We start from the raw sequence: 72,089 nt of genomic DNA, 5'->3' as shown, positions 1-72,089 counted from the left end.
TTCTTCCAACAGCACTTTACATACTTTAAACTCCGCTCTGAATGACCGCGATTTCGCCATGTTGAGACAACTCTAGATAAGCGCTAAAAATATTCATGTGAACTTTTGATACCTTTTCTAAAATTCTCCAGTCATTAAATCTTTTACAAAATTCATTGATTACAAAAAAAAAAGAAGATGTGGTATGATTGCCATGTTGAGACAACTCTCCACAAGAGACCAATATGACACAGAAATTAACAACTATAGGTCACCGTACGACCTTCAACAACGAGCAAAGCCAACACCCCATACTCAGCTTTGAAAGGCCCCGAACTGACAATGTAAAACAATTCAAACCAGAAAACTAGCGACCTTATTTATGCACAAAAAATGAACGAAAAACGCATATGTAACACATAAACAAACGACAACCACTGAATTACAGGCTCCTTACTTAAATGTTCATAACATACTAAATGTATGTTCATATTGAAATTGATAGAAAACCAAAAATTGGGAATTTTGGAAATAATGACCTATGACTTATGATACTTTTGCTGAAATTCTCCAGTCATTCAATATTTTACAAAATTCTTCCAACAACACTTTACATACTTTAAACTCCGCTCTGAATGACCGCGATTTCGCGGGTGTGTTCTAGTACTATTTAAACGTCCTAGTATCGCCCTGTTGTGTCATGTCTTTATTGCAGTTATTCCAATAATTATATTCCATTACCCGGTCTGTCTTTGAAATAGGGTTTATAATGTGTTGCATAATTTCTTGAAAGAACGATCTTCATTTTAAGTGCCCAATATAAGGAAAGCAAGCGTGAAATTGCTTCTTACTATATTTGCTATGAATATGTAAAATTCTATTTCTTCAAAACATTACCAATAAACTTGAGCAAGAAGTGTTTAAATATGAATTGCATATTCCAAGGGATGACATATTATTCAATCTTAGACTTTTGAATTGCTTAATATTTTGTTTTCTTTGAGTTTGAGGAAACAGTTATTTCAAAGTGCATTTCTTAAGAACAATAAATGCAAATTTTAGAACATCGCATGATATTTCTGAATAATGATATTGTTAATATAGCGTACTTCTTTTTGGTCAAGATATATCAAAGTTATAGAAAGGATTAGCAGCACTGACCCAAAATATTGACATTTGAAGTTAAGGGGGTGTATGATTTAGTTTGACAGCTTCATACATACTTTTTCTTTAACCGTTCTCAACTGGATCAAAGTTCATTTGTATACTTTACCGTAAAATTCCTGACCAATTTGTTTAAGTGTTGTTTCATCCCCCAATTTTCTATCTTAAACATAAGGTATAAAATAAAAATATGAATTTGGAAGTCGTAAGAAATAAATATCAAGCTAAGGACGACAATTGTGTATACTTTTTCACCGAACTAATACTGTTTACCTTTATGTGTAGTTTTTTTCTGGTCTATTGTATCGTCCGTCTTCTTTCGGAACCTAATGAATCTTTATCAATGTTTCTACGTTCCGTCTAGCATCGACACCGGATAAAGGTACACGTGTAGAAGGTGAGGTAAATTACTTCGTATTTTCATTATATTCTACGCTTTGTAAAAGAGTAAAGTTTCGTGATACTGATTCCTAATAATATATCTACTACTATTGGCTGAATATGATACTTAAGGTGGCTCGTGGGTACAAAAATTTCAGCAAAAAATTAAACCTTTTATATTCATTACAAATTTTATTTATTACACTATTAGTTATTACTTTATGATATGGTACAAAAATCAACCAAATCAGAAAAACGATTCGGTTTGGCCCCAGATGACTTTTAAAATGTTTATATCATTGAAAAAGCTCCAAATTATCTCCCTTTGGTGCAAAAATGCCATTTTTTGGCATTCAATTTGAAATATCTTTTTTAACTCATCGGTGACCTATATTTTTTATTATTGTTCTCAAATAAGCTGCACATAAACTTCATAATTGTAAAATTTAAGCGATTTCTGTAATAAGGTTATTTTTTTATTTCGATATTACCTCTATTTCTCCTATTAGCTCAACAGAATAAAAGGACATTAACAAAAATGTATGCTTCTTTCAGAGGCAGATTGTGAGCTTAAATGAACGGTGACCCCATTTTTTTATTTCATTTTTATATGATAAAGTTCATTTATAAAAAAATATAGGGAAATCCTATATTAGAAAAAAAATTTGATTTATACCCAGGAGTCCCCTTAATAGACCACTTTCGAGTTCATCCGTCACCGGCAAAAATCGTCAATTATACGCGCCTTTATGACGTCATTTACCAGATAGAGGGGGTCGCCTGTATCCCTGCACTATTTACGTCCATCAAGCGTCTTGGTGATCGTCATTGTGCAGGATAAACTAGAAATAATGGTTGTTCTGTAGGTACTTAATGATAATTCCCTAATGACATCAATGCTGATTGTCAATTTTGAGAATTCAATTGTCGTATAATTCGTACAATATAGAATCATAGTTTTCCAACCACTCGCTCAAAATTGGAATGGAAGTGACGACGCCCCTAAACGCACAAATGACGTTCACTAAAACCAGAGTTTTTGACGGAAATGCATCGAACTCGAAAGTTGTCTATTGACTTTCTTTTTCCTCAAATCGTCAGAATCGGACCTGGGGGTACACACTGTACCTGTTCAAAGAAGCATGTGACGAGCTCCAACTTGTTAAAACACATTAATTTCTTCACCTGTTAATTTGCCTTTTTTGTAGAACAAAGTTATATCAAAATATCTTCGCTTGAACAACACTGTATTTCTTTTTAAATCAACAATGGTTTAAGGTAGCACAATAAAAAGATTTTTCATCCCCAATCAGACACCTTTAAACTGATGTAATTCCACTCATCTTTCTTTAAATTTTATAGATGAGGTACCAAAAGAAAAAAGAAGGATTAATCTTTCAAATTGTGATAATTTCATTATGACATAATTATTACATAATTAATTGTTATGTAATAAGTTGCCATATTGTGATGTCCATACTTGAATGAATTTAGCTTCTTTGTTATTCATAGCATCCCAAAATATTTTATAGATTCTTGCACAACATAGTTTGACCTCCAAAACTGTGTCTCAGATTTTTCCTATTGTATTTCATTCTCTCATCAATCTTCAATGAAGTTTGCAACATCAATTCATAAGAGACCACTAAATTCAATTGGGTATAACATTTGTTCTATTGATGTTTTTGGAAATCTGAGACACAGTTTTGGAGGTCAAGCCACATTGTACAAGAATCTATAAAATATTTTGGGATGCTATGAAGAACAAAGAAGCTAAATTCATTCAAGTGTGGACATCACACTATAGCAACTAATTACATAATAATTAATTATGTAATAATTATGTCATAATGAAATTATCACAATTTGAAAGATTAATCTTTTTTCTTTCTTTTGGTACCTCATCTATAAAATATAAAGAAGGATGAAATGAATTACATCAGTTTAAAGTTGTCTGATTGGGAGTGAAAAAATCTTTGTATTGTGCTACCTTAAGAGAAATACAACCGGATAAATTGTACGGCGGAACAAAATAGACACTTTTTCTCTCAGGTTTATTTGCTTTTGGGTAAACCTATATCCGGCGGTTATGCTACACAGTGGTTTGAGACTTTTCCCGTTTGCACATACAGATGTACAGGTTTGGTAAATAAAGGGATTTTTGTGAAACTAATAACAAAAGTGGTAAATCCCAGTTTTTATTGAAATTCAAATCCTCTATCAAAGTCTAGTTTGTTTTGACAGACAGGATGATTATGATATACGATTATTTTAAAGCTGAATTCCCAAGGTAGTCATAATCAAGATATAATTATTAAGTGCAGTGTTAAAATCTGAAACTAAATTAAAAACAATCCATTCAGTAATACAATAGATTACTGTGATTATTCTCAGAATTTGATAATGCATTAAATTGATTTTCTTAGTTGATCGAAGATAAAAATGCATAATCACAAGGAAATAAACCATTTGATTTAAATATTTAGACGACTGACTACATTGGACACAGCATGTTCATCAGGGGATAAATTCGTCACGAGAGGATACACATGTGATGTGCACTAGAAAAATGTATCTGCATAAATGATTATATAGGAAGTTATGTGTGAAATATACAACATTTGTTTTTTCACAAGTTTCATATATCTCAGTGTGTCTTTTGTACTCAATCATTTACCTACTATGATTATATTCAATTATTCAGTACCCATTTTAAAATGAATTATACATTTAAGTTTACTGATTTCATCTCAGATGAAAATTCTTAAATTAAAAAACATTAGAAAAGCTTTTCTACTTCCAAAGGTTTATTTCATACATAAACACAAAGAAAGGAAGATTAAAGCCTAAAAAAATGCACAAGTTGTTTTCCTGCACTAAGTTTAAAACCCACTACAATTGATATGCGACAGTCCATTTGGAATAAATGTAACTACAATGTCAAACAATGGTTTCTATATAAGCAGCCTTGAAACTGCAAGCTTTTGAGAACAGGTTTTATAGTTTAACTATCCCCGATGTAGTCTTATTCCCCTATTGCAACAACAATGTGCGTTTTCTAACATAGAATCGTCCGCTCAATGAATCTAATAATTGGACGCCGTTTACTTAAACAATAAAAAGTAAAATAAAATATAAAAAGTATTCCTCGAAGGAAAATTCATAACGGAAATCCGAATGACCTTTATCAAATGGTACATTAAAAAACTGAAAGCAAATGTCATATGCCTGATTGCATGGTACAGGTATTGTCGTACATGTATGTAGAAAATGGTGGATGTACTTCTTGTAGATTCCATTGGGAAACAATTTACAGCTCTTCTATAAAAGCATGCATAGCAAACCTTTGATAAACTTGATTGCTATGTTTACCTGGGTGTTTGCAAACAATAGGTAGGCGAAGTTTCAATCAGTTTCATATACACTGGGATTTGATTGGACAATAAAAATTGAAATGCAATGAAGTTAATGTTTATTGTCCAATCAAATTACAGTATATTATAATAATAGTAAACAGACTGAAACAGACTACATACCTTTTGTTTACAAAAATCCAAGCAAACATAGCATGCAAGTTCAAAGGTTTGCTTTGTATGCTTTTATAAGGGACTGTAAAAATAATAACAGCTCACGTGCATTAGAACGTCCTTTATGTCAAATATCCTACATTGCTTTTTGTTTCGAATTTTACACATCAAATAATTATTAAATTAAAGATTAATTGGTTCTTCAAAAAAAGTTATCATAGGTACCTAGATTACAATTTAATACGCCAGACGCGGGTTTCGTCTACTCAGGAATCATCAGTGACGCTCAGATCAAATAATTTTTAAAGCCAAACAAGTATAAAGTTGAAGAGCATTGAGGACCAAAATTAAAAAAAAGGTTGTGCCAAACTTATTGGTTCAGCCATTGAGTTCGAAACTGGTTTGTTAAACTCTGTGATGTATTCTACATAACTGTGAAGAATTTGCCATGAAAGATATAAAAAAAATTAAGATTTTGAGTTTGTTTCTAATTAAATTGATTTAAATTAAGATCAACTCATAAAGTTATGAAATAGATGACACAAGATTTCATAAATATTTATATTGACCTACTGTGGGTTTACGAGTGTTAATAGGAAGAAATACAAGAAGTAAGCAACATCCTTCAACTTTGCGTCCCGCTATATATATGATATTCTCTCACTAAATAATACAAAATTTGGTGACTATGTTGAATTAAACCAAGAGTTCCATATGCTGAAGTTGAAATCAACCTTTCGTAAATTTTACGGATGCCGTCACGAGTTGGTTGACCGTTATTGAATAACCGGTTCGCAGATGATATCGGATATGTTCCTTATGTCGTAACTACAATACCCCTTTCCTTTTTCACGAATGTGACCTACCGAATTAGACTAGTAAACGGATGACACATGTGGAGCAGGATCTGCTTACCAATCCGGAGCACATGAGATAACCCCCGGGTTATTGGTGTGTTTCGTGTTGCTTAGTCTTTAGTTTTTATGTTTGTCTTCTGTACTATTATTTGTATGTTTGTCTTTTTTTATTTTTAGCCATTGCGTTGTCAGTTTATTTTCAATCTATGAGTTTGACTGTTCCTCTAGTATCTTTCATTCCTCGTTTATTGTATACCTATTTCGAGGATTTCTTGAAAACAGCTGGACCTCGAATTTAAATGATCAACAAAATTAATAACAAATTTTCTACAAAATTTTATTGAGATTTTTTTAAAACAACTAGAATGCATGTTTACCTCATTCCACAAAAATTGGTACCCAAGAAAATAAATATATCCACAGTATATTGGTTCGCAAAATCTTTAATTATATATTAGCATTTTTTTTTTGGGGGGGGGGGGGGGTTCAGGAAAGACTCCCTCATGTTTTGTTTGTTACTTGGTTTTGTATATTCTTAATCGTTTCATAAGATTTGAATATCGATAAGCTACGGAAGCGTATTAGGGACATAGAAAAAATAAAATTGGCAGTGAACTTTTTTTTCAAAGTCGAAATTTTGACTTTTCAAATCTCGAAATTTTGACTTTAACTTGAAATTTTGACTTTTCAAATCTCGAAATTTTGACTTAGACTTAAAATTTTGACTTTCTAAAATCTTGAAATTTCTACTTTTGAAAAAGTCGAAATTTTGACTTTTTTGAAACTCGAAATTTCAACTTATAAAAAGTCAAAATTTTGACTTAAACTTAAACTTTTGACTTTCTAAGATCTTGAAATTTCGACTTTTTGAAAAGTCGAAATTTTGACTTTTTGAAACTCGAAATTTCAACTTATAAAAAGTCAGAATTTCGACTTTAAATTCGAAATTCGACTTATTTAAAACTCAAATTTTGACTTATTTAAAAACTCGAAATTTCAACTTATTTTAAACTCAAAATTTCGACTTTTTTAAAACTCGAAATTTCGACTTATCTTAAACTCGAAATTTCAACTTATTATAAACTCAAAATTTCGACTTTTTTAAAACTCGAAATTTCGACTTATTTTAAGCTCGATATTTCAACTTATTTTGAACTCAAAATTTCGACTCTATGTAAACTCAAAATTTCGACTTTTTGTAAACTCAAAATTTCGTCTTTTTTTTAAATCGAAATTTCGACTTTGATCTCAAAATTTCGACTGTTGAAATCTCGAAATTTTGACTTTTTCTAAGTATTTTTAAAACTTTGATGTTAGTATTCAAACACAGTTATTACAATTTAAGAAGGAGTAGACATGGACGCAAATTATTAAAACGTCATCCACACATTTTGGCAATTTATATCTAGAAATTGATTTTGTTCTTAAATTGAGATATGGGTTAGCATTTAATATTTAATATTGAAGAAATCATTCGTAAAGAACATGCATGTTGATAGAATCCCCCCCCCCATATTCCATGTTTTAGTTTCCACGACACTGTCATAGGATCGTCAGATCTAAGGACATTTAGCATCACAGTTTCAAAGGCCTGTTTGGTATCCCAATAGCAAGTCACTGACTTTGCCTTGTTTAAACAATCATGGTAAATCAAGTAGCCAAAAAAGCCATGCATATTCAGAACGACCAATGAGCTGCTCAGTTTTCTAGTTTAGGAAGATTGCATTCTTATAACACAACTATTAACCCTTGTCTTAATATATATTAGACTGTTGAAATAAAGTATGTCGTAATATAGGTGTGTTGGAATAGCGGGGTTGTCTTGATACACATATCTGAAGTCCAGACTTGAAATATGTATTTTAAACGTGAAACATATTTTATTTATTCTTCGGCAAGAACAAGATTTTCTATCTAAAATAACCTCTTTAAAATGGTTTAGTTTATTAAAATATGCTTATGAAGTTTATGATGTAAATGGCTCTCCACCTCGCTGATATAAATGACTGTGAATGTGGTAATCGCAAACGTATAAATACAGAGGAAAAGTAGAAATTCTGAGTTTAAAAGAAGTTGAAATTTTGAGTTAAAAAGAAGTCGAAATTTCGAGTTTAGAAAAAGTCGAAATTTTGAGTTTAAAAGAAGTCAAAATTTTGAGTTTAGAAAAAGTCGAAATTTCGAGTTTTAAAAAGTCGAAATTTTAAGATTTTAGAAAGTCAAAATTTCAAGATAAGAAAAGTTTAAATTTCGAGTTTAAGTCAAAATTTCGAGATTTGAAAAGTCAAAATTTCGACTTTGAAAAAAAAAGTTCACTGCCAATTTTATTTTTTCTATGTCCCTAATACGCTTCCGTAATAAGCTACAATTGTCTACATTGATGAATTTTTATAACCACTAGGTCCATGACAATTGTGGACGTTTCATAATTCCTGGAGTCAGATTTTAAATACTAGTATATAGTATCGGTATTTTATTTTGTATCTAAATTTACTGTTAATTAAATTTTGAGATACTCAAAATGCTATCTCAATAGTGTTTTCTACCTTTGCATACACAGCTCTAGTCGCAAAACTTATTGGAATTTCCGAGTTTTAATGCTATTCAAACAAACTCGTCATAGATATCGATACCAGGATTAAAATTTCATATTCACGCCAGACGCGCGTTTCGTCTACATAAGACTCATCAGTGACGCTCTAGTCAAAAATGGTTAAAAAGGCCAAATGAAGTACGAAGATGAAAAGCATTGAGGACCAAAATTTCTTAAAAGTTTTGCAAATATAGTTAAGGTAATCTATTTCGAGGTAGAAAAGCCTTAGTATTTTAAAAATTCAAAAGTTTGTTAACAATTAATTTATAAATATGAACATATACATGTATATCAATGATAATTCAAGTAAACACAAATTCAAATAAATCTCTACCAGCAGTGGCATCGTCCCAGTGTTTGTATATAAACTCATCATAGATCTTCAAACTGTTTCATTCGAGTACATATGATGAGTGTTTTGTACACGAAACCATGACTAGTCTACAATGTGATATTTTTAGCATATTTTGACGATTAATTTCATAAAATTTCAAAGGATAAATTGTTTCTCACAGTTACTGGTTATGATGAAAGAAAGGGATATCTACACATCAGATAATGGGAACAGTTCTGACTCACAAAGAAATATAGCCATCCAACAATACAAATAAAAAACCTATGTTACAAAAAGGCCTCCGTTTATTTGTGGGTTTATAGCAAAGTAGGCAAATGTTAGGCAAAGAACGAAGTCAACGTCAAACTTTTAATCTTCGAGAAAAAACATGTTTTTTTTCTTTTTCAGATATACGCAATTGATCAAAGACTTCGGTATTACCAAGTAGGCCAAACAAATAAAGTATTATCCCTTCAGCGAAGGCACAATCACAGAAATATTAACTTCAATACAATAACACTCTAATCTATTTGTCCGGTTTCTTGCCGAAAATATGTGGTTCTCTCTGTGCAAATCCGGCTTTCATCAACAAAACAAACTTACGTTTGCGGTATAGCCAATATTACAGAAAGCGGCATTTAACACAAATAATCAAGCAGTCAATCAGCATATTTTATTAGCTTATAATTTTGAAGTTTACAGGTTCTTACTTTCTGTACGATTTTTCATAATATCCAAAACATTAAAACTGGTAAAATTAAAAACAAATTGTTCAGAGAACAATTGAAGGTCTTTCCACCAAAAACAATGTATTTTAATATGAAAGTTGTAAAATTAAGTTTAAAATGTCATTTCAATCGTCAAAAGATAGCTTATTGCACGCTGATTCCAAAAATATATGGTTTCTATACAATATTTTTTAAATAAGGGATATAATTTGTTACTTCTGGTTTGAAAAATGTTACTTCCGATAATATTTGAATATTTACTTGACACTGATTCCAAAAATATCTGGTTCTATATACTTTATATTAATAAAGTACAAAAAAACAGCTACTTCCGGTTTACACAAAGTCACTTCCGGTTGTATTTTTCAAGGTTAAATGGTTTGATATCTTTTGTCAAAAGTCTCATGGCTTTATCATGTATACAGATGAGGTGAAAGCAAAGGTCAAAATCTTAACGTCACATTAAGCTATGACCTTGAGATCAATTTCAAGGTTATAAACCAAGGACCTCAAATCAAAATACCATAGGTCTTAATTATATTTGGTTAATTAGTTATATCACCATACGCATATTTTTAAATACGAGAGGGGAAAAAACTCCCTTTTACGTTCAACAAACCCGTGCTATCAAAATTTACGTGTTACGACATGTCGCAACTAACAATTTAGTAAAAATAATTTGTTGATATCTTATACGTATTTTGGAAATAAGTAAAAATAAGTCAAATTCAAAAATTAGAATATGACCTTGACCCTTGACCTTGACTTCATTTTGATTTTTTTTTAATGAAGAACCTCAAATCGAAAGATCCCAGGTCTCTATCACTTATGGTTTACAAGACAGAAATGCATATCACTTATATCAAATGCATAAGGGGAAATAACTCTCATATGGAGCGTTCATAATGCTTCGGTCAAACAAGGACAAATCATGCGAAGGATATAACGAGCAATTTTATAAAATAAATTTGTCGTAATCTTTTACGGTTGCAAAGGAGTAGTGAACACAAGGAAAACAGTGTTTGGGGAGATAACTCCTACAAAAAAAGTATACGATAACGCAGGTTAAATTTCAAAAGCACAGAAAGTGTTTGATATCATATACTAAATATCTAAGCGACATATTGCGAAACAAATATTTATCGCAAGAACAAAATTAGGCGGAAGAAAAAAAAATAATCAGAAGAAAAACAATAGGTCTTTCCACAAAAAAATCGCCGTCTAAGTTATAAAAGTATTCTTCTTCTCCAAGTCAAGGAGCCAAATTAAATCTGAATTAAGTATTTCTAATGCGAAACCTTTACGCAGTACCAGGTAACACAGAAAGCTTTCCCTTGGCTAACAAAATACAAAACTTGTTTTCTATATGCAAATTAAAACTATGTCATATTAGTAGTATGTCGAAATGTATTATTAAGAGAGTCCAAAATAAAAAAAGGAAAATTCAAGAATGTCCTTTTTAGAGGTCGAAATTTGCTGTTATTGTAAAAATACCTAATTCTGCAATTTCATATGCTAATATTCTGCTTTTGGTGGGTATTTTATTGTAAACAAATAGTGTAAGAAGAAATGTCTTCTCTGGCAAAGGGAACACATGGAGAAAAAACATCATTTATATGACAATTTTATTGGATATATATATTAAATTACTATTCATATTTTACAAAACATTCAAATTACAATGAAATGAAGGAACAGTAACCTATAAATTGATAAAATGGAAGCCATCATTTGTTCACTAAATTTTGTTCATATAAATTTCCCGTCTCCTTGGAAGAAATTTCTTCCAACAAATTAGAAAATTTATTTCATTTCCAATAAAGTATCATACAATTTTAGTTTATAAACTCAACTTTTTCACTTCATTTTGTATCCCCTTTCAAGTTGGAAGAAATTTCTTCCAAGTAATATGAAATCATCCAAAACTTGTTCCAACAAATATAGAAACATGTAATATATTTACAAATTATTGTCCATTTGTTCAACACAGATAGTTCACTTACTTAATGTTCCTTCTTGGAAGAAATTTCTTCCAGTTACTTTCACAAAAGTAAGAAATTTCTTTAGAGACTAAAAAAAAATCTTTCCACTTCAGAAGTTTCAATTGAATTAAGCCAAAAATAAAATTGCCAGTACATTATTATTTATTCAACATAATTTTTATATATTGAAAAAAGAAACATATTTATATTTGCTATTTTTATATACCTATATGGAGTTATTTTCTTTCAGAACGACAGGTCATTCTTTTTCAGAATCAACCCGGACGATACCATGTTTCAATGATATATGCTCCAAGGCATAGAATAATGACCTGTGTGAGGTCATTATTTTCCTTGATAAACATGCAATCTATGATTTACTTCAAAACTTTATTCGTCAAATAGTTTTTTGTTGCCGATTTGGAAATTTATTTTTTAAAGTTCAATCGATGAAAGGTGTAAAAGAAACCGTCATTGTAGTCCCGTATTTTAATTTTAGAAAAAATAACGTGAAGTTTTGTTAATAATTTATCGCTACAATAAAGAAACATTATCATATATGTCAGATGAATTTTAATGTAGAATTTCATAAAATAAATCCAGATTTAACATATTCGTGTGTAAGATTTTGAAAATCTTATTGAGTCAAACTGAAAAGGTTGATTGATTTTTGGTTGCTTGCTTAACGTCCAATGGCAAATATTTCATGCATGTTCAGAACGATACACACTGAATAGGAAATCATACTGTGACCTACATGTATTTATTTTCGTCTTCGTGTCAGTTCTCAACTTTTTTAAATTTACGTATACCTTTTACTCTATCAAATGATCAACTAATAAGATAATCTTATATTCTATTGAATAACATTAACGTAACTCACGAAAGGGTCAGGAGCGGAGGGTATATAATTATATCCAGATTATCTTTTAATAAAATGTATTGCTATTCAAAAGACAATCTTTCTGAATTTTTCATTCGATTCAAATAAAATTGTTAAAAAAAATAACCACTTTTCCGCGATAGAAATAACATAACAAATAGAAAAAAAACATACCCCTCCCCCTTTTCAGTAAGCTATGTGGTACAATAAATTACTTACAATGTGTCTTGTATTTGTCATACACCGTTATCGGATGGTAACAATACATTTGTGTCTTACTTCATGCAGTTATAGTAATATTTTTATTGTGTATGGATAATAATTTTTAAAAGGTTTATATCTAAATTATTTAGTGAGTTTTATTTCACATTCTAAATGAGCCGCAGGGCGTATTTAAAACCTGAACGCATTAGAAAGGAATATTCCATTTTAGTGTTGTCGGTAAAATAGGATACTAAATTTTACAAAACTTTATAAAATTATTATTTTTTGACGTTATATAAGTCAGATAATGCATATTTTAAGGTTTTTTCTTGTCGTAGAACACACCTCGGGGTGTCAGGATTGTTCAAAGAAAGACCTCCCTCCGGTCGGTCTTTCATTTGATCAATCCTGACACCCCTCGGTGTGTTCTACGACAAGAAAAACCTTAAAATATGCATTATCTATAACATATTATAACACAAATAAGTCACTCCATTTCAAGACTCAATCTTGGAAGAAATTTCTTCCAAGAACTTTTACAGCAGAAAGAAAAAAATCATTCCATTCTCTTCCAAGTTCATTTACACCCCTAAGAAAACAATCATTTTTTTTGGCTCAGTGTGCTAAATTGTTGTCAGTGGTAATGGTTGGAAGAAATTTCTTCCAAGTGCATTTATAGCCATGTGAAAAATTGTCATTTCGTTTCCTATAAAGGCTCCATCATTTCTTGGAATATTTTTTAATTTCGTTGTTTTTTTTCCCGCAGTAAATTTTATTCCTCTACATTTATAAAAAAATATCTAAACCTTTTAAGAAATTTAGAAAAAATGAAGTACATTTTAACAAGTATTACATGAAACAGGTTTGCTAGAACTCATGTTAGACTTGAACGCTGAAGTAAATTCACTAAATTTTAAAAAGCTAGCACATGCATATTACATAAAATAATAATGCAAAACACCAAATACATGTAACTATTTAATATTAATAAGGGGAGACAATAAGGAGGGGGAAATGTGAAGAATTAGTTATTTGCACTTTTTAATGTGCGGTAAACTGAAAGGCCCAATGTACAGTAGAAGAGGTGAACATGCGTCCCTGATTCCTATCCCCTACGCCCAGACTAATATTTGGTTAAAGACACTTTGCGAACATGTCTATTCTTATCCTACATGACTTTTTGCTCATTCTGACACCAACAGTGCATATCAAATTTCTATAAAAAGGACAGGACATAGATTTTTGTATGACGTCTAGGACACAGTACAATATAGAAAACAGATTTGGGGCTGGCCATAGATTTGAGGCTTACATATTTGTTTGACTTTTTTAACATAGAGGGTTCAAAAGTAAGAGAATGTAATTTTACAAAATAGGTACTAATTGTTACCTTATGCACTACAACCACTTACTAGAATGCTTAACAGTACACTACTATTAGAATGAAATTCAAAACAGTGTGGCTGTGGCCATTGATTGACACATTAAATTCATTCATTGACTGGGACAATTTATATGAACGTTTGTCTGTAACGACCACTGTTCACGACGTACCTACGATAGACATTTAAACTGTGAGGTCACCAAAGGTTTCTTAACGCCTTTAATTATAAAATAATTCAAAAAATTAATCAGGAATAACCTTTTGTTTTTAATTTATATAATTGATATAAAACAAAACATCGTGTTATTTCTGATTAGTTTTTCGAATTACTTTATTAAGGTGTTGATAACCTTTGGTGACCCCATAGTTTAAGTGTCTTTAAAAAGTACATAGTGAGCAGTGGTCGTTACATACAAACTTTCACTTAAATTGTCCCAGTCAATGGATGAATTTAATGTGTCAATCAATGGCCACAGCCACACTGTTTTGAATTTCATTCTAGCTGGTTTTGGTACATCGTTAAACAAAGCCTTTCATTTCTCCGGTAATAACAGTAGTAATGAGATTATGTAAAGTCCCTTCAAGATGAAATATGATCAATTAATTGAACACAAATAATAATTCTACAACAGATAAATGCATTGCAATACAATATCAACAAAACATAATAAATTCAAAAACCAAAATTAGTCCTGAGAAATTTCTTAGTTTGTCTCTTCCTGCAGTTGTCTGGTAATAGTATCATTGGTTCACATAAGAATGTACTTTGTTTCTGTTTCTTTGTTGCTTCTGTTTTATCTGAAAAAATTAAAGTACCGCATAATATTGATCTCTGTCTAAAACATAAAGATGTATCAATAGCATGAACTTAACTAAATAATACACCAATATTCATAAAACAAAATAAATTTATTTTAAGTTATATAATCTGGCTAAGGAATATGATCAAGTCCCCTCCTCTCCACTCTTGGCAGTTTAAGATAGAATTTTGTATCAGTGGGGTAATTATAATATTTGAACAGCGGTATACTACTGTTGCCTTTATTGGTCCCAGTTGTAACTTGCACTATTCAATTAAAATTAAGGGCCTTTAATGAGCATATGCATGTGTGAATGTAGAAAAAATAATAAACGATTGCCATGTTTAGTTTAAACATATTTTATTGTTCAAAACAAATGGATTAGACACAAGTTTTTCAACTTAGTTCCGTCTTCTCCATAATATACATGAATATACATTATATTTATATAGCACATTACATAAATTTGTATTTTTCTAATAAGCATGAAGGCATGAAAAATAATTAAATAAATCACAACTATTGTTATTATAATATTTATACACAAAAAATAATAGAAACGGCTCAATGGATATCAAACGTTCTTATTTTGAGTAATCAAACACACCCAAACGATCGGTCTAAAGGAAACACCAACTGTTACTAGTGTGTTTATCAATGACTTTCTATAATATTTACCTGTATAAGTTGTAAAAGTAACATGCAATTTTGTGAATATATATAATTGTGATACGGACATTAAATTCTGACTTTAAAAATGCGGATAAAGGGATGACAAGAACATAGATGTAATGTAAGTATCGTTTTTGTATTAACTTCAATAATTGAAATCCATTGAGGCGAAACATTATGTTAACCGTTATGAACAACAAATCGATCATTCGAACAATGCATAGTCTGTACTTAGACTAGTAAATAAAACAATAACCAGCAAGGTTGTTATCAGAGTGAGAAACGTTGAGTTTCTTTTATATATTTATGTACAGCAGAAAATATTACAAAATTGTCTTTTGTATCTAAGTTGTCATTACCAAACAATAACAAATCAATTGTAACAGGAATGTCTAAGTGGGTCAGTTCAATAAGCATAACATTTCTTTGCGATGCAAATTTATTACAATATAATAAATAGTGTTCAACACTTTCACTAGTGTACCCACATGCACAATATACATCATGTACTAAATTGGCCTTGTTTAAATCTGCGCTAAGTGCACTGCACTTGTTGCGTAGCCTTGCGTGTAATATAGATAGCAGTCTATCTCCATAAAAATAGTACCTAGGAGGTTTTACATTATGAAAATACAGTTGTTGCAATTGTAACTTGAAGGAAGAGAAAGTAGGAATTTGACGAATATTCAAATCTAATTCATTCCACAATGTAATAGAAGATGGAAAAAAAGACTGTTGATAAACTGATAGACGATTCAATGGTATATTAATGTTATGTCTATTTCGCAGGTTATAATTATTAGTATCTGATACATACGGAGGAACCAATACTTGTAAATAATCCGGTGTTTGGTTATTTACAATTTTATAAAACATGGTCAGTTTTTTAACTTCCCTTCTGACACTTAATTTCTCCCATCCCGTCTCTCTATAAATAGAGTTGATACTAGCATAACATGGTAAGCCGGTAACTATACGTGCAGCTTCAATCTGAATCTTTTCTAACCTTTCGGAATTAATTTGCCCATGATTGCCATGTGGTGATTGTGCATCAAGTCTGAACCCCACAAACATTATAAGACAACAATGAGTGATAATTTGAAAGTTCTTAATCAACTAATTGAAGTTCCTGTATGTTACTTTCATACGCAAATGTTTGAATACCAACGAATCCTTCTGGTTCCTGCTTCCAAGCATGTATGTTACACTAGTGGGCAAAACCATTTTTAAATGGATAGTGTCCTTTTTTGTTGTTTGGATATACAAGTACCCGGCCACGTCCACTGTGTGTTTTGGTTTTATGTATTTCTATTTATCCACCTGATGAGTTAAGCCTTTTTCAACCAAATTTATAGTTCGTTCTTACAAATGTATGTTGTACTGTTATGCCACTTTCCCAGGTTAGGAGAGGTTTTGGATCCCGCTAACATGTTTAAGTGAGAGGTTTAGCGCTATAAAACCAGGTTCAATACACCATTTTCTACACTTGAAATGGCTGTACCAGGTCAGAAATATGACAGTCGTTTAATGTGTTTTGTCATTTGATTTTGCCATGTGATTATAGGGACTTTCCGATTGAATTTTCCTTGGAGTTCTATATTTTTTTATTTGACTTTTTAACTCGCCACATTCTGTATGTATGTGCTTTTCCCAAGTCAGAAGCCTGTTATTCAGAGATTGTCGTTTGTTCATGCAATACATATTTTTAATTTGTTTTCGTTGATTTTTTTTTATCATGAATTAGGCCGTTGGTTTTCTTGTTAGAATTGATTTACATTTGTCATTTTGTGGCCTTGTTTAGCTGATAGACTATTGGGTATAGGGGTTTGCTCATTGTTGAAGGCCATACGGTGATATTAAAATGCTGCTTAAAACATCGACTTAATAAAAAAAAAGTAAATTTTAATGACCTTGGGGTGAAGATTTTTAAACATATTTTCTATAATTTGAAAATGCTATTTTGATTTTCTGGATTTTTTACACCAAATCGGATAAGCTTTTAATAAGAAGCAATTGCAATCCTGTATCGTCCAATTAGAACCTATACCCGATTCTAGTCATAGTACCATCTTAAAAGAAATCGCTGTGCAGTTGAAATGGGCATGACATTGTAACCATTGTCAAGCAAAGATGATAAAGTGTAAGAAACAACAGACAAAAAGTTCAAAACTGTGCATGAATCGAATCATTATAATAACACAGTAATGTAAAATGTTAATAAATATAAGAAGATGTGGCATAAGTGACAATGACACAACGCTCCATCCACGTCACAAGTTATAAAAGTAAATCATTGTAGGTCAAGGTACGGTCTTCAATACAGAGCTTAGGCTCACACCGAACAGCAAGCTATAAAGGGCCCCACTACTAGTGTAAAACCATTCAAACCGGAAAACAAACTGTCTTATCTATATAAACTAGATGCTCCGCAGGGCGCAGCTTTATACGACCGCAAAGGTCGAATCATAAACAGTTGGGCAAGTATGGACACAATATTTAAGCTTGGTACTGTCTGAATTTGGAATGTGGTCAAATTCTTGACATAATATAGGTTTTGACACAACAAAAAAATGTGGTCAAAAATCTTGCAAATCTATAGCTATTGCTCGTTACTGTCAGTGTGCAAATTGAATATTTCATCTGAAACCTTATAGTACAACTTCAGCGAGATCCATACACTTTAACACAAGTTATTGTCTGAAACTAGAAAAATGCTTCTTTTTTTGCCCTTCTTTTGCCCCTAATTCCTTCATGTTTGGGGCAATTAACCCCAAACTCAATCCTATCATTCCCTTTGTTACATGAAACATTGTGGTACAATTTTAGAGAGATCCATACACTTACATACAAGTTATTGTTTGGAAACAAGAAAAAGTCTTTTTTTGGCCCCTTTTCGGCCCTTAATTCTTAAATTGTTGGCCCCATGACCCCTAAACAGAATCCTAACCTTCTACTTGTGGTATTAAATATTGTGGTACAATTTCAAACCAATAGAAATATTCATACACGTTAGTTTTCTCCTTTGAATTGTTTTACATTGTCTTATCGGGGCCTTTTATAGCTGACTATGCGGTATGGGCTTTGCTCATTGTTGAAGGCCGTACGGTGACCTATAGTTATTAATGTCTGTGTAATTTTGGTCTTTTGTGGATAGTTGTCTCATTGGCAATCATGCCACATCTTCTTTTTTATACACAAGTTATTATCCTGAAACTAGAAAAAAAACTTGTTACGGACCCTTTTGGCCTCTTATTCCTAAACGTTTGGGACAGTCATGTCTAAAATTAATCACAGGCTTCCTTTTTGTGATATTGAACCTTCTGAAAAAAGAATCATAAAGATCCTTTTACGTAAACTAAAGTTATTGTCCAAACCATTGTGTCTTCGGACGACGACGACGACGCAGACGACAACATCATAGTATTATACGATCCCAAATTTTTTTTGCGGTCTTATTAGAACGAGAAACGAGAAACACTTATGTACCACATACATAAACGAGAACAACTGAACATCATATTCTAGATTCAGGGTTTAAACGTTTTTATGGTACCAAACCTTCTCCCTTTTCAGAAAAAGTAGTATAACATCACAACATAGAAACACACACTATAAAATATCAATCTAAATAAAAACAAGTGTAACTTTCTGAATAACAACAACTGTTGATTTCGTAGGGAATCAATTTACATGAATTTTGTTTGTAAAAAGGTATTACATGTATTAGGTAAACCAGCATTTAAGGTGTAAATAAAGTGTGAATTTCCGTTACGGACAAGTTTCTTTGAAGTATTTCCATTTTGAGTCAATGCTGCTAAAACAGACAGTATACATGTAGAGGACATCTATTTAGGAATCAAACTCAACCAGATGGCTTCGGTTCAGTCGCTCGGAACACTTAGTAAAAGGTGATTGTAAGATAGAGCAAGATGCTCCAAGGAGACTGTTTCGCTTACATTGATATTTTTAATTTTTTAATTTAATTTTTTATTTACAATTGATGCATGAAATAATGCAACCGTTGTAACTTGTGCTTTAATTTCAGAAATACAAGTCAAGAACTGCATTTCCCCCTATTTTCTATTCTTAGCAATGTCTGCAATGTTGGTTGGTTAGCAGGGTCATCGGACACATTTTGTTTTAACCATATACCATAATGCTGATTTTGGCCAAGTTTGATTAAATTTGTCTCAGTAGTTTCAGGAGAAGACTTTTGTAAAAGATTACGAAAAATTTTTAAAATTGACTTTAAAGAGCAATTACTCCTTATGGGGTCAATTAGTCATTTTGGTCATTTGACTAATTTGTAGATCTTACTTTGCTGAACATTATTGCTGTTCACAGTTCTAGCTCTATCAATAATAATATTCAAGATAATAACTAAAGTTTCCTTAAAACTATTTATTCAGGGGCAACAACCCAAGAATTTACAGCTTGTCTGATCGTCTGAAAATTTCAGTACAGATGGATCTAGACTTGAAAACCAATTGTTTCTTGTCAAATTTGCTCTAAATGATTTGGATTTAAAGATATAAGCCAAAACCTAAGTTTTACCCCCATTTGTTGTATTTTTAGCGATGGCGGTCATCTAGGTTGGTTGTTCGGATCATTGGCAGTGGCGGATCCAGGGGGGGGGGGGGGGTTCCGGGGTTGCGCACCCCCCCCCTTTATTTTTGCAGATCAATGCATTTGTATCGGGACATATGTTTTGCACCCCCCCCCCCCCTTTTGCCCTGGGTGCCCTGGGTTAGCACCCCCCTTTCGAAAATTCCTGCATCCGCCCCTGATTGGACATATCTTTAAACTAGATACCCCAATGTTGATTGTGGCCAAGTTTGCTTAAATTTTGGCTCAGAAGTTTCATCAGAGAAGATTTTTGTAAAAGTTAACGGACGAGGGACGAAAGACGCCGGACGACGGACACCTAGTGATGACTTGGCCCATACGACCAGGTGAGCTAAAAATCAGATCATTATATAAATTAAAAAAAGAATAATTATATTCCTACCAGAATCTTTTCTTGAGCTGCTCTGTTTTTTCCATTTCTTTTTTATTTAGAAACTATTTTCCTCTGCTGAGGCGTTGGTTTCTTTCCACAACCTTTGTTAACTTTTAAGTACTGTTTTGCTCGGTTTCATTCTTTGAGGAGGTTTTTTTTGTGTTTTTTTTTCCCTTCCAGATGAGCATGATGGGCCATTAAAGGGGACTGGTTTCCGTTCCCTTGTAAGTTTGCATTTGTCTTTTTCTTTTTCTTTTCTTCTGGCATTTCCACCTAATACAAAAAAGAAAAACATGTACAATATTGCATAACTAATTTTATGAGTGTTTCGTGTGAAAGGGTTAGGGTGCACATAAGAAGTACGCTTTAAAAGCGAAGCTCCTGCTAGAGGAGGAAGATAAAGACTAGGTAACAGGTATAAAAAGGGGAGCCCTCAGGGCCTGAAACACGGAAGTGGTAAACGCGGGATATTGGTACTATATCTCTGGAACCGCTAAAGATAGATTAATAGTTAAGACGGGTTTTGAAAGCTTATACAGTAGACTATCAGATCAAATTATAAAATTATCAAACAAAAATAATTTAGGTATGCGTCACAGAAAAGTTGACCGGAATTAGTCTCGGCAATTCATTTTGGAACCTTAAATCTTAATTTCACTTATTTAAAAGCATATAACCCGGTCAAAATCTGTTAAATGATTATTAAAGATAATTTTATGTAAAATAATATGATAAAAAGAAATATACAATGTATACTATGTATTTATTTACATTACGTAAAAAGGGGTAAAAACTGACCGGAGGAAAATTGACCGGAAGTCTTCCTTGTTTATAAAAGATGAAGTAAAATTTTCAACTTTGAACTGAAAATTTACCAAAAATATAAAAAAGCCCGGTCAAAATCGTGAACATGATTCTTAAAAACAATTTAATTAAAAAATATAATCCGACATGAATAATCGGCGATCTGATGCTTCTTAGACGAGAATTAACACTAACGACCATATATACATGTATCGCATTCCTTTGAAATGTGATAAATGTTACCAAGAACATATATGTTAGATATACGGTTCCCAGATGTTAGTACGTACGTACACCTACAAAATAAACAATACTTTCAATATTATTTGTATCAAATTCTTTTTTGAAATTTCTATACTCACCGAGTCAGTATATGGTGCAACAACCACAAGTGCTATCATAGCCACGCCCAGGAAGCAGTTTTATTTTTTCGATTATTCTCCTCAATATAATTAAAAACATCCGATTTTTAAGACAAATTTCAAATTTTAAATACTTCTGTTCAAACATATGATGTGTTGATATTTTAATATTGCTTACAAATGGCTGTTTCATACCACCCGTCTATTAAATGAAACAAATGCAGTTAGGACGCATGTTGTGCACCCAGTGTGATGTGTTTTGCGCACTGTGTGATGCGTTTGATGATAAGACTAGTTGAGGGTCAATAAACATATTAGTTCTGTTAATATGTAACAAAAAGGGCATGTATTTCCCGTCGTTAATAAAATAATTATTAAAGTACATATGTACCGCTTCCTCATCTCCTTGCCATACTTTACAGATCGGACAGTTATCAAATCCCTATCATCGAAGTAAAACTGTTCATACGGCATAAACAAACTTACGAATTTCATTTATACACATTACCAAGGAATTGTATATTTATACAATATTATGCCTTGATGACAATAGAAGAGATATGAAATTTCTTTAATTGATATAAAAAAACTTGAAGGTATAAGTCAAACATGCTCGTATAAGTGTCATGCATGCACGGTGAACGTATCATAAACAACAAATTCTGGATCTTTAATTTGTCTATATATATATACAAAAATAATTAATTTACTTACAAGTAATTAACGGTTTGGTCACAAGTAAATCATATTTATGAGTTTGTTACGATCATCTATTTCATAAAAAAATAATATCACATTATAGAGGTCACAACAATTGAATTTCTTGTTCTACGGAATTTTTCGACTCCAAAAATTGGGGCGAGTGAGCGAACGGTTTGAAATTTTTAATATAATAAAAAAGATAAACGGACAGAAAGTCATAGGACAAAAAGTCACAGGACAAAAAGTCACAAATAATTTATTGACAATTGTTTTAATATATAAGAACATATCTTGAAATATTTACTTTTAAATACATATATTCATATAAAGTTTAGGAAATGTGTCATTATACTTGAAAAATGAAGATTTATTTAATTTTAATGATGCAAAAGATGTTTTTCTTGGCACCATGAAGCCATTTAAGTGCCAAGTCACTTTGACATTTTGTTTTTTTAACAATTATTTGATAATCTTTGATATTTTTTTGATATATTTTGTTTAAAAAGTTGGTTTATATATAATAGTTTAAGAAAAATACAAAAATATTTTTGTAGAAATAAGCGTTATTTATTCAAAGAAGATAATCAGAAAAAATGAGTTGTGACTTTTTGTCCTGTGACTTTTTGTCCGTGACTTTTTGTCTGTGACTTTTTGTCCTGTGACTTTCTGGTCTACATTCAATAAAAAATAATTCTGCAAATTTTTGAAGCGAAGTTTGAAATGTAAAGGCGAGCGATTATTTTTAAGAATACTTTTGCTATCAGACATTCGGCATTGTACTAAAAGCTTGTCATTTGCTTGACCGCACGCAATTATGTTTCCGGTATCTGTTTATTTTTTATAACCTCCTAGACAGTTGAAATCTTGCACGTGTTGTCTTGCAGTACCTTTATGATATTTGACATTAATAGTGAACATCAATAAAATGTAGTCTCTTTACAAAGTGTGCATGGATTATTTAGATTCGTGTGGAATCACAGTTGTCCTCAAGTTACAACCCGACAAAAGGTGACACGCAATCATTTAATTAGTGGTCCTGTCCGAAAAAACAGTCTATAAAAAATCATTAATATGAGCATGCAGTATTCAGTATGACATATACAATACTGTTTTATTGAGATTAATGACGGGCTGCGTTTAAGAATCTGTCGAATTCTGTTGAGAATTATTTTGTACAATGTTGTTTTTTTCATAAAGATCCGGCGACCTGGAAAGAATGCATTTTGGCTTTTATCTAGACTTTCTCTCATTATATGTTTATATCTATAATTTCAGTTATCAAAAACAAAAATAATAAAAATAGGGGAATAATTTTGTAAAGAAGATACATTGTTGCTTCCGATTCCAAGCACTTTTTTTTGCAATGTCAATGTATGATCGATTTGTTTTAATAACTGCTACTAGAATTTAAAGATTTCGTCGGAATGAATTCCGTTTAAAAAACAATTCTTAAATTACCATTGAATTTTGTTAATATCTACTGAAAGCAAATTAACAATTCGTAAAAACCTTAACAGCAGTTTGCATTAAAAAAAAAATAATAATCTAACCTGATACCCAGCAATTCTATTTTATTTTTTGCTTTTCTGATCTCCGTACTGATTAAATTAGAACATAGATGTATAAAAAACTTTGTACACCCATGGTTAGATTATGTACATCAAAGTCGCATATTGACATGTCGTAAATTATAAAATCTAAGCGTCAAGCTGAGTGATATCTTGAGGCTTGGCTACTGGATTTGGTGTTATGAATAATTGATTTATAAGACTTTAATCAGTTGTGTTATTTGATCATTCACAAGAATCTAGAGAATTTACAATATGGTTTTGTGGATAATTGAAGGAACCCATGCACTTGGTAAAAAATGAAAACTCTGAAGATAGCATTTACGATGTTTGAAGGAATCTTCGAAACTTAGACGTGTAGAGGTATGTTAATTAACACACGTAGCTTTAGAAAATACAGTGTATACATGTAGTCAAACAAATAGTCGTTAAATCAATGATTTAAATAGAATGGTAAATTATTTAATGACGATAGGAGTCAAGCACCGAGGGGTCAATGATGCCGTTTCCATATTAAACATTCACATAATCGTAAAAATGATTACGACTTGCTATTGTGTGTTGTCTTATTATGACACGAGAACTTATTTATCTTTCTAATGATTTTGAAAAGAGAAGGGAAAGTTCAAAAGAAAATATTAAATTATTGGAGAAGGCAAAATCACTAGCTTATAATCTTAGACCTGGAACTTACAATAGACAAAAGTATCAGTCCAAGCTTGGACATTCAGAATGTTTTACTTATATAAATAGTAAAGTCATGTTTTCATCTTTCCGTGAATTTCTCTTGATTACCATGACAACAAAGCACTGATCGCTGAAAACTGTTTAATATTTAATATATAATGTTTTAATTAATTTAACTTTTAGTATCTTGTTTCAATGTAAGTGTGGCTCTACCTATTCCTTACCTACGTACTCTTTGAATGAAAAGGAAAATTATAATAAGCAGGCGAAAAATCAAGATATCTTTCAATCATTTTTTTTTACTTCGTGATTGATCGAATTACGGAACATACCGAAATAACCGGATGTGTTACAGTATTGTCAAGGGACCTTGCCACTAAATGACAATGTGTCAATTTTTACGATAAGGACCCCTTAACAAAAACGGAAGAACATTAATTTATTTCAAAAATTTTAATTGTTAACAGAAGTCCAATGGCAAATATTTCATACAATTCAACAACTTTGAAAAAACAATTCATTCCCCAAAACAATCTATCAGACGTCAGTTCGAGCAATTTCGGAATAAATTTAAAAATATTGAAAGTGGGTTTTAACTTTTCAACTTTTTTTCTGAGTATAGCAGTCTCAGATGTAACAATTCATTTGTATCTTAACCAGATACACGCTATGAAGAGGTTATCACGTGCATATAATGTTGTCAACCTTTTAAAATCTCTGAATACGTTTAGAATATTTTCCATGTTTAGACAATAGAAATAACCATATAAAATATTCTTGTAAAATTCGATAAAAATTTACAACCTTTATATCAGCGATCACACGAGATTCTGCACAGTGTTTTTGTGCATTGTGTTTATTGTCAAAAACTATATGTATAAATACTCATAGTAAATATTAAGTCCATATCGTATATTAGCAAAATCGAGAAGAGTACATATGGTTGATATTTTTAATTATTTTACAAACTTATAATAAATAATAATAATCGTATATTTAAAAAGAAAAGCTAACCTAGGCAGCATTGATTAGGTAGATATGTTTACTACGTAAACATTTACTTGTATAGTCATTCTATAGTTGTGGCAAGGGTTCCAGCAGGCGTTCTTTGCAATGGTTGTTTTTATAAAAAAAAAAAAAATTCAATTAACACATTTTCTTTTATTTATATTTTTTTAAGGCTACTATATTTACTTGTTCATATTGCATTTTTGTTATTACCTCCTTGTGCATATATAAAATTTAGAATATTATGAGTTTTTTTTTCTTTCTAATATCCCAAATAAGCCTGTCTGTAAATTAAATTTGAACTTTTGAATATATCCATTAATTAGTTATTCCCAAACATCAAATACGTTTGGACATGTTTATAGAATGGAAACAGATGTCGTTATTCATGTGGCGATTCACAAATGACCACGGGAGTTCCGTGTTTATTTGCATTGGTATGTAGATAAGACTAGCTTTAGTTAACAGAACAGGAGAAGGCGGCATCACAGATACCCCACAAAGGAGTTAGCACGTACTCGAAAAACTTAGTCGAAACCTTTAATTTTCTTAAAGAAATCAGGGAGATGCGAATGAGCCAGTTTTTCGTTGGAGTTCCTGTCAATATAATACTTCCATTCTTTGATTTAGTAACAGAATTATGAAAAATACCAAAAAAAAACCTGTCGTGCCTAAGTAAAAGAATTTTTCTTACTTATTCTGCTATATCAATGATCCTGATTAAATTAAGAATGAATGTAACGGCTAAGTGCATAAGACCACGAAAACAGAGTTTTAAACAAGAGGAAATATCCTAACCTTCAAGTACCTCCGCCCCCTCGCACATGTCTTTGTGTATGTCTTAAGAGCTGCTGGATATTTACTTTTTTCAGTTTATACTCTTTAGATAAATTCTCTCAAAAATAAGATTATTATGTCATATACATACATGTATATAACATTGTATAAGAAATTGTATATTTATCAGTGAGTTTCTAACTGATCACTGATTCCTCTAAAGTCTTCATATTTTTATTACATATTATATTCTGTATTTATCACTAAAACCCTGGTTTTACGAGTACATACATGTTTCCTCTGGACTTTGCAATACTTGCCAACCCTGTTCAAAATATTGTTACATAAGATAGTCAGTCAATTTGGACACATCTATTTGTAAAGAACATTAATTTCTATTAGCCAGATCTCTTCGCCACAGTTTTTCTTTTCTAAGATTTATGATGACCGATAAGTATGTAAACTTCATTGACAGATATTGCATGAATATGACAGAATGAGAACATGTTAGAGCTCTTCTATAAAAGCATGCAAAACAAACCATTGATCAACTTGCTTGCTATATTTGTTTGGATGTTTGTAAATAACGGGTACTACTGTAGGTAGTGTGTTTACTATATACTGCAATTTGATTGAGCAATAAACGTTAATTTCAATTCATGTCCAATCAAATCCCAGCATATATTGAAACTCCGCCTACATATTGTTTACATCCAAGCAAACATAGCAAGCAAGTTGATCAAAGTCTTGTTTTACATACTTTTATAGAAGAGCTGTAATGATCTCTAAATATAAGCCATGCTTTATAATAAACTGGCATGATGAGCCAGATATTTGACATGCTTTTTCACAAGGTAACGGAAGTTAGAAGATATGAATAACATGCCTGGACACCATGTTTGCTCTTATTACGAAATGCTTTCTGCTCGAATTGGCGGAAAGACGGCAAATACCAATTTTCATGTTTTTAGTTTTACATAGGCAAGGATCAAACCATTACCTGCTTCTTTCAATGCAAGTCTTGACAAGTTAGAGCACTTTCACTTGAAACACACCATTTTTATCTATTCTGTAACTTCTGTCCCAGAAAGCTTGATATGGATAAAGTAATCTGGCGGCTTCGGCGGTAGAGGTTTTATAAAACGTATTAAAAACTTAACATTTCAGAAGGTAGAAGCCCTGGATCCTTTATACTTTATATATAGATGCCTTTTGTTATAAAGTGTCCATCTGTCAGTCTCAGATATCTATTGTTCTTGACCTCGTTTTCATGTTTCATTGACTATACTTGAAAAAAGTTAGAGTTTTATGTGCCCCTCTTATAATGCTCCACTTAACGCACGTTATTTCTTTCGAGTCTGTGTGTCTGTTTGTTCGTCCGTTCGTCCGTCCGCCTGTCCCGCTTCAGTTTTTGGTCAAGGTAGGTTTTTTTATGAAGTCATATAACTTGAAACTCCCTAGTGATAATGATATGATCTCTCTACTCTAAATGCTAAATAAGTGTTTTAACCCAATTTCATGGTCAACTGAACATAGAAAATGATATTGCGAGTGGGGCATCTGTGTACTATTGACGCATTCTTGTTAGTAATATCATTTTATGAATATAACTAATGGATAACTGTATTTGGTTTATGCGTACATTGAAGGTCCTCATGCCTCCAGACCGTTTTCACTACACCTCTACGTCATTTCATGGATCAGTAACCGAAAATGGTTAATATTTCAGAGTCTTTTTTTTTTTGGCTTATTTTTCTTGTACAATATGCAATAGGTCAACTTTTTTTGATGAATGAAATATTTTACGATGTAAATGTCAGTCTGGTATGTTTTATTTGACCTCTGTTTACGGTCAATTTCTCAGTTTGAAGATTTTGGTGAATTTAAGTTTTGTTGGTCTGTTTTTCTAGTTCTATAAGCAAACCTGCAAACGGTCAACTATAATATTTGGTGTATGTAATGATTGTAAGGTTTATATGTCGGTCTGGCAAGCTAATCTATGACCACTTTCATGATTCATTGACCGATCTTAAGTTTTCCTGGTTAAGTTTTTTCATTTTAGGTTGGTCTTTAGATTTGCAATAGGTCGATCAACTTAAGCATATTTGGTGTATCATTATAAGGCGTACATGTATTTCCAGTTTGGATTATTCTACATTAGCCTCAGTTTCTTGGATCATGTTAAGTTTATGTGATAATTGTAGCGAAACTTTATCAGTCTTCACGATGAACTGCAAAATCTACAGTCCCGGAGCTCAATTTTTAAATTTTTTTAGTTAGATTCTGTTGGCCTGTAGATATGATTTTTACAGGCCCGAGAGCAATTCTAACAGCATGTGCTGCCTGGGCTGCCACTCAGCATGAAGACTGCTTTATATTTAGGACTATATCGACATGATATCGAGATACTTCAGTGTGGGCACTTTTTTTTAATGGATGACTTGTCTGCTCTATGATCGAGTTGTTGTTTCTTTGACTCATTCCCCATTTCCATTCTCAATTTTATGTATATTTCTTTTCCAGGTGGCAGTGGCAGTGGCAGTTTAGAATAAAAATAACTTGACCGTTTATTTGGGAACAATAAGACCATGACATTAGCTCTAGCAAAACTTGACAAGCTGACCAACCAGCTGTGCAAGAAGAAAATGTTAGATTCATCTCTTCCGCTGGACAAGAATGATGTTCTTGAAATATTTAAAATTATTTGATATCCGAATTTAAAGGACATGTTAAAATGGTAAAATATTATTATCCGAGGAGCAGAAATTGTCAATTGTTAATTCCATTACAAATTATTTAGATCAAGGAGGTTATCTAATATAACCTCCTTGTTTAGATAAAAGAAAAAAAATATAAATTGAACACTCTGAATAACTTTTATATTGTGTTGTGTTACTTAAATAATTACAAGACAGACTGTCATCGTGAAAGAACTTGGAATTTTGTAAATGAAGTGTACATACGAAATATGATCAACTGGATGATTCATAGCCTGCATCAAGGAAATAGAAGGGTGACGCAATAACCTGAAGGATTCATACTCTGCAATAGCATACTAGGAGGGTCTGGCAATACACCGGGGGACATTCGTAGACTGTAGCATTGATAGAGGATAGGACGATAAAAAATTAAGTGAACAAGTTGAGTTTATTAACTATAATTGCATTAAATTTTATAATTAATGAATTACATTTTCTAATTTGTTGGAAGAAATTTCTTCCAAGAAGGGACATTAAATGAAGTGAACTTTCTGAGTTTAACAAATTGGAAAAAAATTGTAAATATATTACAAGTTTCAATATTTGTTGAAAGAAATTTTGAATGATTTAATATTACTTGGAAGAAATGGAAGAAATTTCTTCCAACTTGAGAGAGGATGAAAATGAAGTGAACAAGTTAAGTTTATTAACTAAAATTGCCTACTTTATTAGAAATGAATTTTCTAATTAGTTGAATGTTTTGTAAAATATGAATAGTAATTTAATATATATATCCAATAAAATAATCATAATAATGGTGTGTTTTTTCCATGTGTTCCCTTTGCCAGAGAAGAAATTTCTTCTAACACTATTTGTTTACAAAAAATTACCAACCAAAAGCAGAAGTCAACGTCAAACTTTTAATCTTCGAGAAAAAACATGTTTTTTTTCTTTTTCAGATATACGCAATTGATCAAAGACTTCGGTATTACCAAGTAGGCCAAACAAATAAAGTATTATCCCTTCAGCGAAGGCACAATCACAGAAATATTAACTTCAATACAATAACACTCTAATCTATTTGTCCGGTTTCTTGCCGAAAATATGTGGTTCTCTCTGTGCAAATCCGGCTTTCATCAACAAAACAAACTTACGTTTGCGGTATAGCCAATATTACAGAAAGCGGCATTTAACACAAATAATCAAGCAGTCAATCAGCATATTTTATTAGCTTATAATTTTGAAGTTTACAGGTTCTTACTTTCTGTACGATTTTTCATAATATCCAAAACATTAAAACTGGTAAAATTAAAAACAAATTGTTCAGAGAACAATTGAAGGTCTTTCCACCAAAAACAATGTATTTTAATATGAAAGTTGTAAAATTAAGTTTAAAATGTCATTTCAATCGTCAAAAGATAGCTTATTGCACGCTGATTCCAAAAATATATGGTTTCTATACAATATTTTTTAAATAAGGGATATAATTTGTTACTTCTGGTTTGAAAAATGTTACTTCCGATAATATTTGAATAATTATTTACTTGACACTGATTCCAAAAATATCTGGTTCTATATACTTTATATTAATAAAGTACAAAAAAACAGCTACTTCCGGTTTACACAAAGTCACTTCCGGTTGTATTTTTCAAGGTTAAATGGTTTGATATCTTTTGTCAAAAGTCTCATGGCTTTATCATGTATACAGATGAGGTGAAAGCAAAGGTCAAAATCTTAACGTCACATTAAGCTATGACCTTGAGATCAATTTCAAGGTAATAAACCAAAGACCTCAAATCAAAATACCATAGGTCTTAATTATATTTGGTTAATTAGTTATATCACCATACGCATATTTTTAAATACGAGAGGGGAAAAAACTCCCTTTTACGTTCAACAAACCCGTGCTATCAAAATTTACGTGTTACGACATGTCGCAACTAACAATTTAGTAAAAATAATTTGTTGATATCTTATACGTATTTTGGAAATAAGTAAAAATAAGTCAAATTCAAAAATTAGAATATGACCTTGACCCTTGACCTTGACTTCATTTTGATTTTTTTTTAATGAAGAACCTCAAATCGAAAGATCCTAGGTCTCTATCACTTATGGTTTACAAGACAGAAATGCATATCACTTATATCAAATGCATAAGGGGAAATAACTCTCATATGGAGCGTTCATAATGCTTCGGTCAAACAAGGACAAATCATGCGAAGGATATAACGAGCAATTTTATAAAATAAATTTGTCGTAATCTTTTACGGTTGCAAAGGAGTAGTGAACACAAGGAAAACAGTGTTTGGGGAGATAACTCCTACAAAAAAAGTATACGATAACGCAGGTTAAATTTCAAAAGCACAGAAAGTGTTTGATATCATATACTAAATATCTAAGCGACATATTGCGAAACAAATATTTATCGCAAGAACAAAATTAGGCGGAAGAAAAAAAAATAATCAGAAGAAAAACAATAGGTCTTTCCACAAAAAAATCGCCGTCTAAGTTATAAAAGTATTCTTCTTCTCCAAGTCAAGGAGCCAAATTAAATCTGAATTAAGTATTTCTAATGCGAAACCTTTACGCAGTACCAGGTAACACAGAAAGCTTTCCCTTGGCTAACAAAATACAAAACTTGTTTTCTATATGCAAATTAAAACTATGTCATATTAGTAGTATGTCGAAATGTATTATTGTATTGTTTATTTATGTATTTCTCTGTCCTGAATTTTCTTGCATTTATTTGTACTGTAGTCCTGTCGTGTAATGTTGTAATTTTAGTATTATATTAAATATTGCCATAAAAGCGCGAGGTTTTGCTAGCCTCAAAACTAGATTCATTCCACCATTTTTTCTTTAAATTTCCTGTTTCAAGTTAGGAAAATGGTAGTTGTTATCTTATAGCTCGTTTATGTGTGTGTTACATGATCGTTATGTTTTTTCTTGCACTTTAGTGTTTCTGTTGTTTCGTTGATTTTTTCTCTTATAGGTGATGTGTTTCCCTCGGTTTTAGTTGTAACCAGGATTGGTTTTCTCTTCATCGATTTATGAATTTCGAACAGCGGTATACTTCTGTTGTCTTTATCTATTCATATAAGTGTTGCCCAATTTATTTTGAATTATACCTTCATCACATTTCTTTTGTTCATACATTTTGTTGCTCCTTAATTCTGTCATGTTGTACCGTAATGCGGGTTATTTTCGCGGTTGCATGTGCACTTTTAAATTGGCGGAATTCATTTTTGGCGATTTTGTTTCATCCGCCAAAAAAGCGGAAATGTAAACCCGGCGAAAATAAACTGCTACACGGTATTGCATTGATCTTGGTTTGGTTTGATGGATCCCATACTAACCATACATAATCCACTGTACATCTATTCATTATATGCATGTGCCTTCACGTGTTTTGTGTAGGCGTGGAGATTTCGGTGGATAAATGAACATGTCTTATTTCCTTTGCAAACTATATTGTCATTATATCTATACCAGGTTAAGTTGTCCAGAAGTGATTAGAATATGTGAAGTCTGTATGTTGTTTGCACCAACGGTTGATTAGTCTGGGATTTTCATATTTTGGAATCCATTTTTGACGTTCAAACTCATTTTCTATTTGTTTTCGCCTTCTTTACAAAATGTTGAATCTTTCTGTACAAAGCCTGATTTATGATGGTTTGAAGAAGAAGGCTGTCATCGGTAAATGATTTGCTATGATGACAAAAAAAATGTACAGCCTTGCGCGAATAAATAACATATCATGTTTTCAAGATATATTTTACAAAAGGGTTCTATTTCAGCCGTGTCGGTCATGTTTGTTGTTGACGGACACAAGATACAATAATAAAACACGGAGGTCAAGTATGGTTGAACTAGTTGTTTTCAAGAGAAACAATTGGGAACAATCAAATTCAGTTATGATCGAGGCCATTTTTTTGAAAAATCCAAAACATAATTCAGACAATGAAGAGTTGACAAAACCTAAAAGACTAAACGAATAGCAAAATCAAGACAAAAATCGTAGCAATAGATGTAAGAAGATGGGGTATGACTGCTGTCCTGTGCATATATATAAGCTCCTTAACGTAAGGACCTACACCAGATTATCTATTTGGAGGTACAATCAGCACATAAAAGAACCATCAATTTCAACTTTAATCGCCTCATGTCTGATACATAAAGACTTCATATGATATGAAAATAAAAAAATGTGCTAAATACGGGCAAGCCATATTGACCAAACTATTTGTAGTATTATGACAACATTCAAAACAACTTTTACCTGTTCATTTAAACACTGGGTTTCAGTACGATGTCAATTTTATTATTGAATTTCAGTATGACCTTTAAAAGCCTTTATATATTTTCGTCTTTTGTACGATCACGTTGTTAGTCGACTTGTGTTTTTAAATGCAAGGTCGTCATTTACATAGACATTTTCTTTACACCTTGTTCTCCAGACATGGGGCCATTTCGACCTTGTCTGTCAGTCCACTTACATGTATTGTTGTCTGTATAAAATCTATGATTTATTTACCTGCTGCAAACTAAAACTTTAAAATTTCGATATTTTATATGATTAAAATTAAAAATTTGCAAGTGTTTTTTTTTCCTTCACTAATTGAGTTTATTCTACGGATATACATACATATAAATAGGGATATACATACATATAAATAGGGATTTGACTTTGAGCATGTATGCAAAACTGGGAATAACGAGATATTTATGTTAACTCAATTTTTAAAATGAACGTATTGTGAAGAAAATTATATCGTAATGTGAGCAATTTGGTCATTACTGAATAAAGGATAAGAATATGATTCGTTAATTTAATCGATCTCCCAGTACATGTTCATTGTGACATTACAAATACAAGTTTTACAAGAGTGACCTTGATGCTGAGTGACTGACGTACAATATACATTGTGTCATTACGAATACATGTTTTACAAGAGTGACATTGATGCGGACTGTCGTACAATATACATTGTGTCATTACGAATACATGTTTTACAAGAGTGACTCTGATGCAGACTGTCGTACAGTGCACATTGTGTCATTACGAATACATGTTTACAAGAGTGACCTTGATGCGGACTGTCGTATACATTGCACATTGTGTCATTACGAATACATGTTTTACAAGAGTGACCTTGATGCGGACTGTCGTACAGTGCACATTGTGTCATTACGAATACAGGTTTTACAAGAGTGACCTTGATGCGGACTGTCGTACAGTGCACATTGTGTCATTACGAATACGTGTTTACAAGAGTGACCTGGATGCGGACTGTCGTACAGTGTACATTGTGTCATTACGAATACATGTTTTACAAGAGTGACCTTGATGCGGAATGTCGCACAGTGCACATAGTTTCATTACGATTACATGTATAAGAGTGACCTTGATGTTTTTTATATTGTGTCAATACGGTTACATGCATTATATAAGTTTCGGAGTATAGTGTTACGTTTATTTTCGCTAAACTAGTATGCATTATTGTAAGGCCAGCTAAAGACCACCTCCCGTTGTGGGATTCGCATTTTATGTCGAAGACCCATCGTAGGCGTTCGGTTTTTTTGCTCTTTGGTCGGGTTATTGTATCTTTGACACATTCCCCGCCTCTATTCTCGATTTTATTACAAAAGTGACCTTAATGTTGACTGCTGTTCACGTACATTGTGTAATCACGGATACTAATCACGGATGCATGTGTTACAAGTGTGACTTTGGTGTTGACTGTATACATATATGCGTATAGTTACATGTACTTGAATATTTCACTTGTTATTTCTGTTGGTAAGATTTAAGATTGAGTGGTCTATCTTGTGTATTTTTTTGGCCCATCGTGTCTTTCCTAAATCAAATAACTATCCGTTCTTACAGACAGACCTTTTTTATTGATTGAGACAGTATATTACTTCGAGATATATGTTGCAGTTAATGTCGGGTATATGTTGCCATCTGTCTCATTTGCATATTCATGATCTATTATAAATTTGCATGATCAGGAGCAAACTATTGTTTTATCAAATTAATATGACTTTCTGCATTTATCTTTAAAACGGCATCACCGAAAATTAGAAGCACAAGTGTTTTATTCCAATATTGTATTTACAATAGTTAGGAACATACAAGTTAATTGTTTCACTGTCGGATGATTTATCTATATAGAACGGCTACCATACATTGTAACAGTTGCACCTATGGGGTTTTATACACAGGTCTGAAAATGTATAATTTGAGGTTAAGCCATTCATTGCATGGATTTGTTTTGAGATTGTAACACAGTGATGACTGCTGTACCCATAATTTGACTATTTTATTTATTATGTCTGTTTTGTTCACGCATCGTTGTAAATATAACGGAATTTGATGAGACTGTCGTACAAGTGAGAGGTTTAGCGCTATAAAGCCAGGTTCAATCCACCATTTTCTACATTTGAAAATAACTGTACCAAGTCCGGAATATGACAGGTGTTGTCCATTCGTTCGATGTGTTTTGTCATTTTATTTTGCCATGTGGTTAAGGACTTTCCGATTGAATATTCCTCGGAGTTCAGTATTTTTGTGATTCTGTTTTTGTCAAACTACAGAACAGAACAAACTGACATATACATGAAGTTAATGTTCTAGTCATGGAAGCTGACAAGAATGTTGGCAAGTCTTTAAAATCGTTGGACATTAATAAAAAAAACTAAAGTGCTCCTAAATTATGATAGTTTGGTATGAGGATAACAAATAGTTTCAATAGAGAAAAGATTTGAAACACATTGCTGGATAAAGAACATAAAAAGGTACGAAAGCTCGAAATAGCTGAACCAGATGAATTAAAAGATTCAATCATTTGACTGTCCATTATGCCCGCGTCACACTGTCCCGATTTTAACGCCGATGTCAACACGATCATTGAAATCTTCAAAATCGGGACTGATCGTATCCAGATCGGGCTATTCGTGGTGCCATCTTTAACTATCGTAGAACCATCGGCCACTTTTTCTAGCCTTCGGGGACAACTTCGGGAAGGGTTTTAAATTTTTTAACATGTTAAAAAATCCCCGAAGGTGCGTCCGATGTTGAGGGTTCGTATTGAGTTCGTATCACCATCCTCACCATCGTAATGTTACCGGGAATGCATCATTGAACATCGTATTGCATTCTTGTTTACATCGTTTCCATCGGGCAGTTTTGACATTACGATGTCTACACGAATGAATCACGGAGGTCTTACGATGGCAACACGACTTCGTAAAGACTTCGTAATCCCGTCGTGTTGCCATCAAATAAACGTACGAAGGTGACAAGATGGAACTACGACGGCAATCAATCCAGCTAAATATAAGTTAATTTTCGCGCTAAAATACATTTAAAGTGCCATGCGCGATATGCACTGGTCAGTCTAATACGACAGTTAAGAAGGACGTTCACAAAACATGGCTCATATCATATGATTCTATGATAACAAGAAAGACGACAGAGTTGTTTCTATTAATTCAAATGGAACAAGAAGAGGAGCTATTACAGGGTCAGGATTTACTTTTACAAGTAAAATATTATTTTTTGTCAATTTTTCGTATCAAGTAATATAATGAAAATCATAAGCGCGCCTCGTACACCAACACTGCAGGTACACGTGCATAGGGAAATCAACTTTTTCTTCATTATTCTGATTTTGTATGTATCGTCTGAGTTGTTGTCACACGAATGTTTACACCATAACCATTTTGTTTTCTATATGTCATATTTTGCCGCATTTGTTGCTTTCCCCATCTCCTTCCTTTTGTCTATATCATTATTATATCCTCCTGGAAAGAGCTCTTTTTGAATAAAAGGGATCAACGCACCCATTACCTTACCTTTAAGATAGATCAGTAAACATGGGCATAATTATGGGTGATTATTCAGACTAGTGCACACATTTTACAGGTCAAACAAGGCAATGCCGATCGTGGCATCCCTTCGTATGTAACATATTGGGGACAAATATGGACACTATATTTGTATATGACACATGCAGAAAATGGTAAATTGAATATGCATATTTGATACATAAACTTTTTTTTTAGAAATCAACCAAAACATTCAGTAACTTGAAATACCTTTAATATTGTCTTTAGAACCAGCAGGTAAAAAATAGCAACCAATTTCCTGAGTATTATGCTATTTCAAGGAGAAAAAACACGTCCATCTGCATGACCTTTATCTTTGGCCTTGAACGTAAAAATGTCAGATCATTACAAGAGGAACAATATACCAAATGTGGTTAAAATCTTTTGAAGCATATTTGTTTTAGAGTGTCCACAAGGGTGATTAAATGTACAATATTATATACATTCAATATTGATCAAACAATTTAAAACGCGTGATGCCTTCAGCATATAATTTAAATGCATCGTAAGCTGTACATGACGTCTTTTAGACATCGTATGACCATCGCGCCATCATCGTAATCCATCATGTAACCTTCGTAATCCATCGTGTAGCCTTCGTGGTCCATCGTGTAGGCTTCGGTTAAGATATGAAGCTTAAATACCCGTTTTCGGTTAACCTTCGTATGTCTATCTTTTGCTATCGTATATATTTTCGACACCATCGTATAGACTTCGTTATTCACCGTACTTGCTTCGGTCACTTTTTGGTATTTTAACGAGATCGGGACCAACTTCGTACGAACTTACAATTTTCGCATTCGTTTGTCCATCGTATGTACAAATCGGGACAGTGTGACGCGGGCATTAATAAAACAATGAAACACCGGCAAAGGAATACAGTGACAGTGATGTCAACGACGAAACAGGGTAACAATGATTGTTAAAATATTGGTATTGGTGGAGATTCTCAAGACTAAATGCAGATTCTATATCAGCCAAATCAAGACATCAAATATGTATGGATATGACCAATTTATAGTCTGCAGTGCATAAAATATTGGCAAAAAAAGAAAGTGAAATTGTATTTTACAAGAGTATTTTATTTATTGCTGCTAAATTTTGGAAATGTTTTTGACGTAATATTGTTTTTTGTACTTAAAATTCTGATTTTGGACGCTCTTTCAACCATTTAGCTATTTTGGGAAGAGATGGAACTTTGTTGTAGCAAGCCTTTACATCCGGGTAACTATCCAATACATCGGCCTTCATGGTGACAGCACCTTCCAATACATCATAAAGGTATAAATCTGCAACACTTAACTGAAAAATATATGAATATTGATGTTATCCTTGAAACAGATTCCATAGTCTTCAGTTTTCTTTGTTGTGTTTTTGTGTACTTATGTTTGTCTGTCTGTCTGTCTTTTTAGCCATGGCGTTGTCATTTCATTTTCGAATGACGAGTTTAAATTTACCTGTGGATCTTTAGTCTCTCTTTTTTCACCAGATATTTAATGTTGTCCATTATCATGTTGATTATTTGACCAATATAAAAATATGTTTAAGCTAAACTAAACTAATTTAAGTACGAAGTGGACGAGCAAAACGTTGTCAATGGACTAATACAATCTACATCGGAAGATTTCTAACATACAACTCGGACTAGGTATCTATAGTTCTATAAACACATAGCCCTAATGATGATTTAAGTACTTGATATAATTGATAGATAATTGAAAAGACTGTGATAGATATACTAATTCCGATTACTTACACTTTTACCAACAGAAAATCCACATTCCTTGCATTTATTTGCTTCCAACATTTTCTGTAAATTCTTTAACACACTTGGTTGAGTTTCTTCATTTAATTTCTTCATGCCCTCTGCCTGCAATCAACATAAATTACATGTACAAATGTACTTAAAATCTCCAAAGAAAAATATATTTAAAATATTTTTTAAAATGCCTAGCAACGTTCTGATTGTGCTATTTATCACATTGGGTCACAGACGGCCCGTGAAATATAAATTTGCATTTATTGCTCATATCAAACCATATCAACATATTTCAATGTCACGATTCTATCAATGGATATTATGATAATTATATTGATTGTTGGTGCTTTATGACACTTTCAGCAATTTTTGCAATATCGAAGCGGTCTGGGTTTTTTTGGTCGAGGAAGCTGGAATGCCAGGAAAAGACCATTGGATATAATATTACGTGTATATAATATATAAATATAATACTCTTGATATTTTATGTACAATGTAATCAATGTAATTACACGTAAAACATACAATAAAATTCATAATGGTAAGTTTTCATTTTATTTACCAAATTTATTCCACAACCCCGCCCCCTCCCCCTGAGGTAATTAGATGTTTTTGCAGTATTCCCTTTTTAGTAAGGTCAGTAACACGTAGTCCTACACTGTACGTACATCTGATGAAAGGGGAATGTAGAGATTAACCCATTATCCGTAACAAGTGTTTGGTAATATTCCGTATGTTATTAATATAAATGACCCATAACTTTGGTATCATTCCTTTCAAAGTATAGACTAAACAGAGTGCCTGTCATGGCCCACACTAAAAATAGGAGTAGTTCGACCCTATCCATACTTTCTCAGACTTTATCTTCCCATACCATTTAATAACATACCTTCTTTGCTTCATCTTTCTCAAACATGACCTTAAATACTTCGCTTCTGTAATCAACCAATGTGTCCATTATGGCATTGATCTTGGCAAAATCTAAGTCAGTCTTTCCAAATAAATCTGTAATTGATAGCGGCATATATATTTCGAGTCATAGGCCATCATTGCTACTGACATGTATATACAAATAAATATGTTTTACTGTTAACTTACTAGTAATTGTTTAAATGTTTAGGGCAGATAATAAAAAAAAATCCTGTTGAAAATTTTAAGCAAAAGAGATCTAGTCTCATGTTTCACTATAATATTGAAATATCGACAAAGTAAACATTTTGATATCAATTATCTAAAACATGAATAATGCTGGATAAAAAAATAAAAGACTGAACAATTAATACTAAGAAATCAGAAGAATTGCATAGGAAAGAACACGACTTTCAATTTCTATTCCGAAAAAAAAAAATCATCTAAAAAAATACAAAGGGCAACAATACCCACCAAATTTTTTGGCTAGAAATCGAGCAATAGCTAGACTCTGTCCTAAGACTTCTTTGCCTACTTCTAGATATGGTAGACTGCCTAAAGGTGTCGCTGAAAAATAAATATCATTTTATATTATACTGAAGAGAATATCCGGGTAATCGGCGACTTGTTTGGTTACAGACCTACATTTTCTGGGGTGTTAGTCCATTTACCTTGTGAAGATTAAAAATAGGAGAAGAATGATAGATATGAAAGGTATAACAACATTATCGTTCAAAATTCACAAAGGAAACATCATCTTCGACTAACGCCTCAGGCGATATAAACTGCTGACAGGGAATATTCCTGGTATAAATCTCGAATAAGATATAAAATTTTCTATATTGGAATTATCAGACTAATATTTTGGATTTAATCAGCGCATACATGTAATTATCAAAATGATCGGTCTATAGCAGACACCTTATATATTGTATACAAATGTAGGCATTTAAAGGATAACCTTGAAACTTGACAAGAACATACAATGACACGGTTTTTAATAAATCGAAATGAAAGTTTACTTTATATTTTCTGACCAAATCCATTTTAAATGAATTTATTAAGTACAAATGTAAACAACATTTCTGTGTGTCGATGGCTGGATTGTATGTTGTCCCAATAAAGATATTTAGGTTAAACGAGTGAAATTTAATACAGATAAAATCTAACAATTACAAGAAAAATACAGGATTTTTGAAACGGGGAATATAAAACCAGGGGGACAAAGTGAAGATTTTATTTTAAACTATTATATATCATAATAATTTTCTAATTAAAAACCATTAAAGAGAAGGGGCATTTGCCGTCTACGCCCCTCTGAATCCGCTACTGCTTATACTCCAAGTACTAGAAAAGTTCCAGATGCGAGAAAACAGCAGACAATTCCAGGAAGACACTCAAAACTCATATGTCGAAGAGAACTGAGTGTCTGTAAACATATTTGCATCCTACTTCCATAAAATAATAGAAAGAAGTCATACGAACCTGTAAAAAATCATTTCATCTTTTGGAACAAAATATAAAAGAGGCGGAAAATATCAGGATAACTCAAAAGTCGGACGACAATCTGGCAACTCAATGCCAAAGATGTAAAAAAATAAATAACGAAAAGACACATTTTGTAATAGATTACCTAAAAACTAAAACAAATAATGAATAAAAGTAATCACTACCATATTCTCTCTTAATAGACAAATTGTGAATTAAACGGTCAAACTCTCTACAGTGCTCCAATTTAGAGATACATTAGGTAAATAGCAGCCAATCTATGTTTGCATTAGCTCGCTACTTAATTTTCTTGTTTTGCAGTAATACATAACAAGTTGCGCATTTGATGTTTTATGTACTCACTTGGTTTAACTTTTGGCCAGTCCTCGAAGGTGATTCTTTTATCCTCATATTTCACCCCAGCTGCTGCAAACAGGAGTCTGCTTATTTCGCCTCTACCTTTTCCGGCGAAATAGACCAGTTTATAAGACTCAGGCATGTTGTAATTTACACTGTTTTTCAACTAGCCGCACTTTCAAATGATGTTTAAATTGTGAACCCTGGTCAATTCAAACCTTGGTATTTAAAGAAAAGTAATAGGTTTAAAATATAGAACAGTACGCTTCAATACACTTTGAAATTCGATATTTATTATTGACATTCATATTAATCAAGGCAATATTTAGAACATGTTTTAGAGCATAGTTTCAAATTGTATAGAAATTGAGGTGAATAATAATTTGTTTGAGCTGTAACAGTTGGATATACTTAAACAATATGTTTTAACTTTATATCTATTAACAAGTATTATATATCAATAGTTTTTATGAATATGTCCTTGGCTTTAATTTACATAAGTGAGGGACTAACTTTTGTCATATCAACACTTTTTTCGACTTATATTCTATTACAACTGTATATATAACTTTTATTTCCTCTATCATAGATATTTTGTGTATATGAAATGTATTATAAATCAGAAAAAAAACAACACCATAAAGCCAAAAAATTAAGCTACTGTTTCAAGTTAATAAAGAGAAAACATGAGCACTGTCAATAATATCGATAACGGAAACATCCTTTTTCGAATGGGGAAACTTCTGAAGATTTTTTTCACATGCCAAAAAAACAAAGCACAAATCTGAGAGAAAAGCATGAGAAAATTGTTGTTGTGAATTCATGGTGCACTTCGACCTTTTTGTGTTAGAGAGAGCAGCTGACAGATACAGATTGAGCACTATATATTTTTAATAACGAAAATATATATTGTTTGACAACAAATTACCTAAATATATCATCCTAATGCTGTTAAATGGATTGGTATATGTTTTGGTGCAATTGGTATTTCAGTCTTGGTAAACATGATTCTTTTATAAGTTGATAGTGGATCTCTGTGGTTTTTTCTACATGTATTCCTATTTGTATCTAGATAATGAGTTTAGCCCTTTAAAACTGATTTTATAGGGTTTTTTATGTTGTACTTTTACATCAATGTTCGTGGTTAGGGGAGGGATGGGGTCATGCTAACATGTTTAGCCCCGCCAGATTATGTATGTATATCCTGTCCCAAGTCAGGGGCCTTTCATTTAGTGGTTGTCGTTTGTTGATGTGCTACATTTTTGTTTTTCGTTAATTTTTTTGTACATAAACTAGGCCGTGAGTTTTCTCGTTTGAAATGTTTTACATTTGTCATTTCTGAACCTTTTATAGCTGACTATATATGCAGTATTGGCTTTGCTTATTGTTGAAGACCATACGTTGACCTATAGTAAGTTGTTAATTTCTGTGTCTAATTGACAATCATACCACATTTTTTTTATTCAAACACTGTATTTCAGCGACTTCAATTTCTCTTAAAGGAATGACTTACTTGTTTAATATCATCGATGTTTTTTTCCTATATCCTAAACTATGTATTTAAATAAAAGGCGTGTGATAAATCCGAATTCAGTTGAAATGACAGAAGTCTTTGTCTAGGATGCTGTCTTATCTTTCCTGTTTAAGGCTTAAAATGTAATCTGCTAAGATAATGTCTTAAATTTTAGTGTTATGACATCAAATATCCTATTTTTATATATTTGTATACATAGTTAGTAGATGCCCATTATTTTACTACTTTGAAAATCTCTTCTTTTTTTATCTGACTGTAATATAATCACTTCTAAGAAAATGACGTGATGTAACAAAGCCGTTAATTTCTTGTGTGTTGATAGCTGTGTTACGTCCTTTTTCAGTTTAACACCACATACAAAGAACATTTCTTTTATCTTATTTTGTGATTTGCTTATGCATATTCACTTAGAAGTATACCAGAATTGTTTTTAGGGAGAAATGATTAATATTTTATAACTTATATAAGTTTCAGGTCAAGTTCAAATTACGACATAAACAAATATATAATGCATTAAAACTAATAACATAAATCGACAAATTACAGCAAATATATCAGGTCATCTACCAAAACCAGAATTCACAAAAAAAAAGAATACAGACAAAGTAAAAAGGAGCATCACGTGAATCGGCTAACTTAAAAACAACATGTGTTCCGGATAACCCGAAATAACACGTAGCCCTCCCTAACTAAAACAACACGAAGTCCGGATAACCCGGAACAACACGTGATCAAGATATCCTGGAACAACACATGAACTAGCTATAGATAACCTAGGACAACACGTAGCCCTGATAACTCGGAACAAAACGTGACCCGGATAACCCGGAACAACACATTGTCCAGATAACTTGAAAAAACACGTTGTCCGAATAACCTCGAAGAACACGTTTCTGGATAACCTGGAACAATGTTCTCTAACGAAATTTGTTTTTACGCTTAAATTTGAATTATTTTTTCAATTAAATTTTTATGAGAGATCACATCCAATTTTGCTTGTATTTAGTATTCCATAGGGATGAACACTTAAATACACTGGAAGTACCCATCGTTGATGTTGAGCTTTGTTTATACTAACTTCTTTAACTACTAATTGTGTATTGATTATAACAAATGTTCAATCTAAATACAGTTTAACATAGAATATGAAGATCTGGTACATAAATGATAGAACTAATCATCAGAGACCCAATGACAACTCATACATGTTATTAACTTTCTTCATATGAATGCCATTTGCTTTCTACTTATATATTCCTTAAACATTTAGAAAATATAAGTCAAACTTAAAGAATTCAGAAAAATGAAACATTAAAGTATAAAGAACAGAGAACAATTTTTTTTTTTTTTTTTTTATAAAGAACAGAAAAATGCGACTTAAAAAGGAAAAATTTCAGTATTGATCGACCTTCAATCAGACCTTATATATGTATATACATGTAGAACATGTAATTTGCAAGTGTGAATATATGTTACGAACTATATTTAAACTGTCCTATATCTTGACTTGATCCGCTTTACAAATATAACATTTATACTGTATATAGTTGAACAAGAAAGACGATCGATTTAAAAATAAACTCAATAGTACTAGTTTATCATAAAACTCCCTCTTTGCATCTCCCACGCTTAATGCTTAAAGGCATAAATGGTTGCTTAATTTTAAATTTGAGAGAGAGAAGTCAAAATATTAATAGATACGGATTATAGACTTCGCGAAAATTATGATGGCATGAAACTAAACCATTACGGAAGGCGTTGTGCTTGATTTTCCTATGTGAAAGACACAATATTTCGATCAGCATATTGAAGGTCTCCAGCTGGGATGTCAAGTATCAATCATTTGTAATTTTGCTTATAGTTTCTTCTGTTAACTATTTAGATCTTACTACAATTAAACTGAGTTTTACTGAGCACTACATTCTTTTTATAAATCACATTGGCTAGAGTTGTAAGAGGGTTTTAGATCTCACAAAACGTGGTTGACCCCTCCGCATTTTTGCCCCTGTTTTAATCATGAAACTGCAGCCTGTGTTAGTCGTGTGCGTGTTTTTTTTTTGTTTTTTTTATTTAGGTTCATTTATATGCTTAGGAGTTTAGTAATGCGTCCATTTCGCTGATTTGTAATACATTATTGCTTAGAGGGCAGATGGAGCCTGACTCCAGGTGCGGCCGCGATTTTCTCACTGTTTGAAGAACCGTTAGTGGCTTTTAGTTTTTTTCTGTTTTTTACAGACGGGTATTGTGTCAATGTCATATTCGAAGTTTCCATTCTCTATTCTATTGTTAGTAATAGGCATACAAATCTAGCTTAATCTTTTTATTTCATAGTTTATGATTTGATAAAATGAAAAAGATACAATTATCCCCGATATACATATAGTAATAGTAATAGGTACCTATATGATTATCATATATATATAAACATTAAACAGTAATAAAAGGTATATAAGCTATGATATTTTGATACGCAAGACGCGTTATATTTACCTACATATCATATCAGATATACGGTCAATATTGAAAGGTCTTGCATACATAAACATTCAAAAATAATTATACACATTTGTTCTTACCTAAGGTTATCAATAAAAACTAGAAATAAATGTTGTCAAAAATCTTACGTTTATTTTTGATTATCTCCCTTTCGTCAGTGGTTTGCATTATTTACAACCTCGTCGTTGTTCTCATGTTTTATACGAGTTGGCTTTCATTGTATATTTTAAAGTAAAAACAAACACATGATACATGGTATATGCTAACGTACTGATTTTGGAGAGAGACAAAATCGTTCCTAGAAAAAAATCTTGTATCTGTTTTGTGCCTGATATTACCTTTTTTCAGAAAAGTTTAACAAAGATTCCCGCCAAATTGTAAATGGCAAAGGGAAACATTCCGGAAATAAACAATAAAAGAACCTTATAATGAAAATAAAACAATATTATTGTTATCCGAATGGCAAGTTTGTGAAATGAGTTTTTTTTCAGATATTGTATTGTATTCCTTTTTCAAGACGTCATCATACAAAAAACTAGAAATAAAACGGGAAATTGAATGTGTATTTTAACATAAACATTTATTTCCATGTAACCTTTTATTACGATCGGATAAAAGGAGATGTGGTGTTTACCTTAAAGAGACAAAAACCCAACGACACAAAATTTCCACATCTTATGTCTCATGGTAAGATTTTTCCTACTTTTTTTTTTTTTTATCTAAAAGTAAGATACAAAACAGCTGTAATGGTATCTGTATTCCTGCTATGGGTTTAAACTGCAATGTTTTTTCAATTTATTTATAATAGATCTCTCTCTCCGATCTCGTTATACTACATTTTATCTTACCTCCTATACATTTCTAGGAATATGATTTAGTTAAAAGCGACCATGTGGAGACCGTGTATATTCAATATTAGGTTAGTAGGGAGGCGGGGCTTATTTCAATACACGGTTAGTTGTGGCTATACGACTTGGGCACTGTTTGATTATTTAAAACTATTAAAGTTCTGTTTAATATTGTTGATATCAAGGTTGTTGATAATAAATATTTATCGTTTACATTAGTTGTTTAGTGCAGACCAATTGAAAAAGGTTCTTAAAATTGAACACTTGAACACTTGATTACAGAAATAAGAAGATGTGTTATGATAGCAAATAAGACAACTTTAGTCTAAATTCAACAAATAAAGATAGTCGGTAAGATAAATTCGTTACATAGTGTGCTAGTGACCTAATATGATATATACAGGGTAAGTAAATTCCATATGGGCAAAATATTTTACATTATATCGTAGCGAAAAACACCAAGGAGGTCTACGCACAAAAAAAAATATTTTTTTAAATAATTTTATAAACGTTTTTCGTCGATTATATGTGTTTCCTATACAAATGTTTATCTCTTTTGAAAAAGTTCAATCTGTAATATTTCAGAAAATAAAAGAGATAAAGGCATTATTTTTTCAGTTTTCAGATATAAGTCAACCAGCAATTTTTTTAAAAAGTTTTATGCAAAATTTTCCCAAAATCTATGATATGGCTTATTTCCTATTCCTAAATGTCATAGTAGCTATCTAGCAGAATATTGCAGCTAATACTAGTATAATACTATATGTTGTGAGTACTTTATTTACTACCATTTACACAATCATTCAAACATTCATTCATTCACACTTTCATTCATTTACTTACTGACTTTCAGCTTGAAAAGACTTCAGTCTATGTTCTACTCTGCACGAATACATAATGCTTACAAATCCGCCAAATTTTCTGGTACTATATATATATACATACGATGTACTCGTGTTAATGTGAGATTGACACTTTAACACGCACGAGCTACATGGGATATATAACCTTTTCCCTATTTTTAAGTAAGAACATTTACTTTTGTAGGCCTTATAATGCATGTACTTCTTTCAAATTCACATTTCATTTTAAAAGTAAACTCCAAGTTAACATTTGAAATTACAGCCGATTGCATTGAGTGTGTAGCTAAAGGTAATATCTTTGGTTAGCTTGCTTGCTAGCTGGACCATGAAGTCATTATTGGGTTAGATAAACTACCCTCCTTTAAGAGTAGACTAATTCGACAGGTTACCAATCTATCTGTCTGTAGCTAGGCCACTTCGAAAGGATGGTAGTATACCTTACCAATAACGACTTCACGGTTCAGCTAGAAATGCAAACAAGCTAACCACAGATATTACCTTTAGCTACACACTCAATGCAATCAGCTATAATGTTTATTATTATAATATATATTATAGTCCGTGCCATAGATCGTTTGCTACTGTTTTTTCGTCGCTGTATATCATCTATAAGAAACCGAGTGGTCGGTTAACCAGTGACAAATGGCCTCAAAGTGTCTTTTTTTTTAACATGTAGCCAATCTGTTACCTAGTGGAAAAGATTTAACATTGTCATGATTGTGTTGTTGGTCTTTTGAACATAAAACACTACTTTCAATGAAGCATAAAATAAAAAAAGAAGTCAGTAACTATAATTTGCTGTTTTAGAATCTAATGAATTATGGGAAATAATTTCACAATTGTACGACACTGGCTAAAACGATGTGATTGGCTTACAACGTTCTAAACAAAGAGAATATTACAAATGATGTAACTTAGTTTACGTCTATTTCTTCTGGAACTCAAACATGCCCAAACTTGTTTTAAAAAGAAGGGATTATGTGACATGGCATATGTACTCTTTTTTAAGGGGACCTCGTTGGCAAAGTGCTCTTAGTAGTTCTACTTCTGTAAATACAAGCCAGTCAACACAGTCTTTGCGAGTTCGAACCCGCCCGTGCGGGTGCATTCGACTCCAATCTTTATTTACTAGAGTTGTCAGTTTTCCTATCGAAGTTCGCTGGTTTTCCCCGTGTACTCCTGCTTAGCCCAAACGTAGTGCTTAAGGTTCACCATAAGTAATTCAAAAATACGCCCGTTTACACCACGAAATTTACTATCAGTATTATATGTGCTCGAGGGCAGGATCCTGTTTTGAGCCCCCCTCCCCTTTTAGTCACTCCCCTAATTATCATAAATCGCAAATTTTTCAATATTTATCACTTATTTGTACCATATATATACCATATTTTTATTCTAAATATGCATGTTTACAATCAACGTGAATCTCGACTGTATGTAGTGTCTATGAGTATTAAGCCAAACATTACGGATGTTTAACTGATTTTGATGTAAAGTCACATGTCGAACATTACGGATCTTAGTTAAAAGACTAATGACATTGTCTCCTTTTTTTTGGCAATGAAACAGATTCTATCCCTACATTGTATATGTGTTTTTTTTAATGCTGTTCATTTTTCTACTTGGTTTACAAATAGCAATGTATGCATTTACATGGTTATTAAGTATAATTATTATGTTTTACTTGAGTTAAGTATTAAATAACTTATTGCTGGTAGTTTCAGTTTTAAAAAATAAGAACAAAAAATTTAAATGTTCATTACAAAACTTTATTTCTGTATAGTGATTTCATGGTTTTCCAAATAATTTTAGAATGTAAAAGAAACTGGTTGCAGTTAACCAGTCAGCAGACTTTTGTAATTAGTAACTTGCTGTACACCAAAATGGTAAGATATATTCGTTATACATATGGCACGCCGTTTTTATATTTATTCAAATTTGAAGATATTTTATTTATTTAACAAGATATCTTATTAAGTATTAAGATATCTTTAATTTTTATAAGATATCTTATTTAATTTGAAAGTAAATAAGATATCTCTATTAGTTTATAAGATATCTCTATTAGTTTATAAGATATCTCTATTAGTTTATAAGATATCTCTATTAGTTTATAAGATATCTCTATAAGTTAATAAGATATCTCTATTGATTAATAAGATATCTTATAAAGTATATAAGATATCTTACTTCTTTATAAAGATATCTTTTAAATACATACTTTATAAGATATCTTATTAATTAATAGAGATATCTTATAAACTAATAGAGATATCTTATTAACTTATGGAGATATCTTATGTATTAAATAAGATATCTTTATAACATATTAAAGAAGATATCTATATAAGTTAATAAGATATCTCTATAAGTTAATAAGATATCTCTAAAAATTTATAAGATATCTCTAATAGTTTATAAGATATCTCTATAAGTTAATAAGATATCTCTATTAATTAATATGATATCTTATAAAGTATATAAGATATCTTACTTCTTTATAAAGATATCTTTTAAATACATACTTTATAAGATATCTTATTAATTAATAGAGATATCTTATAAACTAATAGAGATATCTTATTAACTTATGGAGATATCTTATGTATTAAATAAGATATCTTTATAACATATTAAAGAAGATATCTATATAAGTTAATAAGATATCTCTATAAGTTAATAAGATATCTTATAAATTAATAGAGATATCTTATATTTTAAATAATATATCTTATATATTTAATAAGATATCTTTATAAACATTTTAATAAGATATCTTTATAAACATTTTAATAAGATATCTTATTTAATATATAAGATATCTTATTTAATATATAAGATATCTTATTTAATAAATCAGATATCTCAATTAATATATAAGATATCTCATTTTGTTATTAAGATATCTCAATTAGTTTATAAGATATCTTATTTAACTAAATAAGATATCTCGAAATTGAATAAATATAATAACGGCGTGCCATATATACATGTTGTAATTAAAACGCACTTTTCTACGTGTACATAATTTCAAACTTTATTTTTTTTCTTTTCTTTTTTGTTTAGTTTTTAATTTATCATTTTTGTTAATTTACCGATGTATACTTTAAACAATTGGACAAGGTAGATAGACTTTCTTTTTTTTTACTCTTAAAAACGGTTTTTATTTAAGTATATCAAATCCTATTTTATAATTCCAATATACATTACTTTCTTGTTAAGCCCGCTGTGTTTGAGAGTTAGAGCAAAATCAGGATCGCAGTTCCAGTAATGTGTATATTAAGTAGGGTGACATGTCAAGTAAATGCAGGGTTCATACATCATCTTGAAGTGAAAGTGCTCTTCTCCTGATATGCAAGTGATATTTGTCACTGACCGGTTATCAATCACCGTCATCTAATATTCAAAAAATCTCCATATGCTGTAAAGTATGTATTAAGATATGAAGTTTGGTACTTATTAAAACCTTTAAGCCCGCTGCAATTGTTTGCACCTGTCCTAAGTCAGGAATCGGATGTGCAGTGGTTGTCGTCTGTTTAAGTGGTTCATAAGTGTTTCTCGTAGATAAGACCGTTGGGTTTCCGCTTTGAATGGTTTTACATCAGTAATTTTATGGCCCTTTATAGCTTGCTAATTGGTGTCAGCCAACTTGAAGGCTCATTGTTGAAGACCGTACATTGACCTATAATGGTTTACTTTTATAAATTGTAATTTGGATGGAGAGTTGTCTCAGGCACTCATGCTACACTTTCTTATATCTATAAGAGTAAAATTGAGAATGGAAATGGGGAATGTGCCAAAGAGACAACAACCCGAAGCATAAAATAAAAAAAGACGTCAGTAACTATAATTTGCTGTTTTAGAATCTAATGAATTATGGGAAATAATTTCACAATTGTACGACACTGGCTAAAACGATGTGATTGGCTTACAACGTTCTAAACAAAGAGAATATTACAAATGATGTAACTTAGTTTACGTCTATTTCTTCTGGAACTCAAACATGCCCAAACTTGTTTTAAAAAGAAGGGATTATGTGACATGGCATATGTACTCTTTTTTAAGGGGACCTCGGTGGCAAAGTGCTCTTAGTAGTTCTACTTCTGTAAATACAAGCCAGTCAACACAGTCTTTGCGAGTTCGAACCCGCCCGTGCGGGTGCATTCGACTCCAATCTTTATTTACTAGAGTTGTCAGTTTTCCTATCGAAGTTCGCTGGTTTTCCCCGTGTACTCCTGCTTAGCCCAAACGTAGTGCTTAAGGTTCACCATAAGTAATTCAAAAATACGCCCGTTTACACCACGAAATTTACTATCAGTATTATATGTGCTCGAGGGCAGGATCCTGTTTTGAGCCCCCCTCCCCTTTTAGTCACTCCCCTAATTATCATAAATCGCAAATTTTTCAATATTTATCACTTATTTGTACCATATATATACCATATTTTTATTCTAAATATGCATATTTACAATCAACGTGAATCTCGACTGTATGTAGTGTCTATGAGTAAGCCAAACATTACGGATTTTTAACTGATTTTGATGTAAAGTCACATGTCGAACATTAGGGATCTTAGTTAAAAGACTAATGACATTGTCTCCTTTTTTGGCAATGAAACAGATTCTATCCCTACATTGTATGTGTTTTTTTTAATGCTGTTCATTTTTCTACTTGGTTTACAAATAGCAATGTATGCATTTACATGGTTATTAAGTATAATTATTATGTTTTACTTGAGTTAAGTATTAAATAACTTATTGCTGGTAGTTCCAGTTTTAAAAAATAAGAACAAAAAATTTAAATGTTCATTACAAAACTTTATTTCTGTATAGTGATTTCATGGTTTTCCAAATAATTTTAGAATGTAAAAGAAACTGGTTGCAGTTAACCAGTCAGCAGACTTTTGTAATTAGTAACTTGCTGTACACCAAAATGGTAAGATATATACGTTATACATATGGCACGCCGTTTTTATATTTATTCAAATTTGAAGATATTTTATTTATTTAACAAGATATCTTATTAAGTATTAAGATATCTTTAATTTTTATAAGATATCTTATTTAATTTGAAAGTAAATAAGATAACTCTATTAGTTTATAAGATATCTCTATTAGTTTATAAGATATCTCTATTAGTTTATAAGATATCTCTATAAGTTAATAAGATATCTCTATTGATTAATAAGATATCTTATAAAGTATATAAGATATCTTACTTCTTTATAAAGATATCTTTTAAATACATACTTTATAAGATATCCTATTAATTAATAGAGATATCTTATAAACTAATAGAGATATCTTATTAACTTATGGAGATATATTATGTATTAAATAAGATATCTTTATAACATATTAAAGAAGATATCTATATAAGTTAATAAGATATCTCTATAAGTTAATAAGATATCTCTAAAAATTTATAAGATATCTCTAATAGTTTATAAGATATCTCTATAAGTTAATAAGATATCTCTATTAATTAATATGATATCTTATAAAGTATATAAGATATCTTACTTCTTTATAAAGATATCTTTTAAATACATACTTTATAAGATATCTTAGTAATTAATAGAGATATCTTATAAACTAATAGAGATATCTTATTAACTTATGGAGATATCTTAATAAGTAAATAAGATATCTCTATTATTAACTATATAAAAGATATCTTATATAGTTAATAAGATATCTTATATAGTTAATAAGATATCTTATATAGTTAATAAGATATCTTATATAGTTAATAAGATATCTTATATAGTTAATAAGATATCTTATAAATTAATAGAGATATCTTATATTTTAAATAATATATCTTATATATTTAATAAGATATCTTTATAAACATTTTAATAAGATATCTTTATAAACATTTTGATAAGATATCTTATTTAATATATAAGATATCTTATTTAATATATAAGATATCTTATTTAATATATAAGATATCTTATTTAATAAATCAGATATCTCAATTAATATATAAGATATCTCATTTTGTTATTAAGATATCTCAATTAGTTTATAAGATATCTTATTTAACTAAATAAGATATCTCGAAATTGAATAAATATAATAACGGCGTGCCATATATACATGTTGTAATTAAAACGCACTTTTCTACGTGTACATAATTTCAAACTTTATTTTTTTTCTTTTCTTTTTTGTTTAGTTTTTAATTTATCATTTTTGTTAATTTACCGATGTATACTTTAAACAATTGGACAAGGTAGATAGACTTTCTTTTTTTTACTCTTAAAAACGGTTTTTATTTAAGTATATCAAATCCTATTTTATAATTCCAATATACATTACTTTCTTGTTAAGCCCGCTGTGTTTGAGAGTTAGAGCAAAATCAGGATCGCAGTTCCAGTAATGTGTATATTAAGTAGGGTGACATGTCAAGTAAATGCAGGGTTCATACATCATCTTGAAGTGAAAGTGCTCTTCTCCTGATATGCAAGTGATATTTGTCACTGACCGGTTATCAATCACCGTCATCTAATATTCAAAAAATCTCCATATGCTGTAAAGTATGTATTAAGATTAGGGTGAAGTTTGGTACTTATTAAAACCTTTAAGCCCGCTGCAATTGTTTGCACCTGTCCTAAGTCAGGAATCGGATGTGCAGTGGTTGTCGTCTGTTTAAGTGGTTCATAAGTGTTTCTCGTAGATAAGACCGTTGGGTTTCCGCTTTGAATGGTTTTACATCAGTAATTTTAGGGCCCTTTATAGCTTGCTAATTGGTGTCAGCCAACTTGAAGGCTCATTGTTGAAGACCGTACATTGACCTATAATGGTTTACTTTTATAAATTGTAATTTGGATGGAGAGTTGTCTCAGGCACTCATGCTACACTTTCTTATATCTATAAGAGTAAAATTGAGAATGGAAATGGGGAATGTGCCAAAGATACAACAACCCGACCATAGAAAAAAACAACAACAGAAGGTCACCAACAGGTCTTCAATGTAGCGAGAAATTCCCGCACCCGGAGGCTTCCTTCAGCTGGCCCCTAAACAAATATATACTAGTTCAGTGATAATGAACGCCATACTAATTTCCAAATTGTACACAAGAAACTAAAATTAAAATAATACAAGACTAACAAAGGCCAGAGGCTCCTGACTTGGGACAGGCGCAAAAATGCGGCGGGGTTAAACATGTTTGTGAGATCTCAATCTCCCCCTATACCTCTAGCCAATGTAGAAAAGTAAACGCATATGAAACAATACGCACATTAAAATTCAGTTCAAGAGAAGTCCGAGTCTGATGTCAGAAGATCTAACCAAAGAAAATAAACAAAATGACAATAATACATAAATAACAACACACTACTAGCAGTTAACTGACATGCCAGCTCCAGACTTCAATTAAACTGACTGAAAGATTATGATTTCATCATATGAACATCAGGCACAATCCTTCCCGTTATGGGTTTAGTATCATACCATCATAACATATATGAGAAGAAAATAACCCGTGTCATGCCAACAACTGGTTTTTGAATAAATGTGTTTAGTTCCGATGCAAAGACCCTATAAGTGAATCAACATTAGCGCCAAAATATGCAATCTTGTATTTCTTATTACAAAGTAGATAGCAATTCTTGATTTGAGCATCGTCAAGCGTTCTATTATGCGATTTTATTTACCTTGTATAAGTGGGTATTTTTATGCCCCACCTACGATAATAGAGGGGCATTATGTTTTCTGGTCTGTGCGTCCGTCCGCCCGTCTGTCCCGTTTTAGGTTAAAGTTTTTGGTCAGGGTAGTTTTAGATGAAGCTGAAGTCCAATCAACTTCAAACTTAGTACACATGTTGCTTATGATATGATCTTTCTAATTTTACAGCCAAATTAGACTTTTGACCCCAATTTCACGGTCTACTGAACATAGAAAATAAAAGTGCAAGTTTCAGGTTAAAGTTTTTGGTCAAGGTAGTTTTTGATGAAGTTGAAGTCCAATCAACTTGATACTTAGTTCACTTGTTTACTATGGTATGATCTTTCTAATTTAATGCCAAATGAGATATTTTTTACCAAATTTCACGGTCCATTGAACATGGAAAATGATACTGCGAGTGGGGCATCCGTGTACGTTGGACACATGCTTGTTTTAAACATGATACGGGCATCATATAGTTATATATATATATGTAAAAGAGGGGCGAAAGATATCAGAGGGACAGTCAAACTCATAGATCGAAAATAAACTTACAACGCAATGGTTATAAATGAAATAGACAAACAGACAAATAAAAGTACACATATGAATAAACATAGAAAACTAAAGACTAAACAAAACAAACCCAAACAAATACTGGGGGTGATATTGGGTGCTCCAGAAGGGTAAGCAAATCCTGCTCCAAATGGGGCACTCGTTGTGTTTGTATAATTGAGCAAACCGTATCTTCCTTTGGCAAGATAACAAAATTAATATATGATACTGTTCATCAATATATTGAAAATAATTGTTTTATTTTTTTACAGGATTGTTATACAAAATCGGTTATAATTTCTGTCCTTGTACTTTCCTTGTTATGCCCATCGCAATCACGTAAGCATGATTTAAAAATTAAAGTTTGATATAATATATGAAATATCTATAGAAATTTATTGAATGAAAATTGGGAATGTGTCAAAGAGACAACAACCCGACCATAGTCAATAGAGCCGACAACAGCCGAAGGCCACCAATGGGTCTCTAATGCAGCGATAAACTCCTGTAAATACTTATCAATTATCAATCCTTTCACGGATTTGGCTATACTTTTTTGGAACTTTTGGATTATAGCTCTACATCTTTTATATAATCTTTGGATTTTACATATTTTGGACACGAGCATCACTGAAGAGACATTATTTGTCGAAATGCGCATCTGGTGCAGAAAAATTGGTACCGTTTATGTTATTATAGACCTTTGACAAAGTCAATACGTTATATGGTCCGAGAACACAATTATTTCGTAGTGCATTTCTTTTAGAACATAAATGAAAATAAAAAAAAATCCCACCTGCGCTTTCTCAAAGAAACTTTTACAGTGTGTTGTACTACTTTTGGGACAAATTATATCAAAATTATAGAAAACTTCATCGGCTCTAACTCCAAATATGGACAATTTTATGTTTAGGGCGTCTTGAAATCTTTTGACAGCTTCCGAAGTGCTAATTTTCAACCTTTTTCAGCTGGACCAAATCACTACTTTCCTTTAAAATTCTGGACCCATATTTTTTTACAGTGTAATTTCACCCCCTACTTGCAATTTGAGGCATTAAACATGGAGAAATAAATTTGGAAGGGGTATAAAAATTAATGGCAAGTAACCCACTGTCAACATTAGGGACTATATTTGTGAACAACCAAAATCAAGGTACGACAATTGTGGTCTCGGACAATATATGGACTACTGATCAGATTATAGATGGACTACTGATCAGATTATAGTGACCTAAGACAAAGTCCGAGTTTCAAGATATTTTAACAGGTCCATATAACGTATTTACTAAGTGAAAGACTTTAATTTGTATATAACATATGTAAATAATGTATTAGAGATGAACTTCAATGTTCTTTCTTCGTATCTGTTAGTTAAATGCGTAAACAAGAAAACAACGTCCTAGCTACGAAAAAAAAAACAATACACGAAAATTAAAAACTGACAGACAACAACCAACATCTTAAATTAAATATCTGTTATAATATTATTTATATCATGGTTTATTAGTACAGCAGACAAATTTGTAAGGTTACAAATTCAAAAATCCTGGGTTTTGATTGGTTGATAGCCAGTGTATTTTTCACCAATTTACTGTTACCAAATGAATATCGTTCATTTTTTAACGCCTCCGGGGTATATTCATTCTAAAAGGATATGCCTTTTCTACCCTCTCTGCCGTGGTATTTGCCAAAAAATACTCTATCCGACAGAACGCTTGTAATGTCACGATCATCAATGCGTTTTTGAACGTTAACATTCCGTGTAATTAAACAGATATAGCATGTTCTTGAGGGGTATTTTCGAAAAATACCAGTTTTGAGAATGAATTTCCCTCGCCATACGGCTCGTGAAATTTAACATTCTCTCGACTGGTATTTTTCGCAAATACCCCTCCTTAACATGATATATCTGTTTAAAATTTCAAAATGTATTCAAGATTTTCACAGCTTATGAACTGTTATGATATACAATATTTCCTATGCAAATTTTACTTAAATGTTTCTGGCGAAGAAAATTCTTGAACAGCTCTTTATGAAATTTTTACTAGCTTCAGAGTTTTATTATTTAAATTTTATTACATGACTACATGCCTAATACTTAGACAAGGCAAGCACATAATCCGGTGGGGTCAAAAATATTTGCTTGCACTCAACCATTCTAACGTTTTTACATTAAGATTATGACACACAATAAGCACCGCAAGTAAATATAATTTTTAGACCGAACATTTTTAATTAAAAAAAAGTTGTAATTCATGTACATATATGTTATCATTACAAAATGCTATTTTCTTTAGGTAACGTTATGAAACGAAATTTAGGGCAGTTCACTTATGAAATAATACATTATTGTGGATGGGTTCAAGGTTATGAACTTATGGATTATGGATGTTATTGTGGTAAAGGTGGCTATGGAGAACCTATGGACAACTTAGATAGGTAAATGGTATAGAACCACTGTAACAGTTTACAAACACAAGAAATCAACTGAATTAGTTTTAAAAACAGTTGTTATTGCTTCCTTTTAAAATCATATTGCATGGTTTCTGTTTTTTTTCTTCTTAAATCACTAATTTTGAATAAGAATAACGGGCTTAAGGTTACATGTATACGTCTACTAGACACTTAAATCGAGAACCAACCAAGCAAGTTATCACATATCATATGTAGGACTAATGTTATACCACCTCACATGTATGTCTAATGTTATCACACCTCTTCTGTATGACTAATGTTATAACCCTTCTCAAGTTGGACTTATGGTATCACCTGTGATGTGTGACTACTGTTATCACATCTCTCATGTATGACTAATGTTATCACATCTCTCATGTAAGAGTAATGTTATCACATCTCTCATGTATATTACTAATGTTATAACATCTCTCATGTATGACTTATGTTATCACATCTCTCATGTATGACTAATGTTATCACATCTCTCATGTTTGACTAATGTTATCACATCTCTCATGTATTACTAATGTTATCACATCTCTCGTGTATGACTAATGTTATAACACCTCTTATGTTTGACTAATGTTAACACACCTGTCATGTTTGACTAATGTTATCACACCTCTCATGTATGACTAATGTTATCACACCACTTATGTACATGTATGACTAATATTGTAACACCTCTCATGTATGACTAATGTTATAACACCTCTCATCTACATGTATGACTTATGTTATCACATCTCTCCTGTATGACCTAATGTTATCACACCTCTCATATATGCCTTGTTTTGGTACACACCTCGTACATGACTACTGTTATCACACCTCTCATGTGTAACATGTTATCACACTTCACATGTATGACTGATGTTAATACATCTATCATGTATGACTAATGCAATCACATCTCTCATATATGACCAATGCATGTTGTTACACACCTCACGTATGATGAATGTTATCACACCTCTCATGTATGACTATTGTTATCACATCTTTCATGTATGACTAATGTTATCACACAAAGAGTCGTTTTTTTTTCTAAAGGAAGAGTTCCTCTTTATTTTAAAGGTGTTGTAAAGCCCATGATGACTGTTATGGTTAATTGGAAGCAAAACATTATTATGCTGATTGGTACAAGTATAAGTTTAAGAAGAATACTATAGAATGTGATGGTGAGTTCATCATTTATAAAAAACAACCTCAACGACATTAACAAGTATAAATATGTAATGATCCACATCAAACTCCAATCCCGCTGAAACACGATTTACAAATTAACAAATTTAAACATGTTTTTTCCCGGGATAAATATTTAATTTTCTAGATTTATTTCAAAGTCATATTTTTGTTTACTTAATGTTGATTGACAACCTTTTCATTACCTTTCAGACACAAATATCTACTATAAGTTTCTGCAAAAGATGTGAAAACATGTAAAAATCTTCATTCGATTACAATACTTCATAAGAGCCTTCAATTGAAAGTTCTCAATGCAACTATCTTTTGATGTCTTTTATTTTAGATGATTTTGGAACAGACCACAGAAAGTTGTGTGAGTGTGATAAGATTTTACTGGAATGTGTTCTACGGAGTGAATACCATAATTACTGCTCAGCGGACAAGAAGTAAATACCATAGTGAGAATCACAAAAACTGCTTTGCGGACAAATAGTAAAATGTTAAAATGTTGATAAATTGTTGTTTACATTAGTATTTGTATTCTTTTTTTTCATATAAGCTATATTTGAGTTATGTGATACATGATATGCAAATACTAGTCGCATATTTTACTGTCAGTTTTTGGTTTGACAAAACATATTTATGTTGAGGAATGGACAAACTATTCTTTGTAAAAAATTAATACTCTGATTGTATCAAACAATTATCTGAAATCTCAATGCATGTAGTACATGTACTACATTAAAATAATGTTTTAATTTTTAATTCCTGGGCTACTGTAGCACTAGACTGTAGGCCTCAAGATGGGTTCCAGCTGTTTCTCATCTTTCAAACACATTCATTTTTAATATTTATAACCTTAACGTTCTCCAAAAAAATCTTATTTGAAGAAAAAAAAACCCAGAAAAATGACGTAAAGAACGATGAATTTATCAAAGGTCTTTGTAATACCGGTGTAAAAGGGGAAAAACTTTGAAGAATAATACGATGTCGTAGAAAATTAAGACACACATATATGTCAACTATATATGTGTTTCGCCTTACAGACATTCCTTGGAAAACTTTGTAATAAACAATGCGATATGCCTTGAACAAATATTGTGTACCTTTATTACGCTAGGAGTAAATGCTGTATTTTTTGTTCTTGTGGAAATTATAAATCAGATCTGAATATTTTTTCCACATACATGTAGACTTTTAAAGGAACTTAAATTTCAGGACATCAGGACAAATGTGTACCATAATGGACAATTACTATTGTAATCGTATCATTGTCAATCCATTAAATCTATTCAAAATCTCTAATATTTAGAGTTGTCTTTTTTTTGGTGTTGATATTCATTCAGACGAAATGTTTTGTGCTTTTATGTGTGGTATGTAGCACGTTAACATGTTGTATTGTACCTTTATATATTCTAAATCAGAGTTTGTCGTAAAAACGTGGTTTCTTGTGACGTTGTGTTGTGAGTTTCAGAATTGTCTTACTTAATATGTGTTTGTTATTGTTTGTTTGCGTAATGTATGTCCCGTCATGTAGGTCAATGTTATGCTTTAAATATTTATTCATTATACATTTTATGATGTATGCTGTTATATATCTTGTCTGCATGTTGTGTATTTAAATGTTGTTTTTATGTTATTTTATATTCGGTAAAAAGCTCGCAAGAGCTTATGTTTGTATTATATTGTTATATGTGAACCGAATCAAAATAAAACTTTCGTATTCTTATTCGTATGCTTTCCAATTATCAACTTCCAATTTTGCAACATACCTTCCGTCCTATCGTATGGCGTTTATATATACATGCATCCGATTTAATATGAGACGCTTGTGGATGAACCCATTATACAGACTTTATTACACAGGGTGTGCTCTTGACTAAAAAATGGCCCCAACAATAGTTTGAGAAAGAACGATCGAAATGAACGTTATATATCCAGTCCGCAAAAAGTTAAGCACCACCTATTTTTATTGAAATGAAAACAAAATTTAGTTATTCCTTAACAAATTGATAACATATACCATAAACAAACCATAAACCTAAATTGGTCACTTATGCATATTCTATGAATTTGAATTTTGCGTTCATAGAAATAGTACAAATTACAAAAATCAGAAACAGAAATGAAGCTACACTGTCATTTTTTTTACAACAATTAATTACCCAATGTACATAAAGTTATCTACACATAATCTTTGCTACGTTCGCTTTTTTTTTACCGTCATTGTTTGAGACAATTGGATGTGTAATCACCTCTCTTCCGGCACTGTTCCATAACATAACGTCTCTTACTGTGTACAATATAAAAAAAGATGTGGTATGATTGCCAATAAGACAGCTCTCCACAAGAGACCAAAATGACACAGAAATTAACAACTATATGTCACCGTATGGCCTTCAACAATGAGAAAAGCCCAAACCACATAGTCAGCTAAAAAAAGGCCCTAAAATGACAACGTAAAACCTTTTAAAACGAGAAAACTAACGGCCTAATTTATGTACAAAAAATAAACGGAAAAAAATGTCGGACATAAAAAATCAACAACCACTGAATTACAGGCTCCTGACTTGGGACAGGTACATACATACAGACGGGTTAAAGTCTGAACTTTAGCTCAGGACATTTGTTTAATTCATCAATAATTACAACTCTTAAATCGACAAGATGTTGCTGAGGTGTATCTTTGCAGTTGATTTTTCTACCAATGACATGCCAGAAATGTTAAATAGGGTCATGTCTGGAGATAAAGAAGGCAAAAATATAGTGTCAATGGCTTCTTGTTCTTCGTCCTCGGTTACAATCATTGTCCTTTGTGATCTAGCAATGTCGTCCATGTACGAGGGTCTTGATGCAATGAAACAGTGACGAAAGATATCAGAGGGACGTAAAACTCATAGATAGAAAATAAAACTGACAACTCCATGGCTAATAAACAAAAAGACAAACGGACAAATATTAGTATAAAAGACTCCACACTGAGCAGATCCAGATCCACATGTGGTACCCGTCGTGTTGCTCATGTTATTACAAATCCCGTAAATAGTTTAATTCGGTAAGTCACATTCATGGTGAAAAGTGAAGAGGATTGTAGCTTCAACATATGGAGCATATCCGGTATCATCTGTGAAACGGTTATTCCATAACGGTCACCCAACTGGTGATGGCGTCCGTAAAGTTTACGAAGGGATGATTTCAACTTCTACATTTTGAACTCTAGCTTGGTTTAAGGTTTAAAAGCTTCCTTGTGATCAGCAACCCTCTATCAAGGAAATCATTATAGGAAATACAAGCACAGGAATATTGTATCAATTGCAAGATATATACTACTTATGCAGGTGCGTTGGAATGTTGCTACATAGAAATGTAAGGTACAATTTGGAAAAAAAGTATGGCGTTCATTATCACTGAACTAGTATATAGTTATCAAAGGTACCAGGATTATAATTAATTACGCCAGACGCGCGTTTCGTCTACATAAGACTCATCAGTGACGCTCATATCAAAATATTTATAAAGCCAAACAAGTACAAAGTTGAAGAGCATTGAGGATTCAAAATTCCAAAAAGTTGTGCCAAATACATCTAAGGTAATATATGCCTGGGATAAGAAAATCCTTATTTTTTTCGAAAAATTCAAAGTTTGGTAAACAGGAAATTTATAAAAATGACCACATTATTGATATTCATGTCAACACCGAAGTTTTGACTACTGGGCTGGTGATACCCTCGGAGACGAAACCTCCACCAGCAGTGGTATCGACCCAGTGGTGTAAATAGTTATCAAAGGTACCAGGATTATAATTTAGTACGCGACGCGCGTTTCGTATACATAAGACTCATCAGTGACGCTCATATCAAAATATTTATAAAGCCAAACAAGTACAAAGTTGAAGAGCATTGAGGATCCAAAATTCCAAAAAGTTGTGCCAAATACGGCTAAGGTAATCTATTCCTGTGATAAAAAAATCCTAAGTTATCGAAAAAGTTTTGTTAACAAGAAATTTATAAAAATGACCGCATAATTGATATTCATGTCAACACCGAAGTGTTGACTACTGGCCTGGTGATACCCTCGGGAACGAAACGTACACCAGCAGCGGCATCGACCCAGTTGTGTAAATAGTTATCAAGGTACAAGGAATATAATTTAGTACGCCAGACGCACGTTTTGTTTACATAAGACTCACCAGTGACGCTCATATCAAAATAGTTATAAAGCCAAACAAGTACAGTGTTTAAGAGCATTGAGAATACAAAATTCCAAAAAGTTGTGCCAAATACGGCTAAGTCATACTATTCCTGGGATAAGAAATCCTTAGTCTTTCGAAAAATTAAAAGTTTTGTAAACAAGAAATTTATAAAAATGAGCAAATAATTGATATTCATGTCAACACCGAAGTGCTGACTACTGGGCTGGTGATACCATCGGAGACGAAACGTCTATCAGCAGTGACTTAGACCCAGTGGTGTAAATAGTTATCAAAGGTACCAGGATTATAATTTAGTACCCCAGACGCGCGTTTAGTCTACATAAGACTCTTCAGTGACACTCATATAAAAACAGTTATATAGCCAAACAAGCACAAAGTTGAAGAGCATTGAGAATACAAAATTCCATAAAGTTGTGCCAAAAACGGCTAAGGTAGATTAAAGCTCTAAATTCCGTTTAGGCTTATTCCTAGCTGCTAGGTCACAAATGGTTAAACATGGGAACTAGGCTCTCAATTTGTTTTTTGCTTGTTCCTAGAGGCTAGGTCCTATGTGTTTAAACATGGAATCTAGGCCCTTAATTCCTTTTTCGCTTGTTCCTACAGACTAGGATCCATTAATTTAAACATGGAATCTAAACCCTTAAATCCTTTTTCGCTTGTTTTTGCATGTTCCTAGAGGCTATGTCCCATTTGTTTAAACATAGAAACAAGCTAAGACTCTCAATTCCTTTTTCGCTTGTCCCTAGAGGCTAGGTCCTATGTGTTTAAACATGGAATCTAGGCTCTCAATTCCTTTTTCGCTTGTTTTTGCATGTTTCTAGATGCTATGTTCAATGTGATTAAACATGGGAACAAGGCTCTCAATTCCTGTTTCGCTTGTTCCGAGAGGCTAGGTCCCATGTGATTAAACATGGAATCTAGGCTCTCAATTTTGTTTTTTTGCATGTTACGTGTGGCTCAGTCCAAAGTGTTTAATCAACCAACCAACCAACCAACCAACCCATCAATCAATCAATCAATCATTTCATGCATGTATGTTTTTTTTATCCCATGTGTTTAATACGGGGTCCAAGATGTCCGTGGAAAGACATTTTGCCTTTGTTCTGATTATTGTGAGGTCTTTCCTTGTGCTCTTTTCCGTGGAAAGACCTTTTGATTTTGTCCTTATTATCTTTTTTTTTCCTGCCTGATTTGTTTCTTGCGCTGTATTTTTTTTCAACAGAAAACGCTTGGATGTCGAACAGTTTATACGCCTTTAAAAATGACACCGCTTAAGCGAACACTTTTCTTTGTAAGAGTTATCTCCCCAAACACTGTTTTTCTTGTGTCTACTACTCCTTCGCAAACGTTACAGAAACCGACAAATATATTTTACCAAATTGCTCGTTATATTTTCAGAATATGCAGACAAATTTTGATCGAATTGTACCGGATACTCCATATGAGGGTTATTTCTCCTTATGCATTTGTTATAATTGATATGCATTGCAAACTGGTAAACCATAAGTGATAGAGACATAGAATCTTTTAATTTGAGGTCTTGGTCCCAAAAAAAGAAGAAAATTAGGGGAAGGTCATGTTCTAAATCTTGTTATAAAAAAGTATCAGATATTGACAACATATAGTTATACTAAATTGTTAGTTGCGACACGTCATAACACATACATTTTAGTTAGAAGGGAACAATGACATAAAATGCAGTTCTTCCCCTTTTATATTTAAAATTACACGTAAGGTGATACAAATAATTAACAATAAATAATAAAGACCTAAAGTCTGTTGATTTGAGGTCCTTAGTTTATGACCTTTAAATTTGAATCAAGGTTATACCTAATTTAGATGTTCTAAATTTTAATATTTGCTTTAACTTCATATGTTTACAAGTTAAAGCCATAGGACTTTTTGCATTAGCTTGAAAACCATATGACCTTGAAAACGGAAATGCATTTGTGTAAACCGGAAGTAGCTATTGTTGGTACTTTTTTATGTCAAAATTTCATAGAACCATACGTTTTGGAATCAGTGTCAAGTAAATTATCAGAAAAAAACAGAAAAGAAATTTTTCAAACCGGAAGTAACATACTATCTCCCTTATTTCAAACAACAGTGTATAGAAACCATATATTTTTGGAATCAGTATACAATAATCTATCATTTGACGCTGGAATGGAATATTAAATTGGATTTTGTTATTTTAACACCAAAAAGAACGTTTTGGGTGTAAATACCTCTGAACAATTGGTTTTTAATTATAATTTTTTTCTTCCGCCTAATTTTTTTTTCTTGCGCAGTATTGTTATTTCGCAAGATGTGGCTTCGATATTTGGTGTATTATATCAAACATTTTATACGTTGAAAGGAACACTTTACCTTGTTAAAGTCATCTCCCCAAACGCTGTTTTTCTTGTGTCCACTACTCCTCCGCAACCATAAAGGAAACAGAAACATTTATTTTACCAAATTGCTCGTTATATCTTCAGGATTATGATGATCATTTGGATCGAAGTCATCATTTGACTCCATATGAGAGTTATTTCCGCTTATGCATTTGAAATAGGCGATATGCATTTATAGCTGATCCATCATAAGTGATAGAGAGCTATAGTCTTTGATTTGAGGTCCATGATCCAAAAAAAATAAAGAAAATTAGGTCAAATTCAAAGTTCAAGGTCATGTTCTAAGTTTTGATTTGTCTTATTTTCACTTCTTTTTAAAAACTTTAAAGATATCGACAACATATTTTTATCAAATTGTTAGTTGCGACATGTCGTAACACATAAGTTATGACTGAAAGGGTACATTAGGATGACATTAAACGGGAGTTTAAACCCTTGTTACATGTATATTTAAAACTAAGTGTATGGTGATATAACTCATTAACCATATATAATCAAGATTATACCCTTCTGATTAAAGGTCCTTGGTTGATGACCTTCAAATTGATTTCAAGGTCATAGGTAAATTTGACCTTTGCTTTAAATTCATATTTATACACCATAAAGCATAGGAATTTGTGTATAAGGTTGAAACCCATATAACCTTGAAAAAGTTAACCGGAAGTGACCTTGGGTAAATCGGGAGGAGCTATTTTTGGTACCTATTTAATGTAAAAGTAGATAGAACCATTCGTGTCAAGTTAATTATCAAATGATACCAGAAATGATTTTTTTCAAACCGTAAGTAACAAAGTATCTCCCTTATTTAAAACAAAAGTGTAAAGGAACTATCTTTTTTAGAAATAAGAAATGACATGTTGAACTGGATTTTAATATTATTATATCAAATATATGTTTAGTTCACGCGACAGTAGTACATAAATGAGTAATAAAGCTTTATAATTAGGACTATCAACATAATATCAATGATTAGAAAAGAAGGCGAGTCATTTCAGCGTGTGCACTCTTGTGAATTGTATATTTTTGAATATGTAGACCGATAAATTAAAAATGTTGATCATGTAAAATATCTGCCGATTTTAAAGTATCCTAGGTATTTTCGGCGTCTCATGCTTAAAGTGAGGTCTCAGCTCGTATCTCAAACACAAAAATCGGTTACACCCTTTTTTATATTAACATCGAGCACTTTTACAAGCAGAATCCATGTATGAAATTAAAAATAAACCATTCTGTTGTGTAGTTAAGTACGGACACTGCATTTCAATAGAAACTATACCTTTTAAAAACAATTTTATGTAACTGCATGTCCATTAAAAAATAACAGTACTGTAGTTGAAGAGTTGCCACCGTCAATTGTCGATTTGACGGTCGCAAATGCATTTTTACTGGCGACGCGTAGCAGAGACAGGAAAACGGACATTTGCGACCGTCAAATCAAAATTGACGGTGGCAAATCTTCAACTACAGTACTGTTATTCCGATTCTAATGCATTACAAAAAGAAATAATACCTTAAAGCTTGAAAAAATGATTTTTGCGCAAAGACGTCATGGCTTAACGTGACGTCATACAAATGAAAACTTACAAACTGGAGGTTATTACGTTACCTCTACGATTCAAATTCGGGTAAAATCAAATTAAAACAGCGAATTCGAGATATGTGTTGTTTTATTTTCAATAATAGTGTAGTAATCAAACATTTGTTGATCCAATCTATTCAAAATGGCGGGTCCTTCCTTAGTTTCGCTTGGTCAACTGTGGATTTGACGGTAACTTTTAGCCAAGGAGAAACATTGTTACATAAGAACTGCATTAGAATTATGTATTTTGTGTGCATGACATGTGTTGATATGTCATATTGTGTGTCTATATTATTGTATGGTCGATTAAAGCTTGAGTAGAATGTATTTTTAACGAAAGATTATTTCAGAACTGCATTAAAGTCATGATCTGCACAAGTGCTTCTCTGTTTCTCACCAAAAATACGTTTATCGCCTTCGAGGTAAAAGTTCAAGGTCACATGAAGGTCAACATTTGAAGTGGCATACCGCCTCAAGATGATTTATTCACATGCTAAAGATCTAAGTTCTAGGTCAAAAGACGAAGAAGTTATTGTCTGGTTTTGTTTCTTACGGGAAAGAAACAACATTAAATTGACCTTTAGGTCAAATGTTAAGGTCGCATGAAGGTCATCATGATGAAAGAAACTTAATTCCATGATGATACTTTCACATTCCAAATACAGATGGGTGCAGTCCAAACCTGTACATCAAGTTAACTTGATAACCAGTCATTTGGACTGGTCAAAGTTAACCTGTGACCGGATTTAGGACTGCTCTGACCAGTCCTAGGACCAAAATCTAGTTAACTTGAAAAGCGGACATGGTCGTAGGACTTTTTTTGTGTCTGCCAAAAAGTTAACTTCGAAACATATCCGCTATTGATATAAGTTAACTTCGAACCAGTCCTGCCGTAGAGTTAACAGAAGTTAACTTTGAAACCAGTCCTGCCGTAAAGTTAACATAAGTTAACTTCGAAACCAGTCCTGCCACAGAGTTAACATAAGTTAACTTTTGCTTTGACAAATCCTATCGAAACCAGACCTGTTCCCAAGTTAACTTTTTGACTGGTCTGCTCAACACTAAGTTAACTTGTAACCAGGACCGGTCTACATTGATTTTTTAAAAATATTTTTTAATATCTTTGTTTCGTAGTATAATTTAAACATCGAAAATAAAGTAAAATTAATGCTTCCGTCATATAAGCAGGATTTAATACAAATTTTTGAAAATAAAGTATGCATAAAACGTTGCTTGTAACACAAATTTATCTGTGATCTGCCAATCTATAAATGAAAAAAAAAACCGATCTTGGTTACAATGATAACGAGCACTGAATATTTATTCCAATACCTATCAGATTCAACTATAGATATATTTGCACTTATTTAAATTTAACTGTATATCTATGAAAGGACGTATTTTAGAAATTAGTTACACGTCCTTGTTAGTTATATCTCTTTGATCTATGTAGCCACAATCAGCCAATCAGCAATATTTTAATTTCAGGATAGAATTTACTATACAAAATGAAAGCATAATTTTAACACATGACTACATGCAAATTTTTGTTCGCATAAACTTAGGGTGCCAGCATGTCCTCCTTTTATTCAAAATATTGATACGTAACAAAATTTCAGTAGTTTTGATATCTCTTGCTGATATGTACAACAAAATTATTTGACCGTGTTGACTAAAACTGACCGTATACGCACTTTTTTGGGGTTCGTGTTGTTTATTCTTTAGTTTTCTATGTTGTGTCGTGTGTACTATTGTTTTTCTGTTTGTCTTTTTTATTTTTAGCCATGGCGTTGTCAGTTTGTTTTAGATTTATGAGTTTGACTGTCCCTTTGGTATCTTTCGTCCCTCTTTTATTTGTAAATCTATATACCCGCATAGTAAATCAGCCATATTTTTTCAAATTTTTGTTCGCATAAATTTAGGATTCCAGCATGTCCTCCTCTTATTCAAAATTTTTATACGTAACAAAATTTTAATAGTTTTGATACCTCATGCTGACTTGTGCAACAAAATTATTTGATAACGTTGACCAAAACTGACCATATGTGCACTTTTATTTGTAAATCTATATATCCTATTTACCCGCATAATAAATCAGCCATATGTTTTATGTCAGGATTAAATGTATAATACAATGGACAGCAATATTGCAATACAATAACAACAAATATTTGTTTGCATAAATTAAGGGTGCCAGCATGTCCTCCTTTTATTAAAAATATTGATACATAACAAAATTTCAGTAGTTTTAATACCTCATACTGACTTGTACAACACAATTATTTGACTGCATCAACTAAAACTGACCATATTTGCACTTTAATTTGTAAATCTATATACCCATATAGTAAATCAGCCATCTTTTTATGTCAGGATTCAATGTATAATACAATGGACAGCAATATTGCAATACAATAACAACAAAATTTTGTTTGCATAAATTAAGGTTACCAGCATGTCTTCCTTTTATTCAAAATATTGATACAAAACAAAAATTCAGTAGTTTTGATACCTCAAGCTGACTTGTGCAACAAAATTATTTGACTGCATCAACTAAAACTGACCATATGTGCACTTTAATTTGTAAATCTATATACCATGTATACCCGTATAGTAAATCAGCCATATTCTTTTGTGTTAGGATTTAATGTACAATACAATGGACAGCAATATTGCAATACAATAACAACAAAAAATTTTTTGCATAAATTTAGGGTGCTAGAATGTCCTCCTTTTTTTCAAAATATTGATACGTAACAAAATTTCAGTCGTTTTGATACCTCATGCTGACTTGCACAACAAAATTGTTTGACCGTTTCCACCAAAACTGACCATATGTGCACTTAAATTTGTAAATCTATATACAATGTACCATATATACCCGCATAGTACTTCAGCCATATTTTTTATGTCAGGATTCAATGTATAATACAATGGACAGCAATATTGCAATACACTGACAACAAATTTTTGATCGCATAAATTTAGGGTACCAGCATGTCCTCCTTTTATTCAAAATATTGATACGTAACAAAATTTCAGTAGTTTTGATACCTCAAGCTGACTTGTACAACAAAATGATTTGACCAAATTGACCAAATCTGACCATATGTGGACTTTAATTTGTAAATCAGTATACCCGCATAGTAAGTCAGCCATATTTTTTATGTCAGGATTCAATGTATAATACTATGGACAGCAATATTACAATACTACAAAAGCAACAAATTTTTGTTGCACATAAATTTAGGGTGCCAGCATGTCCTCCTTATATTCAAAATATTGATACGTAACAAAATTTCAATAGTTTTGATACCTAAGGCCTAGATCAAAAGACTAAAAAGTAATGGCCATTATGTACCATCAAAATGGATTTTGCTCTCATTTATTAAGCCAATTTGAGGGTGTGTGCGTATTTTTTTAAATTTCAATACAAAAAAATCTGACGGTTAAATTTTTATAAATGTTTGCAAGAAGAACCGACTGGTATAGAACTCCAAATGGTTAGTTTTAAAAAAAAATTAAACGACACATTTTATTTAAAAAAAAAATGTCTTCTTCAAATAATAGAACCATTACATTCATTTTTATGGCTGACTTTGATACCCATTTTTTTTTAGTTCGGACAAAAATTTAAATCCAGAATAAAAAACTTACAAGTAAACTTTAAGGTTATCAGTGAACTGATATTCGCCTCAGTTATCATTATTAACTATGATATTGTCAATTTAAGATTAATTTGTAAAATAATCAACATATACTCCAAATTTGGCCGATACTAGCATGTAATAAAATTAACGGTACTAAAAGATGCCATATTTGAGTTGCCATAGCTTTTAAACCAACGGTTCATATCTTTTTAAAATTTTACAAGATGTTTAGCTTGGACTAATTTATCAATGAGAGAAAAATAAGAAAAATTACACGACAGGCTTTTTTTGGGGGGTATAATGTTGGGTACCCCCTTAATATACATATCTATTCGGAGAAAGAGAGAGAGGCGAAAGAAACAAAAATGATATTCAAACGCAAAAATGGAAAAAAAAATGATTGTGGCAACAAAAACACGAAAAAGCGACATAACCTAAAAGACAAACAACAGTACACAAATCACATCATAGAGAACTAAAAACTGAGAAACACGAACCCCACCAACGAAATCGGTATTATGAATAAATGATCTGGAAAGTATTATCACCTTGATTCACTGCGTATGATTCATATTATTTCCATTACCAGAGAAAACCTCGAGTTTAAAGTCGTTTAACTGTCCTATGGGGTAGCTGGATACCTGCATCCTTGAACTGACAATGTCATTGTGTCTAATCGACATTTGGAAGTCATCTGTCTGTATTCCTTTATAAATTATCCAACTCCAATTACCAAAATATAAAAATTCTATCATTTAATTTGTTTATCTCAGCCTTGATATAAAAATGATTCCAATCAAGATAGCCGTTCCTTTGCTTAACGTTCTGACGTAGAATTGTGTTCCACAAACGCACACTTCAACGTTTTTTACCGTCGTCTAAAACTAGTTAGTTTGAAAGATGAAGATTGGTATTGGGCACTCGATTATACACAAATGAGGACACAGTGCAGAGTATATTCTAGTATGTGTTATATTGCTAATATTTTATATGAATTCAAGACTATAAGAGTAAAATGCATATATTTATCTCTAAAATGAAAGTTCATATTTAAATGATATCTAATAACTACATTTCTGGTTCAATAAAGCAACACGGATTTTCTTTTGTCATTTGTGTTGTTCATTTATTCTTACTTTCATGTT

General features: G+C 31.8%; 1 protein-coding gene across 1 annotated transcript; it reads right to left on the bottom strand.

Annotated features, from left to right (window-relative positions):
- Positions 1-38,042: 38,042 nt before the first annotated feature.
- Positions 38,043-41,712, bottom strand: LOC139502364 (hematopoietic prostaglandin D synthase-like). The gene is made up of 5 exons (XM_071291823.1): positions 41,501-41,712; positions 40,124-40,216; positions 39,630-39,745; positions 38,738-38,851; positions 38,043-38,283 (listed from the first exon to the last, which is right to left on the bottom strand). Exons 1-5 carry the CDS (start codon positions 41,634-41,636, stop codon positions 38,119-38,121), a joined length of 624 nt encoding a protein of 207 aa, XP_071147924.1. The 5' UTR covers positions 41,637-41,712; the 3' UTR covers positions 38,043-38,118.
- Between the last annotated feature and the right edge of the window lie 30,377 nt (positions 41,713-72,089).

This window comes from Mytilus edulis, chromosome 13 (genome assembly GCF_963676685.1).
Source record: "Mytilus edulis chromosome 13, xbMytEdul2.2, whole genome shotgun sequence".
Classification (NCBI taxonomy): domain Eukaryota; kingdom Metazoa; phylum Mollusca; class Bivalvia; order Mytilida; family Mytilidae; genus Mytilus; species Mytilus edulis.
Note: the sequence above shows the minus strand (reverse complement) of the source record. Positions and strands in the feature narration are given on the sequence as shown.

Coding starts and splice junctions, on each gene's coding strand:
- LOC139502364 (XM_071291823.1), bottom strand. CDS start 41,636: ATGCCTGAGTCTTATAAACTGGTCTATTTCGCCGGAAAAGGTAGAGGC. Junction 40,217..41,500: donor CTGGCCAAAAGTTAAACCAA/GTGAGTACATAA, acceptor TTTATTTTTCAG/CGACACCTTTAGGCAGTCTA. Junction 38,284..38,737: donor GATTTTCTGTTGGTAAAAGT/GTAAGTAATCGG, acceptor TATATTTTTCAG/TTAAGTGTTGCAGATTTATA.